At 38.4% G+C, this 72089-nt stretch overlaps 1 protein-coding gene across 2 annotated transcripts; it reads left to right on the plus strand.

The window, feature by feature from the left end:
* Positions 1-37917: 37917 nt before the first annotated feature.
* LOC118843520 (zinc finger protein 624-like) lies at positions 37918-58715 on the plus strand. 2 transcript variants are annotated; one of them, XM_036751189.1, is made up of 6 exons: positions 37918-38078; positions 38512-38586; positions 39785-39920; positions 40452-40547; positions 54070-54214; positions 54686-58715. In XM_036751189.1, exons 2-6 carry the CDS (start codon positions 38551-38553, stop codon positions 56466-56468), a joined length of 2196 nt encoding a protein of 731 aa, XP_036607084.1. In that variant the 5' UTR covers positions 37918-38078; positions 38512-38550; the 3' UTR covers positions 56469-58715. The 2 variants fall into 2 exon arrangements, with proteins under 2 accessions (XP_036607084.1, XP_036607085.1); XM_036751190.1 differs by lacking the exon at positions 37918-38078 and having other exon boundaries at positions 38505-38586.
* The last annotated feature ends 13374 nt before the right edge of the window (positions 58716-72089 follow it).

Here is a 72089-nt window from a genome sequence, read left to right on the forward strand (position 1 = left end):
AAATCCATATTTTGCCTTGGAGCATGATACTCAGTTTTGCTGGGTAGGTGATTCTAGGTTTTAATCCTAGCTCCATTGACCCTCCGGAATATCGTATTCCAGGCCCTTCGATCTCTTAATGTAGAAGCTGCCAGATTTTGGGTTACTCTGATTGGGTTTCCACAATACTCAAATTGTTTCTTTCTGGATGCTGGAAATATTTTCTCCTTGATCTGGGAGCTCTGGAATTTGGTGAAAATATTCCTAGATTTCTTTTTGGGATCTATTTGAGGAGGCGATCGATGGATTCTTTCAATTTCTATTTTGCTCTGTGGCTCTAGAATATCAGGGTAGTTCTCCTTGATAATTTCTTGAAAGATGGTATCTAGGTTCTTTTTTTGATCATGGCTTTCAGGTAGTCCAATAATTTTTAAATCATCTCTCCTGGATCTTTTTTCCAGGTCAGTGGTTTTTCCAGTGAGATATTTCACATTGTCTTCCGTTTTTCCATTCCTTTGGTTCTGTTTTATAGTATCTTGATTTCTCATAAAGTCACTAGCTTCCACTTGCTCCAATCTAGTTTTTAAGGTAGTATTTTCTTCAGTGGTCTTTTGGACCTCCTTTTCCATTTGGCTAATTCTGCCTTTCAAGGCATTCTTCTCCTCATGGGCTTTTTGGAGCTCTTTTGCCATTTGAGTTAGTCTATTTTTTAAGGTGTTATTTTCTTCAGTGTATTTTTCAGTATTTTTGGGGGTCTCCTTTAGCAAGTCATTGACTTGTTTTTCATGGTTTTCTCACATCCTTCTCATTTCTCTTCCCAATTTTTTCTCTACTTCTCTAACTTGCTTTTCCAAATCCTTTTTGAGCTCTTCCATGGCCTGGGACCAGTTCATATTTTTCTTGGAGGCTTTTGGTGTAGGCTCTTGCACTTTGTTGACTTCTTCAGGCTGTATGTTTTGGTCTTCTTTGTCACCAAAGAAAGAATGCAAAGTCTGAGACTGAATCTGGGTGTGTTTTCACTGCCTGGCCATATTCCCAACCAACTAATTTGACCCTTGAGTTTTTCAGTGGGGTATGACTGCTTGTAGACTAGAGAGTTCTATGTTCCACATTTGGGGGGGAGGTGCCAGCTCTGTCACACCAGCACTCCTCCTTCCCCAAGAATCCCCAACCCGGACTGGGCTTAGATCTTCAGCAGGCTGTGCACTCCTGCTCTGATCTGCCACTTAATTCCTCCCACCAGGTGGGCCTGGGGCCAGAAGCAGCAGCAGCTGTAGCTGCCCCACCTCCGCTGCCCCCGGGGCTGGAAGCCAAACCGCAAACTCCTTCCACTGCTGCAGCTTTTCCCACTAACCTTCTCCACTGTCTGGTGTTTGTGGGTTGAGAAGTCTGTTAACTGCCGCAGCTCACTGATTCAGGGCGCTAGGGCCCACTCCACCCAGCTCCTGGTCTTGTTGGTCTAAGCAGCTCACACTGGGCTCTGCTCCACTCCACTCCCAGCTCCGTGTGGGATAGACCTCACCCAGAGACCATCCAGGCTGTCCTGGGCTGGAGACCTGCTTCCCTCTGCTGTTTTGTGGGTTCTGCGGTTCTAGAATTGGTTCAGAGTCATTTTTTATAGGTTTTTGGAGGGACTTGGCAGGGAAATCATGCTGGTCCCTGCTTTCCAGCCGCCATCTTGGCTCCCTTGTGAGACTTTTGAATCTTAAAGAGACAATTGCATTATTTTCTTTTGGGTCTCTGTATCTGTATTTATAAAGAGGACTGCCCCCTTTGATTTGTCAATGCATTGATCAACTCTTCCATATTTACTTAAAGGGGTGATGGTTAAGGAAAAAAAAAATTCAGATGAGAAAGAGAGTAAAGGAGTATTAAAGATGTGGAAGCAAAAACTTGAATAAAAAGAAGAGGAGGAAATTGTGAGAAATGGTAGAAGCAGTTTTGTTTCCACAGAGTTGAAAGTACCTTTCCCTACCCCTGCCCCAACTTTAGCAGAATGTAAGTCAGGTGACTGATTAGAACTAGTTCTAATCAGAGCTGTGATCTAGCAGAGACCAGGCTTCTTGTTGGGTGAAAAGTTAGAAGCTTGTACACATGCTTAAATGAGTCATTTGAGGAGGGCAGTCAGGGGGTTGCATCCAGACAATGAAGAGCCTGGCGGGAGATTCATATTGAGGATCAATGAAAGAATGGGTGTCCCCCAGTCCTTGTACTCTGTTCAGGGGATTTATTCAGACCAAATAAATGTAAAGTATGATTAAAACATTCCTGGCTTCTCAATGAGTATTGTTTATTCCTAGACAATGTGAGCATGTTTGCAACACTTTTTTTAACTTAACCTGCCTTGTTCAGATATTATTACTCTGGAAGCATCCTTGCTCCCCTTTAATTCAATTATATTTTAATTGTCTGTCCTAGGTCCTGCTTCCCTAACAATCAAAAGTAGAATCTGGACCATTATCATTATTAAAATTATCCTTAATCTCTCCTTCCTTAAATCAAACTCCTCCAAATCAGCTACATATTTTTCTTCTCCTTCTTACCCATTTGAAGCCCTTCCTTGTTCTCTCACAACCTTTTCTCGCAGAAGCTTGAACTCTAGTGATTCATCATTAGGTACACAGTCAAATATTAGGCAGTTAGGTGGTGAGGTGGATAATAGCACTGAACCTGGAGTTAGAAAGACCCAAGGTCATGTACTGCCTCAGATACTAACTGGGCAAATCACTTAATAATCATCTGCCTCAGTTTCCTCAGCTGTAAAATGGGGATAATAATAACAAACCCCACACACACCCATGTTGTTACAAGGATTAAGATGGGAAAATGTAAGGTATTTTTCAATCTCTAAAGCACTCTTTAAATGCTATTATTGTTTAGGCAGTTGAGTGGCCTAGTGGATATGGCACTGAAGCCAGAGTAAAGAAGACCTAAATTTAAATCCTGCCTTAGGCACTCACTGTGTGACCCTGGGCAAATTATTAACGTATCTGCTTCAGTTTCCACATCTGTGAAAGAGGGATAATAATGATGGAGTTCACAGTGTAGGGGTGCCACCAGGAATGATGAAGAATTGATGGATGAGTCCTAGGGTCCTGCAAGAATTCACTCAGACAGTCTCCAAGCTAAAGAAAGGCATTTATTAGAGTAATGCACCCAGCAGGCCTGCTCCCATAGACAGCATAGCAATTGGCCACATTAGCTGTATGGTGTTAAATACAGTTTGATGGGGATAGACTGAAGGGGAACAGGAGAAGGGGAGGTGGGGCAAAGTTATGGTCATTAAGGTGGGACTTTTTTTTTTACTTTTGGAATGCTGAGGTAATCAAGTACCTTTGTAAGTCTTGCTTTTCAAATGTAATGGCAAGCAAATTGAACTTTGTGTTGTCTGTTTTGGAGTGCTTCTCAACACAAAGGAGTCTTTGATTGAATTGAGAGTCTTTGATGACTTGTTTACATCAAGGGAAGGCCTAATTTATATGAGTTTGAGTTGCATGGTTGTGACACCCTTTGACCCTGAGACTTGTATATAAGATCAGAGGTTAGCGTTTGCCTTTGAAGGGCACTCTCATTGAAAGAGCATTAATGACGAGACTCTGGATAAGCTGTTGAAGCAGGCTTCCCCCGCCAACCCTGCCCTTGGCTTTGAAAACCCAGATGTTGCTGCTTCTCTGGTAACTATTGTGATTTGATTAGACAGAAATGTTGATCTGTTTATACTGTCTCTCTTTGTAATTTCTGTTTGTATTTGCTCTGAAGTTCTGGGTGCTGGCTTTCCCCCTGAACAAAGTGAATGTTTAATTGAAGTAAGATTGTTAACCCCTTAAAGTTGCTTTCCTTAGAAAAGTAGATCAAAGAATCTGTGCTAGCAGCCCTCCTGTGTGCTTTTGTTGTTGATCTTTTCCCTCCACAGCAGGTGCTAGCAACATTGTTGTTACATGCAAGCACTGGTCCCATTGGGCCAGTAAGTACCTAATCTTGCTTGAATATGGACTCCTCTCATGTTCAGTTGAGTCACCTCTTTATTTTCTTTCTGCATTTAATAATATTTTATTTTTTTCCAATTACATATAAAGATAGTTTTCAACATTCATTTTTGTAAGATTTTGAGTTCCTAATTTTTTTCCTTCTCTCCCTTCTTTCTCCCCTCCCCAAGACAGCAAGTAATTTGATATAGGTTATACGTGTACAATCATGTTAAACATATTTCCTCATTTGTCATGCTGCAATCACTTCTCTAATAGAGAATACTGGTAAAGACCCATGGGCAATTCAGGGTCCACTTTATCTGGCCCCTGAGGGAACTGCAACCAGTCAAATGGCTTTGCAGTATAGTTTGGATGTTTGCAGGTTCTAGGATCTGATTTTCAAAACCTTTGGCAGCAGTGACAGTCCTTTGGTAAGGAATTATTTAAAGATATTCCTTGATAAGGCAGGGCCAAAAATCAAACACTCGGAATTGGACTCCTTAAGTCAATAGCTTTGTTAGAAGGCATTAAGAGGGAAACATAACCTTGGCTTTCATCCCTCCAAGAAAATATTTAAAAACTCAAAATTGAAAAGAAGGGGGCAAAAGCTAAACTATTTCTCTTTTTCCTCCAGGAAGAGTTAGGCTAATTGGAACCTCAAAAGAAAGAAAATGAAATTAAAGTAGAGTCTCAGGAGACATGAAGCACCTGAGAGGGGTGCTCAAAATTTCAACATTATGTATGTATATGTGTGTATAAATATAGATTATGTGCTTCAATGTGCTTTTCAAATACTTTCTTCAGCAGTCAGCCTAGCAGGATGGAGGTTTAAACCTCCATGTCCTGTTAGCAGGGTCTTAAAATTCTAAGGAGGCATATGGATAGACTCTGACAGTAAACACCTCTGTGTCCTTTTTGTCATATTATCTATATTTAAAGTCAAACTAGCTTTTTCCTGAAGCCACTATCATGCTGTAACAGCAACCACACTGGCATACCCAGGATGGTTGCTGGTGCAGGTTCTTAGATCTGCTTTGCTAAGGAAAGCAACTTAAAAGGGGTCAATGATCTTTAATTACATAGAAAAAAATACAAAGAGAAATAAAGACCAACAGACATGGCTCTACTGCCTGAATCAAAGCTTCACTTCCCCCACTGAATCGAGAGAGCCTTTACCTCTGAGGAGTCGGGGAGCTCTGAACATATGGCTGCTCAGGGTCTTGTCTAGGTGAAGATGTTTGGGGTTGAGGGGTGCTCAAGACCCCAAAATACTGACACACCAGGTCCTGCTGAAAGAATTCGACCCAAGTCTTCAAAGCCAAGGAAAAAGACAAAGTTTATTAAGGGTTTGCCATAATGGGTTGTCTTAAGAAATCCCACCCTTTGTGATGCTTGTTTTCACAAGCCGGCCAGATTCAATCTGCTGAGCTAGATTGAATCTGAGAGCCTTCATGGAGGCAAGATGAGAGGACATACATGAAGATTGTAGGAGGGATCTAGCGTGGTCCTGGGGTAATGGGAGGAGGGGTTTAGGGAGGGTCTTGAGGAGGAGTCTAAGGAGGAGCTTGGTGGAGCTGGGATGAGGTCAGATTCCAGGGTGGGAAACAGCTGGAGGCCACCTGGAGATGACAGGCAATAAGAGAGCTAGGGTAACAGAACTAGGGTATAGATATTTTGATCAAGATCAAGGGTGGGAAACAGCCAGAAGGCAATCCAGAGGTAGCCAGACAGTGGAAGGCTAGGCTAGGCTATTTGGGCATGAAAAGCCAGATCAAGTGGGAAGATTCAGGGTGGGATTCAAGGGGGGTTCCCACAGTCTAAACCCCATCACAGGGAATCACGACATCTTTCTCCTAAGCAAGCTCCCAAAGTAAAAGCTCACCTCTCAGTATATTTACTCTTTCAGCTCAGTGCCTAATTAGAAATTAACAAAAGGTATGTAAGCCTTCCCACAAGCAAGCAAGCTTCTCTTAATGGGTTCCACATGAGGCCTATTGATGGGTGGGGAAGATCTTACTCCCCATTAACCTTACATATGCACCTTCCAATGTTTTCTATTTATGCACCATCTCATAGCTGTCAGTCTTTTCATGGTTTTTCTGTGGCCCTGTTTATGTAGTTCTCAGTCTGTGTGAATGCAATTATTTATACAGAGCATAGAAGGAAAAAAAATGTGGCCTTTTTGGTCCTTGGGTGTGGCCTTTTGACTGAGTCCATGTTTTACAGAACAAATCCTTTTATTAACTTCACAGAACAAATCCCTTTAATAAAAGGATTTGTTCTGTAATACTTGGACTCAGTCAGAAAGCCATACCCAAAGACCTAGAAGGCCACACCTGGCTTCAAGGCTGCAGGTTCCCCACCCCTGCTCTAGGAAACAATAAGTTTTCAAAAAGATCCTTCCTTTCCTTTTACTTTCCTGAACTGTTGCCTGGTTTGGGAATATAAGGGGTGGATTAGCATTCTTTAGAATTTGTTTTAAGCGGTATAAGAGAACCCCCTCTCCAGAATAACTGGTTCATTGTTTTGATGTTAGAAAAGAAAGATAATATTACTGATAAGAGAAAAGCAAGCTTGTGAGAAGTATTAGAAAATATAATTGTATACTTGGGAGTTTTACAAATTAAAGTGAAATAGGAATCAATTTAGGAATAACTTTTGAATAGATGTGTGTTTGGAACTTGGAAATTTTGCAGTAAATTATGAGACTTCTATCCATTTTTATAATAGATTTAGATTTATTTTTTTACAGCTGAGAAGGAATGAGATACAATATCCAGGATTTAGTGCCCCCTCCTCTTCTTGCCTTCCATTACCTTATAAACTGCGGTTTATTATGTGTCCTGTACCTTTAATTCTTAGAGAGCAGACCACCCACATCTTAACTGGGATTGATAGTCTTCCATCCACAGTGTATGGGACAGAATTTTTAAAATAATAGGAGAGACATCTTTAGGAGGAACAAAGTAAATTTATTCTACAAACCTTGCAAGATTTGGGCCCACCTCCATAATGGAGGAGGCAAGGTAAAAGGGAACCTGCCTTAATTTATAGTCTTAATAAAAAGATTCTCACCCACCTCTATCCCTTCTCACCATTGGCTGGGAGGTGGGCTTACAGTCTATGTGTGAAAACTACACAGAGGACCAAGATTGATCCGGTTCGTTCAGGTTTTTTCCTATCAGAACTCAACTGCCAGGGTGGCGTCTGAAAGTCTAGGAGAAGAAATGGGGTGGGGGAAGGAGACACCCTTCCTGGATCAGGGAACAAATAGCTCACAAGAAGTTCATTGTCTTCTAACATCTGAGAGAGAGAGGGGGAAGGGCGCCTACAGTTCTTCGCCTTCCAAAATCACAAAGCCAAATCAAATCCCAAAACCTCTCCATTAGACATACCCTGTGAAGTCTTCACAATTATCTGTCCCATTCAACAGTAAACCACATGGCCCCTCAGGAGGGAATTTTGTCCACTCAAAAAATCAAATTAGGAATTAAAGTGAAAGACTTTAAACCTAGGTCAGCTTAAGAATTTTTACATATAATGAGAACTAAGAATAGCAAAAAACAGCATACATAGGCAAAGGGATTCCCTTAAATGAGCCAGAGAAAATAGAAAATAGGAATTTTTTTCAATTAGATTATCTAAAAACTTCTACCTTTTGTCAAACCATGATAATGTGATTTTTATTGGATGAAACAAAATTTTTTCTTTCTCTGATCTCTCTACCTGGAAAAGTAACTTGCCTAGGTTTGATGAAATTTCAGGAAAAGTCAAGAAGAAGGGGAGAATCCTAATCATTTTTATAATAGGCTACTGTAAATAAGGTGGATTTTAGTGTAAGTAAGGTGGATTTTAGTGTGTGTAAGGTGGATTTTTTTTATTATTATTTGTTATAGCTTAGTTCCCAGGATCCATAGCCATAATGATCTCTTATTCCCAGGTGTTAGATATGAGTTTTCACGATCGCAGTTCAAAACTTCTCCACCATGCTTAAGCAGTGTTATATAATGAAAAATAATATAAACGTTTGTGCTTAAATTGTAAATATCTACTGCAACTTCACAGCGAGATATAATGGTGAGGTAATGTAATCTTGTGAGGCTATTACTGGCAATATGCCTTCTTTGTCTGTTGCCCTATGAAGCAGGTGGGCACTGGTTAGTGAGGGGGAAACCATTTGTATGTGTGTAGGGGGAACCTTTAGGGGCGAATGCACAAGCTGGAATGCTGTGTGTGCCTTGGCTGGCCACCATCAAGGCTTGGGGGAAATCTTTGCTTGTCCCACCTGGCCCCCATCGAGGCTTGAGGGGATTTAGAGGAATGCACATGCTGTGCCTGTCTCAATTTTTTTGTCCTTTAAGGCATACTTTGATCAAGGCTTCTCTATAGTGGCCTTAAATGCAATCAGTTTAGAATTTCAGTAATTTATATTTAAAATGTATGTCACCAAAAGCTGTTTGTATAAGAAAAGGGTAAGAATTGAAAAATACAACTCTTTTGACTTATGAATTACAAAGTATTAACTCTCTCCAGATTCTGAAAAGTGAAGAGTAAGTAGCAAAGAGAAGAGTAGGTATGATTTAATTTGGAAAAATATTTTGAGTTGATCTTTGTAGACAAGATAACAGTCCTTGCTTGTTAATTGGACAGTCACACCTTTTATAAGCTATTAACAGGTCTGGGAGAATCCAGAACCCTAGTCTTGTGCATAAGACACCATAGACCTCCTAAAAGTTTTTGTAATTATTAAGAATATCTTAATGGATTTTTTAAAAAGGATTTGTTCCACAAACTTCTTCATGTACTAAGACTAGGAATAGGAAGTACAGGTTTCTATGCCCATCTGGGAGAATGAGAGAGACTTGAATTGTTACTAATGTAAGAAAAGAAGGGCTGTTCTGCTTTCACAGCAAATAGTGAAGAAACCAGCCCAGGGATTGTGAGATATTTAAAAAAAATATAAATATGTTTCCACACAGGGGAGGAAAGTGGGCTTTTTTTTTTCTCAGAGAACTAGTCTCGTTTTGCAAAAACAATTCTCAGAAAGGAGGAAAACCAGTTTCAACTGGGTATGTAATCAAAAGTAGGGCAAAGGGTAAGCTAGACCTGAAATACATATGCTTAATTGCTTTATGAATACTAACTGACAAAAATCGCATAAAATTATCCCTACATTTTCTGTACATGGAACACATGAAGTGGGTGAAGTAATATGATAAAGAGTAGTATGTAGTGGGAGTGGAAGGAAGAGTGTAACCCAGAAGGATCAGGACTGATCCCAATCTGGTAGGGAGGGACCTTAACTAATCTATATAACCTGGCTCTCCTTCTGTTTCATCACACTCATTCGTGCAACTCAGCATGGGGCAACAGCTTCTCAAGAATCGTAATAAAGCTTTCCTTTGCTCACTCCTGTGTAGGATTTTGTTTTTGGACTTTTCTAACACTAATTAAGCAACAGACTATAATTGTTATAGGTAAATTAGTGAAGAAAATCACCTGGGTTGAAATTAATTCTACAGCTTGGAAAAGTAAGGTTGTAGAAAGTCATTGGGTTTAACAACAATATTTAGTGGGATGAATATAGTCTGGGATATGATTGAAATGTAGAATTTGAGCAAGCAAAGGAAAGTTGTGTAGTCTGAGGAAAGAGTTTTGTAAATTGAAAAGAGAGAAATAAGAAAGGCATAAGGGAAGAATATGGAAGGTAATAAGGCAGGTTTGGGTTTTCAAACCAAAAGAGAGATGTATAAAAATGGAAAGTAGGTTTAAGCATGTTGAGAAGGTTTAAGGAAGTTTGACTTTGTTTAAGTGGAAAGGTTATAAACTATTTTAGTAACAAAAATTGCAGCTTGATTTAAAAGCCAATAGTGAAAAGCTGTAGAGGTCTAGGAGTAAATTAAATTGCAAATATGCTATTAAGAGTGATAATTGGGGTAGATTATAACTGGATAACTGACTGTCAGGTTTAAAATCTTTGGCAGTGGATTGGCTGGAAATAGTGCACACCACAATATGAAATGCTTGGAATAAATAGTCCTTGTGTAAAATGTGATACTAAATAATTTAAATTATAAATTGAGATTCTGTATGACACCATTTGGAAAACAGATCCAGGTAATTAAATTTATTCTAGTCTCATTTTAAGTGAAATGTGTGTCTCCCAATGAGATGTTTTTGATAAGTCAGAATTTATTTAACTATTTGGCATTAAGGCAAAATGTTGGGAAAGTGCATGGATCTGAGAATTTGTTAGCTATGTGGTTGGTCTTAAGCCAACTTACCTCAATTTATCAATTTGTCGATTGTATGAAAATTGTGCACAAAATAAATGTGATTAGAAATGTGGTTTAGAAGAGTGAACTCTTCTTTGATTCTTTTTACTTATATATTTAATTGTTAAAAAACAGTTGTAAGTGTTATTAAAAATTTTTTTTTAGAAATATAGAGGATAATAATGATGGTTTTCTGTGAATTTGGTATAGCAAGGGCCCCTTAAAATGTCTTTATCTGTGAAAAGTGGAATACTAAGATCTTACCAACCCTACTAACAGTTTGAAGTAATTAGGTTTGAGATTTAATTTTAGTTGAAAATTAGAAATCACAAAAGGAAAAAGATTCAATCTCTACTATACTCCTCTAAGAGTTTTCTGAAGTTTTGACTTCTTAGTCTCTGTAATGGTAAGAAGGGTGGGACTTTTTTACTGTTTTCTCTTTTGGAATGCTAATTCAATCAAGTGCCTTTAATGAGTCTTACTTTTGTTCAAATATGACAGGTAGAGTGGGATCTTTTGTTGTCTTTTGTTTCGGAGTGCTTCTCAGCTCTGAGGGAATGGGTGTCTCTGAGTCCTGTCTTTGTTTAAATCAAGAGTCGTTGATTGGAAACAATGTATATGATGTGGTGCTAGTGATTAAAGATCTTTCCCACACTCCTTTTGCTAAGTAGGCACTGAGCCCTCAGAGCCCTGAACAGGGTATATGAGCTCTGAGGTTGGTATTTTGCTTTTGGGGGTACACTCATTGGAAGAGTGTTGGTGATTTGGCCAGACAAGACTCTGAGTAGCTGTTGGAGCCCTTCTGACTTTGAAAACCCAGATGTTGGTGCTTCCCTCTCTGGTAACTATGTATGTAATGTCTATGGTCAGATAGATAGAAGCCTGTCTGTTGATTTGTATTATTTTTGCTCTGTTTATAATTTCATCTTGTACTTTCTGTTTGAATTTGCTCTGAAGTTCAGGGTGCTGACTTTTTCCACTGAACTAAGTGAATGATATATGTATATTTAATTAAAGCAAAATTGTTAACCCTGTAAAGTTGCTTTCCTTGGAAAAGCAGATCAAAGAACTTGTGTTAGCAGCCTGCCTGTGTGCTCTTGTTGTTGGTCTTTCATTTTCACAGCAGCTGCTGGCAGAATTGTTGTTACAGTCTCCTACAAGTGAAGTGAGATAAGCATGTGTTAACTTCTCACCTACCCCTTCAGGATGGGTTGTAGGAAGCTCTTGTTCACAGAGTCCTTAGCCTTGGGCCTTTCCATATTATACAACTAGAGGTTTGTAAGGTTCAGAATTGAGTTAAAGACTTCAGGAGGCAGATGTTCTCCTAGTCAAGAGAGCTTTATTGACACAAAAGGGGTGGGCCAGTCCTTAGGAGTACTAGTGTTGAGGGTTGAGGGAGATGAGGTCTAGGAACTCCAAGACTGGAGTTCCCAGATGGGGTTGTTAAGGGGGGTGCCCCTCAAGGATCTGAGTACTGGAGAGGGCTAGGACTATCTGGAATGAATTCATGATCTCAAGCATTCTTTAAGTCAAGGTGGCAAAGATTTATTATGCTTTACATCAGGCAAGAGTTCTTAGGGAACCTGCAACCTTAGAGGGGTGCAGGAAAGTTTATATGCGAGATTTGGGGGTGAAACACGTCAATTAGGTGTTTTGGAGTGGGATTAGGGAGTGGTTAAGGGGTGGTCAGTTCTTAAGGGAACCTGCCCTTTTGTATCTACTGCACAGGTATCTTACCCAGAGTTCAGCTGGGAAATAGCCCGGGGGTGGGGGGGGGTGGCTGGAGGGAGACCTGGAGGTGTGGTTTTGACTGTGAAACATCACTAATTCAACTAACAGGGCTGACTGGAAATATCCGGGTGGCTCTCATCAAATGTCTTGTTAGACAAGATGAATGTAAGGGAGTATACATTTGACTATGTCTAGGATACATATCAGGAAGGTCAGTAAGTAGTAAATATTGTTATAGCCCAATGCACAGCCAATTAGCACATACACAGGGAATTCAAACTAATAAATCCTATACATGCAGCTGGCCTCATTATCAGGAGGAGAGATAAGTGTTTTGCTGGAATGGTGAGGCTCCCGGAGGAAAGACTTCTGTCCCTAGCAGCCCCCCTCCTGCTCCTGCATGCTGCCCTTGAACTGGAGAGGTGCAGCCTGAGACAATATTTTGAGGCTAGGGAGAGATGTGATTTTAGAACTGGATGTGGTTTTAGAATTGGGGTCCAGGCACAGACACCCAAGCAGAGGCTAAGGAGAAATGTTAGAATTAGGGTTCAAGCACAAGCACCCAAGCATCACTACAGTTCAAAAAAAGACAGGGGTTTGCTTTTATACACAAGTCTTGGGCACTCAGCTAGGTGTGGGGGTATACTCCCCTGCAGTTAAGCACAGGGAAGAGGAGGCAGGAAGGAGAAGCTGGTGTGTTGGGTACATATCAAAACAGTTCAAGGATATGGTCACAAAACAGGGAACTTGGCATGCAACATTCGAGGATATGGTCAAAAACCACAAGGGTTAGTCATGTACACAGGATATTAGAAAGTTTTCAGGTAGAGGCCCCTGTTACTGAGCAGATTTAGATTTAGGCAAGGCTCTCGTTCTTGCTGGGCAGAAGTCAACCTCATCATCTAGCACTATAAATGTTGGTTATTGCAATCTGTGCCTTGTATATTGTGCAAATTGAGACTTATTTAATTAACTCCCTTGGTGTAAACCCCCAAAGATTTCTACCTGGGGAAAAAGAGGCCAGGACCAGAAATAAATTTTCTTGTACTTTAGATGTTGTTAGCTTATAAATTCAATTGTTAAAGAGTTACCTAAAGTCTGCTAACTATCTGTGTTAAGAGTATTTTATTTCATTCAAACTGCAATAATGGGAAAAGAAAAAATCCTTAGTTGTTTTGTCTAACATGTTCAACATGTTTATAAGTTTTTTTCAACTCTCCTGGTAACATAGTATAAGTTCTATGATGCTAAAACCTGAGAATTGTAGAGATGAAAATATCTGGCACACCTAGTTAGAATTAGAAAGTTTATAGGTCAATTTATGTAAGTTCTACTCGAATTTATTCAGAATGATTTTCTGTGTAAGGTAATTTGGAAGTGCATTCAACTGAATTGAGGTAAACTGACTAGAAATGGGTTTTATTTCATGTTTCAAATCCATAATATTGTGCAGATACTCTGTTAGGAACTCAGCTTTTCTAATCTGAAAACTGAATTACTTGCCTATAGTTAAGAGGAAGTATTGTTTGCTATTCATTTAGGAAACCTGAATCCCCTCTACCGTGGCGGGGAGGAGGGGGAGGGCTATAATTAGCAATTTGTTTAATTATGAAGTTATATCTGGAGTGATATATAACCAATTTAGTCTTAACAAACTCCAGTCTTAAAGATTTACTTTTGCTTTAAGGATTGAATAAGAGATAGATAACTCTTAGCTTGGAGCTTTACAGCTATCATATATTACTTCATTAGCTTCTAATGATTGCTTTTTTAACATCAAGGTGGATTTTAAATTGTTTTTGAGAAGGAGAAACACTAGTAGAAAAAGAATGTTAAGTGAAAATCTTTTGTGTGATTTTTTTCAGAAGGCCTGGTAATTTTTTATTTGCTAGCTAATTTATTGCAACCACTTGAGAGTATTGATAACAATTGTGTTTAGCCCTACTGTGATTAGTGAGACTTTGCTGTTTGAAGTAAAACCTTTTGGGACCCTAAATATTCTTTCTTTGTTTTAGGTTTCTTGTGTCTTTGGGCCAGTGTTTCGTAGCTTCAAGACAAATGCCAGCAGCTCAAGGGGGTCACATCTGAGATCTAAGGGCAGTGGATTTCTCTGGAGAAAAGGTTGGGAGGGTGACCTTGGGAAGGCTAAAGCCGGACCCTCTTAATTCATTTAACCATACAAGAAATCTGTTCATCTGCTTAATTCTGAGCCTGTATGTGTATCCTGCCATATATTTGGTTGATTATACTTTTCTTACCTTGTTAGGGGTCCTTGACCAGCAAGTATCCCTATCTCAGTACGCAATGATGAGGCGGGAGCCAAAGATGGATACAACTCCCATTTATTGGCAGACATTATCCAGTTTTATAGGGTTTTGCACTACATAAGCAGAAGCAGGTGTTCAAGGGCATGAGAGCATGGGAAAAAAGAGATGTGCTTCAGTAATGTATTGTTGCATTTAGATTAGATGTAAGTAGTGATATCTGGTGGGAAGAATCTGGATTATTGTAAACTAAGTTGCCTACAAGAGTATGGGAAAAACTAGGGCTGTAGTAAGGTAGTTTCCATAGGAGTGTGGGAACAGAAGGGGAGTGCTGTTCTACAGTATCTAAAGAGGCATGGGAAGGCTCGGGCAGGATACAAGCTGGTATCAGAACTGTATGAGCTACGTGAGGCATGGGACAGGATGCCCTTGTAAAGTATCCAAGAAGTTCCCATTAATTAAAGCATGTTTGTGTTAGGCACTGGTTCAAGAGCATTCGGTAATGGCCAGCTGGGTTCCTCCTACTGGGCTTGTGAGTCCTTGGTGGATGGACTCTGCCTGCATGAGAAAGGATGGCTACCAGAGCAGGAGGGGGGCTGCTAGGGACGGAAGTCTTTCCTATGGGAGCCTCACCATTCCAACTCCTACTAAGCCTGTCTGGTTTTACCCAGGAAACAGGCCAAGCGCTAGGGTCCGAGCAGCCCCAGGATCAGCACTAACTCCCTACATTACCTGAAATGCAACAGAACTGACAATACTTAAAGTGTGTTAAGCCACTCTGCCCTTGGACTTAGGCCTGGAGGACCAGTACTAATTCTGTTATAGACATGTTTCTGCTTCTTCCTCTCATTAGCAAATCTCTCTAACCAGGGCAAGTTGAGCTGTGATTTTTATAACGAGTCTTGTTGCTGCTAAATACCTTAGTACCTCTTACTGTTTTCAATCTGAGATAATAGTTGGCTCTGAAGTGGATAAGTATTTGGCCTTGTCACCTACCTGTTACTAGTTATATATTCCTATATAAGATACGGTCTCTTTAGTGAGGTTAATATCATATGTGTTTTCTGTTCCGAGTTAAAGAAAAGAATTTCAGCATAATTAGTTATCGTAGGGGAGAGTAACTTATGGTCTATCTTATGTTACTTTAAAAAGACATCCAATTTTACTGAAGGTTATTATTTCATGTGGGATTAACACTTGCATTTAGAGCATGTTCTGGAGTGAAAATGAACTATACAAGTCTGAAGAGGATTTGAAAACAGTGGTCTATATAAGTGTAATACCTAGTTTATTTGAACATGGTTACTAACTAAACATGTTTTACTATAGACAACTCATTTGATACAATCTGGAATACCTCTCATAACAGCCTTTGGTTACAACTGGAATAAAATAAGTGTCTCTTAGAGAATGGTGTTGCCTATGTGTTCCTATATAGGATCAGAATCCAAGGGGCGGGGGGGATGAGCAGCTAACAATAAATAATTAGAACAAATAAAAATTTTGCTTTTGGTGAAAATTTTATTTAAAGAAATAAACAAGATCAAATAACGATATATGTCAAATACAAAGACTGGTTCAGAATTTTCTGATTTTTCAGTTGTTATTTGAATTTCTAAAATATATCAATACAATAATTTGCTAACATGTCAGAAGGCAGTTATGGGTAATAAACTGAAGTTCCTTCCCTTTCTGGGACTTGAACCTGAAGTGAAGAATGAAATCAATGAAAATTATAAGTTAAATGATGGTGGAGTCAATGCCAATTTACAAAGCACTTTTAGCCTTAGCCTACACAACTACATTGGTAAATATAATATTCATTACCAGAAAGACTCCTTCTATGAGCCAGATCCTCATAGATTCTTTTAGATTCTCCCTTCAGCCTATTGCTGGCAGTTTTTAGAGAAGGACAGGAGCATCAAGGAGTATGGAAAAATGTAAATTTTCTAGTCTAGAAGTTCTTAATTCGATGTTCTTATTAGAGCCATAACGTTTGAATTAGCTTTCACCATATGACCTGGTTATTGGCAAAGAAAACTAAAAGTGACTGTATTAAGTTTTGTTAAGATCTATTTTGCAAGAAATTTTTTCACAAAAAAAAGTCAACCAGTAACCTGAACTGGAGATGCAAACCTGCTAGAAGGAGCTGTTCTGAGACCCCACCTATTCCAGAATGCCTAAGATGAGACGTTTCCAGAGGGCCAGAGGACTTGATCAGGAAATGCTCTCAGAAACAAGACAGCTGTACGAGATGTGTGAGTCCTAAGATATGATGGACTGACAAAATGGACTTTGGGAATGGGTTACCCTTTTCTTTCACTTCTTCCTCATGCACCATTATTCTTTGTAAGGCCTGCTTGCTAAAGGGGACCAACCCCAACAGCTCCTGTTAATGTGTCAGTCAATCCCTCTCCCTTTTTACCCCACACTATTTCATCATGTTAAGTGTTTGTTATATCAGTTAGTAATTCACTGATAGGACAGTGTTTCTTAGTGAACCAGAGAGGAGGAATGACAGGAAAATTAATTTTAATATTGTTAATATCAAATGTAATATTCCGTACCCCTCCCTCTAAAGGGTCCTAGTAACATCCTTGCATTCCTGCCCTTGAGGCTCTTACTCTCAGATAGGTCGAGCTGGGCCTAGATACTGTCAGAGCTTTACCCAGAATTTGTGCTCTGCTGCATGCCCTTCAAGAATGTGGCCTCTTTCATGACACATTGAGGCATCAGGGTAGGACTTTTGTGAAGGATAGATGAAAAAAAGGGTGAAAGAAGATCTGCAAGAAAGCTATTGCAACAGTCTAGGCAACTATGACAATGAGGGCCAGTACTAAATGGTAACAGTGTTATGGAAATACAATCTATAATAAAATTGACATTTATATAGTTTGTTAAAGTTGACAGAACATTTGCCATATATAATCTGAGTGCATATGGAAAGTAAGTAAGAGGGAGGGGTCCAATATAAAACCTAGTTTTGAAGATGAGAACCTGGTTAAATGCTAGTATTACAGAAAGCAAAGTAAATTATCCTTTAGACACTTTGAAATGATGGCCTGAAGTGTCACCATATGGCCACAGCAGGATATAAAAGGTAATGTGCTTAGAGTTGATAATTCAAGCCTTGGTACTGAATGAGATTTTGTTTTCTTTATAATAAAGTTTAAATTTGCCAATACTTTCATCACTCTCATTCCCCATGGTACTTCCCTCCTCCAAAGTACTTCACCCTTAAAAAAAAAGTCCAGCTAAGCAAAAGCAACCAAAACATTTTTGTTGTTGTTTAGTCATTTTTTCAGTCACGTTCAACACTTTGTGACCCCTTTTGGGGTTTTCTTGGCAAAGATGTTGGAGTGGTTTGCCATTTCTTTCTCCAGATCCTTTAACAGATGAGGAAACTGAGGCAAATGGGGTTAAGTTACTTACGCAGGGTCAGATAGCTAGTAAATGAATGAGATTGGATATGAGCTAGGAAGATGGGTTTTTCTGACTCCAGGTCCAGGACTTTATCCACTGTGCCACCTAGCTGCCCAACAGCACACAGGCTATGTCTAACAACACATCTCATTCCCAAATGTACCATCTACTGCCTCTCTGCCAAGGTGAGGGAGAAATGTTTCATCATTAGTTTTCTGAAGTCAAGAATGGTCTTTGCAATTATAGAGTCCCAATGTATTTCAATATGTAAGAAATTATTAAAACTTTTGTTTCCACAGAAATCATGTAATACATGACTTATGAAACCCAGGAATTGCCTCTCTTTTGTCAACAATAAGGGCCAGATGAAGTTAAGAGAATTTCTCTGCCTATGGTTATTAAGGATGAGATATTTAAACAGGAATACTATCAACATGGATTAGTACTAGATTATCTTCTAGCAGAAGAAGAGGGAAATTGAAAGGTAAAACAGAGAAATTTGTCTCCATAAATTCAGAATAATAGTCATCAGAATGGGAGACATGACAGAGGAGTTATGTCTCACACAGAAGATAATGGGAAAAGCAGAATCCAACTTCTTTATCCTGTTTTGAGGTTAGAAGCCAGTTACGTAGAGTAAAAATTAAGTCTTGCTTGAAATACTCATGTGCAATAAGTTCATGAATATTAACTTCTCCTCTGGGAGGACTAAAGGTTCATTTTAATGATCATACAATGCATGTAGCAAGAGGGGGGACATATCAAGGGGAACTGTGTAATAGGCATATAAGGAAGTTGTACACCCTGTATTATCCAGCCAATGGGGAGATAGGGAGGAACTTTGTGGTCTGGCATAGGTTTTTAAGGCTTGCTTTTGTTTCTGTAGGGTGTGTCTATCCAATGAGACACTCACCACTGCAATTGTGTAATAAGCTTTTTTTATCTTCACCCCTCCTGAGCCTGAATGAGTTATTTCTCACAAATAGCCTTTTCCTGTATAATACTATGGTCATTGTGTAAATTTTTCTGAATGAGATTTCCAAGACAAAAATATAGAAAAATGAAAATCAAAGGCAAAACGTTGGGGAATATTTAAGACAAAGCAATAGGGAAAGTACAAGAAACCAGGAAAAGACAGAGATTGTACATATAAAAATATGAGGACAGACAGGAAAGTATGGTCAAGACAAGGAAAGAAAATATTCAAAAGGAGAAGGTGGTTAACCTCATCAAACACATGGTGGTAAAGAAAGCTGAAGACTGAAAAAAGTTCATTATATTTGGTAATTAGAAGGTGTCAGCCATTACTGAGTTTGTCCTAAGAAAGACAAACAAAATTAGGCTGCATGTGTGTATTTATTTCTCTCAAAGCCTGTGGAACACGCATATAGAGATATGCATAGGAGTTCATTGTGAAAAATGAGCCCAAGGACAAATAGACAGAGGGTATCTCATATCTTCAGAGTAATTCTCTCTCTCCCCTCCTTCCCTTCCTGGCTCAGGATGCCTATGTCAGCCAAAATTATAATCTCTATATGTGTTAACCATAATATGAGAAAGGAATTTCTTAATTGGATAGATTGTAACTACAATAAGATAAGAGAATGTCAAGGTGTCAATTGAAATTATAGATCCAGGATGTCTGTGCTTCTTATATCATTAACATTGACTATATATAGCATAACATATGTCCATAAAATACCAAGATAAGAAAAAGTCCCATTATGCGAGACAGTGTCCAGTTCAAGGAGTCCTGCCATGGATAGTCATAAACAAGAGAATCTCCTGATCAGCTTCATGTGGCCTTGTAGCTGCTGACACAGGAGGGAGCATTTTGGGTTCACTCAGAGAGCAAAGCAAGGCATGTCTGCTATGCCAGAGAACACAAGATATTATGATAAGTTAAGCTCAGAGTAGGCCAAAATGTCTCTTCTGATTGGGGGAGGAGTTCTGTTTCAACAATCTGGCTAGCAGCTGTTGTGGGGGTGAAAGATCAACACAAGCCCAACAACAAGAACGCTACCAGCATGTTGCAAAAGCCCAGGTTCTTTGGTCTGCTTTACTAAGGAAAGCAACATTAAGGGGTTAACAAATTTACTTTAATTCAGCATACAAATACCATTCACTTAGTTCAAGGGAAAAAGCCAGCACCCTGAACTTGAGGGCAAAATACAAACAAATTACAAACATCGACAGACAGACCAAATACAATTCATAGTTACCAACATCTAAGTTCAGCCCAGGAGCTCATAACAACGGCTGGCCCAGAGTCACTCGCACCACCATGGGTGTGGGTAAGAGCTCCAGAAAATAGAGAGCCAACCCCTGGTTCTTTATCTTTTTCAGGGTCAAGGGTGAGTCACACATGCAACTCACCCATGTGACCTAGAATCGTCACAAAGAATTGACTTAAACCCATGTGGCCTAAAAGCCTCTGATGTCCCAAACATGTCACTCAAATTCGTATGTAAACTAGGCCCTCCCCTGAGGCAAGGAGGTCATCAAGGACTCCCAAATCTAATCAAGGAAACAAAGGCCAAACTCTTCAAGGGCACTTAGTTGAACTGAGTGCTAAGAGCCTATTTTGTTTACCAACACACTCCACCCCTTGTTCCAGGATATATAATCTAATCATCCATGGATCCTGAAACAAAACTGACCCATTATACATTGTGATCCAATTACGCAGGAAACTAAAACATATCATTCACAACAAAGCAAAACATATCATTCAGTGACATTCCCATATATTGGTTTACAATTCAAATGTCCACCCCTAGGTCAAAGCAAGTTAATCTCTTTAGCTAATACAGAGTGTCCAAATAAAGTACTTCTTCAGCAGCACACTGCCATTGAAGGCTTTTTCCCAGTACCCTGAGGCATGGGCATGCTTTAGTTAGTAAAGTCCTAAAGCAAACAAACAAACAGAGTTCTATTGGGGACATCTCTTTCTGCCCAAACTGCCGTTGCAGGCTTCCACTTGGCACCCAAAGTCCAAACAAAGTTCTGTTGGGGTCTGTTCTCCCCATTATGTTCCAGTCCCTGGTTCCAAGCCCTGAGGGGCAGCTGGGTGATAAAGCCAACAGGGTGGGCTCCCTGGGGGTCCAAGGCACTTCCCCCAACCCCAAGAAAAATAAATCCACACCTCCCTCCTGGATCCCAAGCAGCCAAAGGGGGAGGTAGCAGAAAGGCACACTTAGCCCCTTGCTGCCAAGATTCCCTCTTGCCCCAGGGCTGAATTCCAAGCCCCTGGGTTCCTGGTCATCTAGCTCTGGCTGGCCTCTCCTAGTTTCTGCCAGAATCTCAGTTGCAATGTAGGTGATTCTGCACCTTTTTGCTCACCTCAAAGTTCTCCGCTGTGGCTGGGGAAGGCAGGGGAAAAGTACACTCAGCATCTTGCTGCAAAGTTTCCATCTTGCCCCAGGGCTGAACTCCAGGCTCCTGGGTTCCAACTCCGGCTGGCCTCACCTGGCTTCTGCTGGAATGTATGTGATTCTCCACTGTTTCGATCTTCTCACCAAAGTCAGCTCTAAGGCAGCTCAGTGCTTTCAGCTTTCCAAAGTTCCCATGCATGCAGTCTTCTGCTCTGTCTGGATCAATATTTTGGCAGCTGCTGAAACAAATGGCACAGTCGTGGTCAGGATCTGCATTTTAATAGGAAAGCATGGTGTTTTGGGGAACTGGGTTGGTTGAATGTTTCCCAGTTTTTGCATTGCTCTTTGTACTTGGGGTGGCTATGGAGCTGAGACCAGCCTTTCTGCAGAATAGTCCTGGGGAAGAGGAGATCCCCCAGCAGCCAGACCATCCATCTCCCACACCTCACGAAACCAGAGGCTATAGAATATAAAGCCAGTGAGTAGACCCACAGATTCCAACACAAGAAATTTGGGTCAGAGCCCCCGGAGCCTCAGAAAGAGATCCACTTTAGAAGCCAAACCATGAAAAAAAACATGCTAAAAAGTCAAAGACGATTGATTCGTATTATGGAGAGAAGGAAGATCAAAATACCAATTCAGAAGAGGACAGCATGGACAGTACACCCACATCTGAAACCTCAAAAGAGAAAATGAACTGGTCTCCAGACCAAAAAGCATTCCGGGAAGAACTCAAGGAGGACTTTAAAAACCAAATTAGGGAGGTAAAAGAAAAAGTGGAAAAAAATTCAATGAGGAAAACAAATCTTTAAAAGGTAAAATCAGAGAAATGGTTAAGGAAAATCAGAATATAAATGGTGAAAATGTCTCACTGAAAAGTAAAATCAACCAAATGGAAAAGGAGATAGAGAAGATAAAGGAAGAAAACAAAGCATAAAAAATAGAATTGGGCAAGTAGAAGCTAATGACTCTATGAGATATCAAGAATTGGTCAAACAAAATCTAAAGAATGAAAAAATAGAAGAAAATGTGAAATACATGATTGAAAAAACAACTGACCTGAAAAATAGATCCAGGAGAGACAATCTAAGAATTATTGGTCAACCTTAAAGCTTTGATGAAAAAAAGAGCCTGGATAGTATCTTCCATGAAATTCTTAAGGAAAATTGGCCAGAAGTCCTAGAACCAGAGGGTAAAATTTTCATCAAAAGAATCCATTGATCACCCCATGAAAAAGATTCCAAATTGAAAACGCCAAGAAATATTATAGCCAAATTCCAGAACTACCAGGTCAAGGAGCAAATACTGCAAGCAGCTAGAAAGAAATAATACAAATATCACAGATCTACAGTCAGGATCATGCAGGATCTTTCAGCTTCTACATTAAATGACAGAAGAAATTGGAATACGATATTCTGAAAGGCAAAGGAGCTTGGACTGCAACCAAGGATCAACTACCCAGCAAAATTGAGCACAATTTTCCAGGCAAGGAGATGGACATTCAATGAAATAAGGGAATTACAGACCTTCCTGCTGAAAAGGCCAGAGCTCAATGGAAAATTTGATCTCCAAATACAAAACTCAAGAGAGACATAAAAAGGTAAATGGGAGAAAAAAACCCTAGTTAATTAATAAGGCTAATTAGTTACATCTTTGTATAGGATTATTTTGTTTTATATATGGTATATATATATATATAAAAATATATATGTCAATCTTGAGAATAGTATACTTATGACAACTGAAAGGGATATTCATAGACTGTGGATATCAGTATAAAATAACAAATACAATGATAAAATATATAATTAAGAGATATGAAGGGATGGTTCTGGAGAAGAGGTAAGGAGGTAGTGGAAAAGGGTAAATTACATCGCATGAAAAGGCACAAAAACATATTATAGTAGAGGGAAAGAAGGGAGGGAGAAGAGCAGAATTTGAGCTTTACTCTCATCAGATTTGGTTCAAGAAGGGAATAACATACCCTGATAAGTACAGAAATCTAATTTGTCCTACAGGCAGTAGGAGGGGGAAGGGGGGAAAAAGGGAGGGGAGTGGTCAGAAGGGAGGGAAGAAGTAGCAAGGGGAAAACGGTAAGATTAGGGAGGGGAATCAAGAGGGAGGGTAAACTGAGGAAGGCAGCAGTCAAAAGCAAAACTCTATTGAAGAGTGGAAGGGGAAAGGGAGAAATAAAAGCATAAACAGGAGGGGGGAAATAGGATGAAGAAAAAGACACGATAGTAATCATAACTGTGAATGTAAATGGGATGAACTCTCCCATAAAATGCAAGTGGATAGCAGAATGGATTAAAAACCATAATCCTACAATATGCTGTTTATAAGAAACACATTTGAAACAGGGGGATACACACAGGGTAAAGGTAAAAGGCTGGAGTAGAATATATTGTGCTTCAGCTAAGGTAAAAAAAAAAAAGCAGGGATAGTAATCCTAATCTCAGACAAAGAAAAACCAAAGATAGATCTAGTTAAAAGAGATAAGGAAGGACACTACATCCTGCTAAAAGGCACCCTAAACAATAAAGTAATATCATTATTTAACATATATACACCAAGTGGTATAGCATGCAAATTCTTAAAGGAGAGGTTAAGGGAGTTACAGGAAGAAACAAACAGCAAAACTATAACAATTGGAGACCTCAACCTCCCCCTCTCTGAACTTGATAAATCTAACCTCAAAATAAAAAAGAAAGTTAAGGAGGTGAACAGAATTTTAGAAAAGGCAGATATGATAGACCTCTGGAGAAAACTGAATGGAGATAAAAAGGAATATACTTTTTTCTCAGTGGTATATTGCACATACTCAAAATTTGACCATGTACTAGGGCATAAAAACCTCACATTCCAGTGCAGAAAGGCAGAAGTAGTCAAAGCATCCTTTTCAGATCACAATGCAATAAAAATTATTTGTCATAAAGAACTATGGAAAAATGAACTAAAGATTAATTGGAAACTAGATGATCTAATTCTAAACAATGAGTGGACCAAGGAACAAATCATAGAAACAATTAATAACTTCATTCAAGAGAATGACAATAGTGAGACAACATACCAAAACTTATGGGATGCAGTAAAAGCAGTTGTTAGAGGAAGTTTTATATCTCTAAATGCTTACATGAATAAAACAGAGAAAAAGGAGATCAATGATTTGGGCATGCAACTGAAAAAGCAAGAAAAAGAACAAATTGAAAACCCCAATTAAATACCAAATTAGAAATACTGAAAATCAAAGGAGAGATTAATAAAATTGAAATCAAGAAAACTATTAAATTAATAAATAAAACCAAGAGCTGGTTTTATGAAAAAAACCAATAAAATTGATAAACCTTTGGTCAATTTGATTTAAAAAAAGAAAGAAGAAAATCAAATTAACAGTATCAAAAATGAAAAGGGTGAATTCACCTCCAATGAAGAGGAAATTAAAGCAATAATTAGGAATTATTTTGCCCAAATGTATGGACATAAATTTGACAACCTTAAGGATATGGATGAATATCTACAAAAATATAAATTGCCCATGTTAACAGAAGAGGAAGTAAAATACTTAAATAACCCCATCTCAGAAGAAGAAATTGAGCGAGTCACCAGTGAACTCCCTAGGAAAAAAATCTCCAGGGCCAGACAGTTTTATGTGTGAATTCTATCAAACATTTAAAGAACAATTAATTCCTATACTTTGTAGACTATTTGGGAAAATAGGTGAAGAAGGAGTCCTACCAAATTCTTTTTATGACATAAATATGGTACTAATACCCAAACCAGGAAGAGTCAAAACAGAGGAAGAAAATTATACACCAATTTCCCTAACAAATATTGATGCAAAAATTTTAAACAAATATTAGCAAAAAGATTGCAGCAACTTATCATTAGAATAATACACTATGACCATATAGGATTTATTCCAGGAATGCAAGGCTGGTTCAATATTAGAAAAACTATCAGCATAATTGATCATATCAACAACAAAACTAGCAGAAGCCATATGATCATCTCAATAGATGCAGAAAAAGCCTTTGACAAAATACAACACCCATTCCTATTAAAAACACTAGAAAGCATGGGAATAAATGGAGCCTTCCTTAAAATTATAAATAGCATCTACCTAAAACTATCAACAAGCATTATTTGTAATGGGGATAAGCTAGATGCAGTCCCAATAAGATCAGGGGTGAAACAAGGATGTCCATTATTACCCCTACTATTCAATTTGGTACTAGAAACGTTAGCCGTAGCAATAAGAGGAGAAAAAGAAATTGAAGGAATTAGAATAGGCAAAGAAGAAACTAAATTATCACTTTTTGCAGATGATATGATGATTTACTTAGGGAATCCTAGAGAATCACATAAAAAACTATTTGAAATAATAAACAACTTTAGCAAAGTTGCAGGATATAAAATAAACCCACATAAATCCTCAGCATTCCTACACATAACTAAGCCCAACAGCAAGAGATAGAAATTCCCTTTAAAGTTACTGTAGACACTATAAAATATTTGGGAGCCTATCTGCCAATACAAACCTAAGGCCTATATGAACATAATTACAAAACACTTTTCACACAAATGAAGTCAGATCTAAATAAATGGAAAAATATCAGTTGCTCATGGTTAGGCCAAGCTAATATAATAAAAATGACAATTTTACCTAAATTATTTTATTTATTCAGTGCCATACCAATTGAACTACCAAAAAAATTATTTTACAGAGCTGGATAAAATAATAACAAAATTCTTCTGGAAGAACAAGAGGTCTAGAATATCTACAGAATTAATCAAAAAAAAAATGCTAGGGAAGGTGGCCTAGCCATACCAGATATTAAACTGTACTATAAAGCAGCAGTCATAAAAACTACCTGGTACTGGCTAAGAAACAGTTTGGTGGATCAGTGGAACAGGTTAGGTACACAAGACATAGTAGTTAATGACTATAGCAATCTACTCTTTGATAAACCCAAAGAATCTAGCTTCTGGGCTAAGAATTCACTATTTCAAGATGGTGGCTGGAAAGCAGGGACCTGCATGAGCTCCTTACCAGGTCCCTCCAAAAACCTATAAAAATGGCTCTGAACAAATTTTAGAACTGCGGAACCCACAAAATAGCAGAGGGAGGCAGGGCTCCTGCCCAGGACAACCTGGATGTTCGCTGGGCGAGGTCTATCGTGCACAGAGCTGGGAGCGGAGGGGAGCGGAGCTCAGCATGGGCAGCGGCAGGACCAATCAGACCAGGAGCCAGGCAGAACAAGCCCTAGTGCCCTGAATCACTGAGCTGTGGCAGTTACCAGACTTTTCAACCCACAAACACCAAAGACAACAGAGAAGGTTAGTGGGAAAAGCTGTGGGGACAGAGCGGAAGGATTTTGCAGTTTGGCCACTGTCCCGGGGGTAGCGGGAGTGGTGCAGCTACAAAACTACAACTGCAGTTGCCTCTGGCCCCAGGCCCACCTGGTGGGAGGAATTAAGTGGCAGATCAGAGCAGGAGTCCAGAGCCTGCTTAAGATTTGCATCAGGTCTGGGTTGGCGGTTCTTGAGGAAGGAGGAGTGCTGGTGTGGCAGAGCTGGCTGTATAGAAATAGCTCTGAAAACAACAGCGCATCCCCTCAAGCTTGGAACAAAGTACTCTCTACTCTTCAAGCAGTCATACCCCGACAAAAAACTCAAGAGTCAAGTAAGTTGTCTGGGAACATGGCCAGGCAGCGAAAACACACTCATATTCGGTCTCAGACTTTGGAATCTTTCTTTGGTGACAAAGAAGACCAAAACATACAGCCAGAAGAAGTCAACAAAGTCAAAGAGCCTACATCAAAAGCCTCCAAGAAAAACATGAACTGGTCTCAGGCCATGGAAGAGCTCAAAAAGGATTTGGAAAAGCAAGTTAGAGAAGTAGAGGAAAAATTGGGAAGAGAAATGAGAATGATGTGAGAAAACCATGAAAAACAAGTCAATGACTTGCTAAAGGAGAACCAAAAAATACTGAAAAAAATACTGAAGGAAACAACAACTTAAAAAATAGACTAACTCAAATGGCAAAAGAGCTCCAAAAAGTCAATGAGGAGAAGAATGCCTTGAAAGGCAGAATTAGCCATATGGAAAAGGAGGTCCAAAAGTCCACTGAAGAAAATACTACCTTAAAAATTAGAATGAAGCAAGTGGAAGGTAGTGACTTTATGAGAAATCAAGATATCATAAAACAGAACCAAAGGAATGTAAAAGTGGAAGACAATGTGAAATATCTCATTGGAAAAACCACTGACCTGGAAAATAGATCCAGGAGAGATAATTTAGAAATTATTGGACTACCTGAAAGCCATGATAAAAAAAAGAGCCTAGGTATCATCTTTCAAGAAATTATCAAGAACTGCTCTGATATTCTAGAGCCAGAGTGTAAAATAGAAATTGAAAGAATTCACAGATTGCCTCCTCAAAAAGATCCCAAAAAGAAAACTCCTAGGAATATTGTTGCCAAATTCCAGAGCTCCCAGATCAAGGACAAAATACTGCAAGCAGCCAGAAAGAAACAATTTGTGTATTGTGGAAACGCAATCAGAATAACACAGGATCTAGCAGCTTCTACCTTAAGGGACTGAAGGGCTTGGAATACGATATTCCAGAGGTCAATGGAGCTAGTATTAAAACCAAGAGTCACCCACCCAGGAAAGATGAGTATCATTCACAAAAGCAAAATATGGATTTTCAACAAAACAGAGGACTTTCAAGCTTTCTCAGTGAAAAGACCAGAGCTAAACAGAAAATTTGACTTTCAAACACAAGAATCAAGAGAAGCATGAAAAGGTAAACAAGAAAGAGAAATCCCAAGGGACTTACTAAAATTGAACTGTTTTGTTTACATTACTACTTGGAAAGATGATGTGTACGATTCATGAGACCTCAGTATTAGGGTAGCTGAAGGGAATATGCATATATATATATATATATATATATATATATATATATGTGTGTGTGTGTGTGTGTGTGTGTGTGTGTGTGTGTATGTATATATATATGGGTATGTATATATATGTGTGTGTGTATGCATGTATATGTATAGGCAGAGGCCACACAGTGAGTTGAATATGAAGGGATGATATCTAAAAAAATAAAATCAAATTAAGGCATGAGAGAGGAATATACTGAGAGAGGGAGAAAGGGAGAGATAGAATAAATTATCTCTCATAAAAGTGGCAAGAAAAAGCAGTTCTGTAGGAAGGGAAGAGGGGGCAGGTGAGGCGGAATGAGTGAATCTTGCTGTCATCAGATTTGACCTGAGGAGGGAATGTCATACAACTCAATTGGGTATCTTACCCCACAGGAAAGAAGGAGGAAGAAGATAAAAAAGGAGGGATAACAGAAGGGAGGGCAGATAGGGGGAGGAAGTAATAAAAAACACACCCTTTCGAAAAGGGACAGGGTCAAGGGAGAAATCAATAAAGGGGGATAGGTTATGAAGGAGCAATATATAGTTAGTCTTTCACAACATGAATATTGTGGAAGGGTTTTACATAATGATACACATGTGTCCTATGCTGAGTTGCTTGCCTTCTTAGGGAGAGTGGGTGGGGAGGGAAGAAAGGAGAGAATTTGGAACTCAAAGTTTTAAAAACAGATGTTCAAAAACAAACAAAAAAAAGTTTTTGCATGCAACTAGGAAATAAGATGCACAGGCAATGGGGTGTAGAAATTTATCTTGCCTTACAAGAAAGGAAGGGAAAAGGGGATTTGAGGGGAGTGGGGTGACAGAAGGGAGGGCTGACTGGGGAACAGGACAACTAGAATATATGCCATCTAGGAGGGGGTGGGAGGGTAGAAATGGGGAGAAAATTTATAATTCAAACTCTTGTGAAAATCAATGCTGAAAACTAAATATATTAAATAAATTTTAAAAAACTGAAAAAAAAGAATTCACTATTTCACAAAAACTCCCAGGAAAATTAGAAAATGGTAGGGCAGAAACTGGGCATAGACCAATGTCTTACACCATATACCAAAATAAAGTCAAAATGGGTTCATGATTTAGGAATAAAGGCTGACAGTGTAAGCAATTTGGGAGAGCAAGGAATAGTTTACCTATCAGATTTATGGGAAAACAAAGTATTCACGACCCAACAAGAGATAGAGAGCATTATAAAATGCAAAATGGATAATTTTGATTATGTTAAATTGAAAAGTTTTATATTAAAAAAAAGCCAGTACAACAAAGATTAGGAGGGAAGCAGAAAATTGGGAGAAAATCTTTACAACTAGTGTCTCTGATAAAGGCCTCATCTCTAAAACATACAGGGAACTGAGCCAAATTTGTATGAATACAAGTCATTCCCCAATTGAGAAATGGTCAAAGAATATGAACACACAATTTTCAGAGGAAGAAATTAAATACGTCCATAGGCATATGAAAAGTGCTCTAAATCACTACTGATTAGAGAAACGCAAATCAAAACAACTCTTAGGTAACACATCTCTCCTGTCAGATTGGCCAAAATGACAAAACAGTAAAATGATAAATGCTGGAGAGGATGTGGGAAAATTGGAACACTGTTACATTGTTGGTGGAGTTGTAAACTGATCCAGCTATTCTGGAGAGCAATTTGGAACTATGCCCAGAGGGCTATAAAAATGTTCATACCCTTTGACCCAGCAATACCACTTCTAGGGTGGTATCCCAAAGAGATCACACAAGTGGGAAAAGGACCCATATGTACAAAAATATTTATAGCAGCTCTTTTTGTAGTAGCAAAGTATTGGAAATCAAGGCAATGCCCATTAATTGGGGAATGGCTGAACAAGTTGTGGTATATGAATGTAATGGAATATTATTGTGCTATAAAAAATGGGGAAGATAGGGACTTCATAATAACCTGGAAAAACCTACATGATATAATGCTGAGTGAGCAGAACAGAACTAGGAGAACATAAAATTATACACAACCACAGATATTTGGATTTTGTGATGACTAATCTTGATAGACTTGGCTCTTCTCAACAATACAAGATTCAAAGACAACTCCAAAGGACTCAATATGGAGACAGCTGTTACATCCAGAGAAAGAACTATGGAGTCTGAGACTGAGGCAAACTGTTAGCTCTTCTTTTTTCTTTTTCTTTTGTTTTTTTTTCTCTTTTGTTTTTGTTCTTTTTTGTTTTTTGTTTTTGTTTATTCTTTCTCCTGATTCATTCTATTAGCCATAATTTTTCTTAACAACTTGACTATCGTGTAAATAAGTTCATTGTGAAGTTATATGTAGAAGATATATCAGATTCCATGCTCTCTTGGGGAGGAAGGGAGGGAGTGTGGGAGGGGGGAAAGAAAATCTGGAACTCAAAGTCATGCAGAACTAAGTGTTGTAAACTAAAAATAAAAAATCTTAATTAAAAAAAAAAGAAATCCAGGTCTTTCTGGCTCCAAGAGCAGTTCTCTATCCACTATGCCATGCTGCCTCTAGTCATCATTATTTAAACTGTATTTCCATTAACTTTCTCCTAATATATGTTTAAGTATCCAAATATGTATTCCTGTATTAGCCATGTTATAAAAAATACAAAGAAAGAAAGAGAAGAAAGTAAACTTTGATCTGCACTCTGAGTCCACCAGCTCTCTATCTGGAGATTGGCTGGAACTTTTATTATGAGTCCTTTGTGGTTAGTCATTAGGTTGATCAGGGATATCAAGTTTTTCAAAGTTGATTATCCTTACAATAATGAGCAATATTGCATAAATTCTTCTGCTGGTTGTACTCAAATTTAGTTTGCATCGGTTCATACATGCCTCAGATTTTTCTGAAACCATCTTTTCATCTTTCTTATAGCAAAAGAGTTCCTATACCCTAACTTGTTCAGCCATTCCACAATTGATAAATATCCCCTCAGCATCCAAATTTTTGCCACCACAAAATGAGCTACTATATTTTTGTACACATAGGTCTTTTTTTGTCTTTCTTTCATCTCTTTGAGAATATAGACCCAGGATTGATGTTGCCACGTCAAAGGGTATGCACAGTTTAATAGCTTTTGGGGCCCAGTTCCAAATTGCTTTCTAGAACAGTTGAATCAGTTCACACCTCCACCAATAACGCATTAGTGTACTTGTTTTCTCATAGCTCCTCCAATATTTACAATTTTCCATTTTTGTCAACACCCAATCTGATGTGTATGAGGTAGTACTTCAGAATTATTTTAATTTGCTTTTCTCTATTAATGATCTAGTGTATTTTTCATATGGTTATTGATAGCTTGGATTCTTTCTCTGAAAATGATGGCCTATTCATGCCCTTTAATCATTTATCAATTGGAGAATTGTTCTTATTCTTATAAATTTTACTTAGTTCCATACATATGTTAGAAATCAGAACTTTATTGGACAAACTTGCTACAAAGTTTCTCCCCCCTTCCCAAGTTTCCTGTGTTTCTTCCAATTTTAGCTGCATTAGTCTTGTCTGTGCAAAAACTTAAAAATTTTATATAATCAAAATTGCACATTTTACCACCTTTAAATCTATCTCTTCTTTAGTCAAGAACTCTTCCACTATTCATAGATCTGACCGATAATTTCCTCCATGTTCCACTAATTTGGTTATGTCACACATGTAAATCATGTATTCATTTGGAGATTATCATGATATAAAATATGAGACATTAGTCTATATCTAATTTCTGTAATACTACATTCTACTTTTCCCAATAATTGTTGAACAGTGATTTATTGGCCCAATAGCTGGGATGTTTGGGTTTATCAAACACTAAGCTACTGAGCTCATTTTCTTAGTATATTGTGTATCTAATCTATTCCATTGATCAACTTACTTCTTCCCTAGCGTCATATTATTTTGACAGTTACTGCTTTGTAGCATAGTTTGAGATCTGATACTGCTAGGCCCTCTTCCTTTCCATTTTTTCCCATTAGTTTTTTTGAAATTTTTGACCTTCTGTTCCTCCACATGAATGGTTATTTTTTTCTAGCTTTATAAAGCTTTTTTAGTTTGGTTGGTATAGAGGTGAATAAGCAAATTAATTTCAGTGACATTGTCTTTTTTGTCATTTTGGCGTGGCCTGCCCATAAGCAATTAATATGTCTCCAATAATTTAGATCTGTCTTTATTTTCATCAAGAGTGTCTTGTAATTGTGTTCATATAATTCCTGTGTCCATTTTGGCAGACAGACTTTTAAGTATTTTTTACTACCCATAGTGTATATATAGAAATGCTGATGATTTGTGTGGGTTTATTTTGTATACTACAACTCTGCCGAAGTTGTTCATTGTTCTGATAAGTGTTTTAGTTGACTCTCTAGGGTTGCACATTGAAGTAAACATCAAATAATCTACAAAGAGTCACAGTTTTGTTTCCTCTTTGCCTATGCTTATTTATGGCCCATTGGCACAAATTGTTCACATCCTCCTATTCCACCAGGGGAAGTTTTCACATGCCAAGGATAGACACCCCCCTAACTAGAATCATTGGTTATACCCAACCTGGTTTAGCCTGTCTGTCTAAACAGTTTTACCAAAGTGTGGCTGTTGCACATGCTACAGCTTCCTGGACTCACAGGTGAGAGTTGGGTGGCAGGTGGATACCAAAGGTAGAAAGCAGCCTTGAGAAAAGACCTCAGCAGCCCTTACACCAGAGGCACTAGTCTTCCTGGAACACCCATATACTCTGCCTGGCACATAGTAGGCACTTAACAAATGTTAATTCATTAACTGATTGATAAAGTCATAGATAGCAAGCTTATAAAATTTGAAAAGGACACAAAACTGTGAGGGGTCACTACACACTGGATGACAAAGTCAGGAGTGAAAAAAAGGCAAAAGACAGTCCCTGCCCTCAAGGAATTCACAATCTAACAGGAGAGACCCGAACAAATATAGACAAACAAGCTATATATAGGATAGAGAGGAAATAATTAACAAAGGGAAGGCATTAGGATTAAGGGAAACGACTTCTTTCAGAATGTGGGACTTTAACTGAGATTTAAAGGCAGTCAAGGAAGTCATTATTCTAATCACTAATAAATCAACATATCCCAAGCATTGACAAAAGTCTTAAAGAGCACACGTCCAAGCTCAGATTACTGGGGCTTTCCAATGTAGGCCTTGTGCTAAATTGACATTAAATTATTTGGATGACTATTTTCTGAGTGAAGCCATCTAATTAATTTTAAATACGTCTAATAACATTATTGTCTGGTGTACCCTGATCTATCAGTTTGACATTGTCAGAGAAAAAGTTAATATTGTACTTTGTTATAGGCCTACAAAACAAGTTTTAAAAATAATTTTAGATTATTCTAAATCCAAGCATTGCTCTTCTCAGAAATTTCCAAACTGACAGTTCCCTCATGCCCTCATCCATCTCTCCATATAAGTCACAGGATTAGCAGCTCTAGGAATACATATATTGGCTGGAGTAATAGATTCTAATTATCAAGGAGAAATTATTATGACATTCCAGAATTTAGGTGAAGAACCTATACAGTTTTGTAAAAATGATAGAATAATTCAAGTGACTATTATTTCTAATGACACCATACCCCTTGTGAAGACTGACCCTCCTTCCAAAATAACTAGTAGAGGAATGTAAGGGTTTGGTTCTACTGATAGAATAAAACTGGGAGCTAAAGAATGGGTAAAATGGAAGCCAGATGATGTTCCAAAGGCTGCAGAAATTATAGCACACGGGAAGGATAATACTGTTACTGTCATTTACCCAGCAGAAAATGATTATCACATTCTATCCTTGATTTGTATTCTATTGTGAATGAGGCTATGGTTATTTCCTTGTTTCTTTTTGGCTTTTGTCTATTGAAATTTGTGAGATCTGTTTCCTGCAGGCTTAGTACACTCCACTTGCAGATGCCTGATTGCTTAAGCCAGATGTCACCCTCTGATGTGTTTGGATGTCACCCCTGGACCTGATAACCATGATGTGTCATCCCTGGACCTGGCATTGACCAAGCTCAGGATGCCAGCTAAAGAACTGACCATCTCGAATGGGTCACTTGACCTCTTGGGGAAGAGACAACTCTACATCCAATTTCAGCAGGAAGAAGCTTTGGAGGACAAGACCTTCACCTCTTACCCCGATTTTGAGCCGTATTCGTTTGAGGGGGGAATGATGACATTGTTTTATATGCTTATTTTTTGTTATCTCTGTTATTTTGTTGTAAAGTTCTGTTGACACCAGTTATCCCAAAACTCCTATGGATTGCCCTATTGACCTATGTAATGGATAAGAAAGATCTTGGGACTGAATGTGATGACAGTTTAGATTTGAAGATCTTTCCCACCCATTAATAGACCATGTGACCTGCTTATGTCATAGGAAGCCTAAGTGACATGTGGTGGGAGAAGCTTGCTGAGAGGAAAAGGAAAGTGTGTCACAGGAAATGCTGAGAGAGAGCAGTTAGAGCTGAGAGAAAGAGCAGATGTGTCCTGTGCTGTGAGTTTGTTGTGGGAAGGCCCTAGCTGTGGGCAGGGAAGTTATGGAATGGTGTGGTTCTCTGCTGTGATATTGTGTATTGAATTCTTTCCTGCTGTGATGGATTGGGCTTATTGGTTTTGGGATCTGGTTCCCTGGTGTCTGAATAAATGGTTTACTTCTTTTACCTTCTATATAGAGAGTCTCGTATATTTTGTGATACAGAAACTTATAGGCATTTTGACAATTATCACCTATGTTGTGATTATTGCCCTGCTAATACACTTCTCCAGTTCATTTTACAGATGAGGAAACTGAGGCAAACAGGATTAAGTGACTTGTCCATGGTTACACAGCTTGTAAGTGTCTGAGGCCAGATTTGTACTCAGGAAAATGAGTCTTTCTGATTGCAGGCCTGGTGCTCTATCCATTGGGCCACCTAGCTGCCCTGAAGTACCATAATCATCTTTTATTCAACATGTTCCAAACAGAACTCATTACTTCCCCCACTTCTTCCATTCAACCCTTCCCCCAAAATTCCTTATTTCTAACGAAGGTGTCACCATCTTTCCAGACAGGTAGATTTGCAACATTAGTGTCATATTTAGCTCTTTCTTCTCCCTTATTTCCAAAGTACTCCCCCTGGGTTACTCCGCAACTCATATTTATAGGTAGAGTCACTGGGTAACAACTAACTCAGGTTCTCTGTGGGTCCACACTCCTAAAACAAACTCACAAAGCCCACTGATGTTTATTTTTTTTATTAGTCAACTAGAAGACATTAATTAGCTCAAAATAAAAGCATGTATTGGAATATCATAATGACAAAACATCATTCCAACTAACCTAGGACATAGTCTTCTACATAGGAGGAAGCATGGATACAGAGGTTATAAGTTGAGAGAGGTACATATGTAGAGAACACGCACAGTGAGGATGCATGTGAATGGGCACAACTCATAGCTCTGATACTACAAGAGTTGCAGCTCTCTTCCCACTGAGCCTGATGACTTTGGTCTCAATCTCCACCAGATTCTCTGCTGCTACTATTTACTGCTGGACCAGTCTCTACTGGACTTTTCCAGATGCTGCATGCAGATAGATATAACTTCAGTGCTTCACCACTTCCACCTACAGCTACTCTGTATAAGAACTGGACTCCACTTCCCCATGTCTCACTGGAATCAGGATAAGTCTTGCCTCTGGAGCCTCCCATCCCCTGAAGAGGATCTCAACTTAGTCCATCCTTTACTCAGCTGTCAAACTGATTTTCCTAAAGTGTAGTTCTGACCATGCCAAACACCCTTCCCAGTCTCTGTATTAGCCAGGCAATAAACACAACATCCACAATAATTGTGAATATACCTATGTAATTCTGTAACACAAAATATGAGAGACTCTCCATATAGAAGGTAGAAGAAGTAAAACAGTTATCCAGATACCAGATAACCAAATCCCATAACCAGTAAGTCCAACCCATCCAAGCAGCAAGCAACTCTCCAAACCAGTAAGGCCACTTTATCATAACAAGGAATTTAAAACACAATATCACAGCATGGAGCCTTGCTATCCCATAACCTTCCACACCCCTGCTGGGGCCTTCCCACAACAAACACTCACAGCACAGCACAGCACAGCACATGGCTGCTCTTTCCCTCAGCTCTAACTGCTCTCTCTCTGTTTCCTATGACACACTTTCCTTTTCCTCTCAGCAAGCTCCTCCTACCACATGTGACTTAGGCTTTCTATGACATAAGCAGGTCACATGGTCACAATGGGGAGGAAATATCTTGAAATCTAAATTGTTATTACAGTCCCTCATTCAATATACTCCAATGGCTCCCTATTGTCTCCAATAGCAAATATGAAAATCCTCTGTTTGGCTTTTAACACTCTTCATAACCTACATTTTTTAATAACTTACTCTTGGTCACATACTCTTCCATCTAGTGACACTGGCCTTCTTGCTGTTCCTCCCACAAGCAATTCCATCTCCCAACTCAGAGCATTTTTACTGGTTTTCCCCCAGGCCAGGAAAGTTCTCGCTCCTCATCCCCACCTCCTGGTTACCCTAGATACCCTCAAATTCCAGCTAAAATCCTACCTTCTATAGAAAAGCTTTCCTCATCTCCCTTAATTTTGAGGCCCTCCCTCAAAGTCTACCCTCACTTTTTTCTGTATATATCTTGTTTGTGGATGCTTTTTGCATGTTGTCTCCCTTATTAGACTCAGCTCCTTGAAAGCAGGTACTGTTTTTTGCTTTCTTTTTATTCCTAGGGCTCAGCATAGTACCTGGCCCATAGTAGCTACTTAACAGACACTCTGTACCTCCATAGATACTCTATCTGAATATCTCATCAACTGGATCTTCCCCTCCTAATTTGATTTTTTTTTTTGAGTTTTTTGATTAAAGGGGCCATCTCTTGATTAACTTCTTCAAGAGGCCTAGTCACTGAATGGGTATTACCTCACTCAAAGTGAGAACCTGAAAAGACCTTAGCCCAAAAGGGCCAGGGTCTCCCAGTGCATCTTGGACCATCTCCAGTCATCCTGGTGAATATCAAGCCACTGGACCCTGATGGCTCTGGAGGAGAAAGTGAGGCTGGTGACCTTGCACAGCCCTCCCTCACTCAAATCAAAGGCAACTCCAGTCATGTCATCATTTCCCTGATGTCATGGTCCTCTTTGAGAACGAAGGACGAACACATGTGCAGCTATCAAAAACAATTTATTAAGCACCTCCTCCTGCTAGGCACTATGCTAAACCTTATGGATAGGAGAGGTTCATTTTTCATTTTGTCTGTGCCCAGGGTGATTACCACAAGGCTTCATACAGCATAGATGCTCATATTTTTCTCTTGTTCGTTTTTAAAATTAAAACAAAATTAATCTTCTCTCCTTCCCAGCTCCCAATTCTCTTCCAAATGAAAAGAAAAACAAACCTCGAACAGGGGATTCTTTTTTTTTTTTTTTAACTGTCCTGGACCTTTTAACAGTCTGGGGAGGAGATCTAATGAGCCCTTTTTAGAATAACATTTTTATATGAATAAAATATATAAGATTACAAAGGAAAACAATTATGTTGAAACGTAGTTATTAAAATATTTTCTTAAAAACCAAGTTCATGGACTACAGCTGAAGAACGCCAGCCTTCAACATTTAATAATGCTTGGTGGCCTAAAAGCCTCTGGGCCTTCTTCCAGTTGCCTCGCCTTTTCTTTCTGCGCGGACATCTCTCCTGACTTCCGACTACATTTCCGGAAATACCGAGCCATGACTCCGCTTCTGTCTTAATAAGGCAGGACTCTTAGTCGCTGTTGCCAAGGAAACGTTGACCTCCCCCCCGCCCCCCCCAATCAGAAGAGAGAAGCACCTAAACACTCGGTCCCGAAGTGGGGGCGGAGTTGAAGGAGAAGGGCGGGAGAGCTGGGAGGACTGCCTCTGACATCGCTTCCGGTTCCTCTTCGTTAGGGCTCTGATGGCGTGGCTGCTTGGGCTTCCTTTTTGTCTCTTTTCTTCCTGTAGTGGCACCGGGAGCTGAGGCTCCTCCGGCCTTCGGCCCTCCCTCAGTCCCACCGTCTCCCGCGGCCTCTTCCTGCTCCTGCCGCTCCTGGAGAGCTGAGCTGCCCCCAGGAATCGGAGGTCTGCGCTGAGTGGAGCCGGCTGCCAGGCCCTCCCTCGGGGGTCCTTGTGAGCGCAGGGCCGGGCGATTCTCTTGGCGGGTGCCTGGTCGGGACCTTTCCTGGTCTAGCCGTCATTCGCCGGCCCTTGAGCTTCTCTCGCTGCTCCCTGTCTTTGCGGGAAGGAGAGCTGGGCGCAGCCCAGTGTTCTGCACCCCCCGCCCCCATCCCTGCCTGCCACGTCCTGGTCTCGCTCCCCTCGGTCCCTGTCCGTGTTTGGGGCTGGAATCGCAAGTGCCCCTCGTGTGCCTGGTCCTTGAACCCTCCAGCCCGGGCCTGGGTTGTTCGTGAGCTCCCTGTGTGCGGGGGAAGTGGGGCGGGAGGGCTGGTTGCGTCCATGGTCTGGAAGGGGCAGGGTAGACTAATGCTTGTCTCGGGTCGTCTTTCTTCCCCAGTTCTGCCTTCTGAGCCCTCTGTCCTCCAAGAGGGTGGGAATGGCCCCTGTATTTCTGACGGCGCCAGGCTGCAAAGTGAGTTCAGTTTGTTTCTCCTGGGAATTATACCTGAGTCCTTAAGGGGAAGCTTAAATTCCCAAATGTGTCACTTCAAACTTTTAAGTACTCGGTACATTTAGAGAAGGAAGATAAGATAGGGTCTAGCTGTGCAACTGAATTTTTTCCTTCACGACAGTCTTGTTTCCTTGAGCTGACAAAGGAGTTAACAGTACAAAATAAAATAGGAAGGTAAGGGAAAAGGAAAGGTAGAGAAAAAATTAAGACTTAACTGGCCACCATTTATAGGGTGTAACTGGAGAGAAAGAATAATCAAGACAGTTGTAGTACAAATAATAGTGTTTGGATTAAGTTTATTGTTAAATTAAGCTTATTGTTAAAATTTAACATCGTGAGAATGCCTGTTTATGGGATTCCATATTGTTAGACTGCAAACTGTCTTAAAATTAAATTGGGAAGCACTATAGTGAAGTGGATGGAGTGTTGACATGGATCCAGGAAGACCTGAGTTCTAGTTCTGCTTCTTAATACTCTGACCATTTTCAAGTTACTTTACATCATTGGGCCTCAGTTTTCTCTTTTGTAAATTAGGGGACGTAATACCCACAGCACAAACATTACAGGGTTTTTATCAAATTCAAATGAGATGATATTAGCTATATAAATGTATGCTATTAACATTAAAGTATAAAAAGTCAGCTACAGGATAGCTTTAGTATTTTTGAATTAGGATGAAATGGTGCAAGAAGGAAGAAATGATGCTAGAGAATGTTAATAGAAATGATACATAATAATTAATGGAAGGGCAGCTAGGTGGCACAGTGAGTAGAGCACTGGCCCTGGAGTCAGGAGGACCTGAGTTCAAATGCAGCCTCAGACACTTGACACATTTACTAGCTGTGTGACTTTCGGCAAGTCACTTAACGTCAATTGCCCTGCCTTCCCCATGCAAAAAAAAAAAATGGAGAGTGATTGCTTAGTCCCAATTTTCTCTATTTCACATGAAAATGGCAATAAATTCTTACATTTGTTTTGCAGGGTTTTTGTTTTTTTTTTTTTAAAAAAAAAGTACTTCACAAGTCAAACTGGTGTAGTCTACAATATAAACTGCTATATTTCTTTGTACATTATAAAAAATATATAGAGATGGTACTCACTATTCTTTTGACTTTGAACCATCCCCTAAAATTCCTTCCCACTTTGCCATTCCCTGAAGGTCCAGAGGGAATCAGTGACATTCAAAGATGTGACTGTGCATTTTACCCAGGAAGAGTGGGGAAACCTGGATCCTTCTCAGAAGGAGTTGTACAAGGATGTGATGTTAGAGAATTACAGGAACCTTGTCTTCCTAGGTAAGAAGAGCTATCCCCTGTGACTCAGACTGTTTCTATAGTGGTGTCTTTCTTAATATACCTAACTTAATCAGAATTTCCTGTGTGGTAAATATTTGAGAATTAGTGTTTGCTATTCAGAAATTAGTTTACTAATTCTCTTGTGGCCATTGATGGAGCTGAAGTTGCTCCTTCATCTCAGGTGAAAGTCTTTTACTATGTACAGCTAGAAACTGACTAGTTGTTTGTGTTACCTCTGAGGTTGTGCTTTGCCATTCTTTGTCCCTTCGGGTCATGGATTCTCCCCCAGAGTTTCAGTAGAGGTATCTGAGGACAAGAAAGTTTCATCCTCTTAGTGGGAGTGGGTCAAAATTAATTTTCTTTGAGATGACAAATGTGTATATCTCAGGAATTCAATGCAGTGGATTTTTCAAAGTTCCTCTATACAATACTTTGGTCATCCTTAGCATGTCTCTTCACCCCAGATAATATGTTACTAGTGATGGAATAACAGAGCTCTCTCTTCAATGCATTTCTATTTCTAATGAGCAGGACTTACAGTTTGGAAACCAGATGTGATCTCCCATTTGGAAGAAGGAGAAACACCTTGGATACAGGACTCAGAAGTACTTTGGAGCACCTCTCCAGGTGAGTCATTGAAAACTAGGTATATGAGAGTCATTGTAAGCCATATTTTCACTAGTCTTTCGGGGGATGTGCCGGTGATATGCTGGACTTTGAGACCTCCTTAAAAGGCCCCTATTCCCTGGACCAGAGCTGAGGCTGTCTGACATGAGCTGTCAGCAAATCTTTCCACTCTTAAGTACCTCCAATTTTGGCTAAAGAGTTTCTTTCAATCAGAGATATTTTTCTTTTCTGTTTTTACTTTGAGTTATCTAAATCCCAACAACTGTTCTTTTGCCTTGTTTCTAGTGATGATTCTTTTTGAAAATATGTATATTAATTTTAATTTAAAAATGACGGAAAACATCCTATTTTCCCTATATTCCCTTATCATCTTTTTTTCCTCCATGTTTTCTAGAGTTAGTGTTCTGTTTTTTATGTAGTTGTGATGAGTGCATATTCTCATTCTACATTCTCTGCATAGTGTTTCCTGGTTTTATTTTCTTAAGAAATGACAATGATAATGATATAATAATTATCCAGTTTTACTTATCCACAATCTTTTCAGCCATTCCCTAAGCATATGTCATTTCAGGCTGGATTTTTGTTATCAGAAATAGAACCTCTGAATACTTGTATAGAAAGATTTTTCAATAATAACATAGAGTGTTTTCAGTACCTATATTTTCAATAATATCCTTAGGGTTTACTATTAATGTGGGGCAGTGAGGGGACATAGAACTCTGGAATTAGAGTCAGGAAAATCTGAGTTCAAACCTTTACTTAGTTTAGCTGTGTGATCCCAGGCAAATCACTTAACCTCTCTGTGCCTTAGTATTCTCATCTATAAAATAAGGAAATTGAACTTAATGGTCTCCAACATCTCTTTGAACTCTAAATCTCTGATGCTGTGATCCTATAAATAGTGTGATCACTGGATCAAAAGGCAGAACTAGTTTTGTTGCTTTTCCTATCTGCCTTGCTTTTTAAAAGATTATTCAGTTTTACAGGTAAAGTATTTTTGCTAGTTTAATAGGTCTACAATGTTGCAGAGTTGTTTCCATGTACAATTTTCTATATATTAGTGGGTTTGGATAAGTTGGGTGTTGGTAATTTTGTTTCTAGAACTGTCTTTTTGTGTGCTTTGACATCGTATCCATGGGGTAATAAAACTATCTAAATGATCCATTCCTTAGATTTTAGATGTCTGGTTTTTAATAGAAAGGTTCATGACAAAGATTTTTCCCTATTCTCTTTCTTTCCTTTATAGGCATCGAAAACTCAGTATGTCTTACAAAATCATTGTTTTTTCCCTCAAATCTTCCATTCTTATAGACTTCCTACCCCAAAAGTGTGGAGTGTACCTCCATTCTCCCAGAGTCAATGCAGGGACAATAATAAGACGTTTGTTACTTACTACAATAAATGGTTCTGAAGAAATTGTTAACATTCCTTAATTATGTGCAAAGAATTACAGCAACAGTCCAAGAACAAAGAAACCTCATCATTTTGTTCTTTAGAGAAAAACACAAGTATTTCACTAGTTTGTTTTCTTTAAACCTTTCAGTATAAATTCTTTTGATCTTTAGTAAGGTTCGTATGGGGGATTTCTGAGATTTTTTTACATTTCTGTGGATTCTCTTCAGTAAAAATTCTCTGATGTCAAACAGGGTTTGAATTTTTACAGGTTTTACCATGTTTGTTACTTTTGTTCTTAAGCATAAAATTTAGGTATCTTTTGTTTTTACATTGCCTAAATTTTTGATTATACCCCTTCTACTTCCAGAGAGCTGTCCCATACAAATGAATATATTTTAAGAAGAAAAATAGGACAAACAATAGTCAACAAAGTCAGTAAATTCATAGGGAAAAAAATCTGAAAATACAAGGATTGTTCAATACCTGTGAACCTCTCCCTCTGCTAAGGATCGGCAATGGGGGGATTGAAATGTCTTCTCATAGCTGTTTTTTGGGGGCCAAGGCTAGTTCTTTTTAATTTTTCACCATTCTTTTCTAAATGTCTTGTGATTGTTCTTTCTGGTAGGGGTGTAGCCATATGTGTTATTATTTTGGCTTTGCTGCTTTCAGTCTGCATCACTTCGGGTTAGGTCTTTCCTTGAAGGCTTCCATATATTCATGACCTCTAAAAGGCTTCTCTCCAAAATGAGCCCTCTGATGTCTGATAATGCTTGACCTTTCACTGAGGAGTTTTACATGTTTATCATATTTATAGAATTATGATTTATAAGGCTTTTCTGCAAGGTGGAGACTAATGCTTGAGCTGTGGATGGTCTTTCCCATCTTCATTATTTTCATTCTGCTCTGTATAATAATGAAACCTCTGATGGGCAGTAATGATTGAGTTGTAATTAAAGGCTTTTCCACACTAGTTACAGTCAAAACATTTTTTGCCATTTTGAACTCTCTGATGCTCATTCAGGTTTGAGTTGTGACTGAAGGCTTTCCCACATTCCTTACATTTCAAAAACATTTCTCCAGTAGGAATCATTTTAAGATTAGCTGCTTCACTCAGCTATCTCTCCTGGTTTTCCTCTTGCATCTCTCTCTAGCTTTCACGTTCCCCAGCATTTTCCAAATTGGAGTATATTACATGTATGTCACATATGCAATGTATATGTATATAATGTGTATTACATTATATATAAGACTTCTCTCCATTGTAAATCCTCTTGTATTTAAGAAGATCTGATTTAAAAATGAAGACTTTTTTTATATTCACTGTATCATAGTAATAATAATCGCTAACAATAGTGCTTACTATGTTCCAAACACTGTGTGAAGAATTTTACAAATATCTCATTTGATTCTCACAACAACCTTGTGAAGTAGGTGCTGTAATTATCCCCATTTTATAGTTGTGGAAACTGAGGCAAACAGAGATTAAGCGACTTGCTCAGGATCACAGAGCTAGTATCTAAGATCAAATTTGAACTCAGTGCATGTATGAGGATTCTCTTCTGCATAAATCATTTGATGAATAGACTCATATTTTACTGAAAAAATTAAAACCATTCACCTAGAGCTCCTTCTCCCCCTCCTCATTTCATATCACTCAGATGCCTTTCTTCAGTCTCTCTGCATAATCCCTCTATCATATGAAGAGGTGGCCCGTTCTCCTTGCCAAGGCAAACAAGTACAAATAATCCCATTCCATCCATCTTTTCTAGAAGATTGCTTCCTCTTTGATCTCCATTCTCTCACCTTTACTGCAACTCCTCAACTGCCTACAAATTTTCCTATGTCATTCTGGCTTCTGACCTTATCACTGAACATCAACCACTCTCCAAAGTTACTAATGATTTTTGAATTGCCAAATGTTATGACCTTTTCTCAATCCTCATCCTTCAGCCCTTGAACTTTGTGATCATTCTTTTCTCCTTAATACCCTCTCAAGTTTTTCAAACCTATACTCTCTCCTAGTTCTCCACCTACTATCTGACCATTCTTTCTTAATATCCTTTGCCTGTTAAGAGTGGGTGACCCTGGTGCTCTGCCCTTAGGCACTTTTCTCCCTCCACTATTTCACTTAGTGATTTCTTCAGCTCCCATGGATTGAATTATCTCTAAGCTGATGATTCTCAGATGTTGATATCCAGCCCTATTCTTGGACATTTTGAACTGGTTGCCACAGACATCTTAAAAGTCAGTATGTCAGTAGCTGTCCTCATCTTTCCCCCAAGCCCTCCCCACTTCCATACTTTCCTATTACTGTGCAGGTGACACTATCCTCCTAGTCACTTAGGCTCACAATCTAGGTTTTATCTTCAACCACTCATTCTCTAACACTCTTCATATACAATAGCCATATCATGTTGATTCTACCTTTATAAAATCCCTTACATAGTCCCTCTACTCCTCTGACCCTGCAACCACCCTTTTCCAGGCCATCTTCACATCACACATGGACTGTTGAAGTAGCCTTCTGGTCGGTCTCCCTAGCTCAAGTACCTTCCGACGCTATAATCTGTCCTCCATTTAGCTATTAAATTGATCTTCCTAAAACACAGGTCTGACCATGTCACTCCTCTTCAGTAAACTCCAGTAGTTCCAATAACCTTCTGGAGAAAATACAAAATTTTCTGTTTGGCATTCAATCTGTCCTCTTCTAACCCTTCCAATCTTCCTACAGTTTACTCCCTTTCACATACTTTGGTATCCATTGATAGTGGTCTCCTTCTTGTTCCTCCCACAAAATATTCCATCTCATTTCATGTCTCCCATGATTGAAGTTATTTCCCTATTCATCGCCATCTCTTGGAGTCCTTTAAATAACAGCTAAAATTTCACTTACAAGAAGCCTTTCCTGATCTGCCTTAATGCTGAGGCCTTTTCTTTGAGATTATTTCCAGGTTATCCTACATATATTTTGTTCGTATATAGTTGTTTGCATCTTGTCTTCCCTTAGACAGCCAGGTGGTGCAGTGGATAGAGAACTGGGCCAATAGTTAAGACCCAGGTTCAAATCCTGCCTCAGATACTTATCTTCCATCTCTCTCAGTTTTAGCCTCTTAAAATCTTTGCTTTTTTGGCCCTTTTTTTCCTTATATTGCCTTGTTGTGCACTTTCTGAGTCCTCCCATTTTTATGATATACAAACTTGCCTGTACTACTGAAAGCTGAGGGAAGTTACATTTCACTACTCTTGGTTTCTGCCCTTAGAGCTTCTGGTGCAGGGTCAGTGCTAGCCCCAGCTGGATTTCTGTCCCCTTTCCTTCAGACTCAGTCCAGTAACTCATTCTAGTCCCCAGGCCTAGTTATTCTTGTGGAACTTTGCCCTTCCTACTGTGCTTGGGCTGGATCAGTGTCTGTTCCCTTCTGTAGGTGTTATGGTAGGTTTCTGGGCTTCCTAACCTAACTGCTACCTCAGGCTGAAAGCTGTCCATTTCACCCCATTCATTTTGCTGAGCCAAATCACTATCTACCTCAAGGGGTATGCCAGTAATCTCTACAGAAGGAAAGAGATTCCATTATGAGTCACAGGCACAAACCTGCACGTCATTTATATATGTTCTTGACTGCCAGGAACTTGAAGCTGTTTGGGAAAGATACAGAATGTGCTCTTTCAGGATTAATGTTCTCTGTTGTTAGTACATAAGGCAATTAGTTTGTAAGAGTTCTTTCTTGTTCTGGGGATTTTTCTGTAATTGCTCTACATCTAGTGCATAATTCCTCCTTTTGGGAGGTTTGAAAATTACTAGGGAGGGGAAAAAATGTTTGCTATTTAATGTTCATATGACCTAGAATTCTTACCTTCTTTAAACTATTTTTCTACCAAATTGGTTTTTTTTTTCATATTTCCTGGCAATTTCATTGAATACAGGTCATCCTTAGTAGTTCTTTTTGAAGGTTCATCAAACACTACTGGGCTGTCTATGCATGCATGTGCATGCATGCACACACACACACACACACACACACACACATATATACACACACCCCTCTTTTGGTGTTCTGCTTAGGTAGTCTGTTAAACTGATGTGCCTATTCTAATTAAGGAGTACCAAATAGTTTTGTTGACTTTTTATTTCTGGTAATAGAGTTTGAAATTCGTTGTTGCTAGACCCACTTTATTCCTACATTTTAAAAAAGTTAATATCTCTGCTGTTCTAGACTTTTCATTCCTACCTCTAACACAATGAACAAGCATTTATTAAACACCTTAGATGTTATCTGGTCTAATTCCCACATTGTCAGATTAGGAAACCAATGCCCCAATTGGTTAAATAGCCCACTAAAATGGCAGAAGCATGATCAGGAAAGGCTTCATATAGATAGAAATGGTGTGTTAGCTGGATTGAAGCAAAGTAGAGATTCTAAGGTAGAGGTGGGGGTAGGAGGATGACAACCATAGCAAAGGGGTGGAGATGGGAAATGAAGTGCCATGTTTGAGGAGAAATAAAATTGGTTTGCCTGGATTACAGTGTACAAAAATGGGAATAATATGTATTAAGGCCGAAAAGATATGAGGACAGGTTATGAGGGGCTTCAAATGCAAAACAGGATTTTTTTTTTTCATCCTAGTAGAAATCAGGAACTACTGGAGTTTATTGAGTTAAGGAGATGACAAGGCCAGATTTGTGCTTCAAGAAGACCTTTTGAGAAGCTTTGTGGAGGATGGTTTGGAGAGAGACATAAGGCAGGAAAAGTATTTAGGAGACTGTCGTAATTTAGGTGAGAGATGGTGAAGCTCTTCACTAGAGTGTTGTATGTATGAACAGATAAAAAGACTGAGATGTAAGAGGTAGTATGGATGTAGAAAGAATGAGGTTTTGCAACTGATTGTATACATAAGGAGGTGGAAAGTCATGAAGAATCAACAGTTACAATGAAATTATAAACCTGGGTGAATAGAAAGATCATAGGATGATAATAGCCATGACAGAAGTTTAAAAGAGGGGTGGCTCTTGGTTAAAAGATAATCAGATGTTTTGCTCTTTGAAATAAAGTTGTCTGTAGTAGATCTCATGTGAAATTTCAAGTAGGTAGTTGGTAATGGTGGGATTGGACCTTAGGTAAGAGATTGGGTGGACAGGGGTGAGGTGGATGAGTTTGGGGGAGAAGGAGAGAGAGAGGGAGAGGGACATTGAGAGACATGGAGAATCACTGAACCTAGGAGAACTGATTGGGGTAATACATGGTTGTTGAACCAACAAAAGAAATTTAGGAATGGTTAGACAGGGAGAAGACCCAAGAAAGTGTCATGAAAACCCCAAAAGAGAAAAAACTGTCTAGTATGGGACCCATCTGCATCTTGTAATCTTTGCTTAGGTAATTAAAACTACCAGACTTGTTGTCTCCTTGGAAGAGATAAAAATTCCCCTAATTGTAAGGAGCAGGCAAGGGCAGGCAAGGAGAGACAACATATCTTTTGGGGATGGTACCAAGTTAACTTGTGGGGCTTAGAGATAACAAATAGATGTAGATATCCTGGAAATATCCCAGAGGCTACTGGCATGAAAGATAACAACTTTTAATTGTAACTTTAAGCTAACTCAGAGGGAATGCTAAATTCTTGAACCGAACTTAAGGGCATAGAAAGGGGATTTAAGCAGATATAGAATCAAATACAATATGAAATCAGTACAATATAGAATCAGTTAAAAAGTAGAATTAATTTGAATTTTTCAGTTAAAATTTTCATGGCTTCCACTTTTTATTGTTTTCTTGTGGTTGTACTTTCCATTTCCATTTGATTGTGTATTTTTTCCTATTTCAGCCTACTTTTTATTTGTTCCTGTCTTCCCATGTTTCCATAAATCATCAAATTTACCATTTCTTAGATATATTAATAAGACAACCCTACCACTACCAAATTTCCTTTGTGATATAACTGTAGTCCCTACCTAAACCAGAAAAGGGTAAAGAAAAGAAAGATTTCTAGATGACTTATCATTGGTGAATATTGAATTATCAAAAAAAATTTATGCTGAAAGAACTATAGTGATATATCTAAATCTAATCATAATAAAGTTGTATGTATACCAGAGTGGCAGAGATATTCCCTATTAGGAAAACAATCATTGAATACAAAAATATGTAAACCACAATTATATCAATAGGTGTAGGTAAAATCTTTGACAAAATATAACACCTTCTTAAGCTAAATATCCCACAAAACAGAGGCATAAAATGAAACTTTTTTTTTAAATATAAGAAGTGTAAGCCAAAAGCTATCTTTGTATACAGTGGAGGACACACTAGAAATTTTCCCTAAAAATCCAAGAGTAGAGAAAGGATACCCCATTTCTCTGCTGTTATTTGACCTAGTTCTGGAACTCTAATGATAGAAATAAAACAAGAGCAAGCAATTAAAAGTATTAAAAATAGGCAGAGAGTAGATAAAACTCCCTGTTTAACAATGATGGTTTATATAGAAAACATCAGAGACTCAACAAAGAAGCTTACTATCTTCAGGAAAAGGATGGGTTACAAAATAAATCTACAAAGAGCACTTCTTTATAGCAATAATAAAATTCAGAAGTAATGGAGATTTCTGAAAATGACTACAAAATGCATGAAATATTTGAGTCAGTCAGTAAGACGCACTACAGACCTATATACTCTCTCTCTCCCTCCCTCTTTCTCTCTCTTTCTCTCTGTCTCCCTCTGTCTCTCTGTCCCTCTCTCTCTCTCCCTCTTTCTCTCTGTCTCCCTCTGTCTCTCCCTCCCCCCTTTTCTCTCTCTCTCTCTCTCTCTCTCACACTCTCACTCACTGGATCTCTCTTTGTTGACAGGCTGGATGTGCTTGACTACTGCTATATATATAGTTGGAAAAATCTCAGTGAAGTTTTAACTTTATATAAGTTTTAACACTATACTAAAAGACTTATGAGACACCCTCTATAATAAAAATGAGACTACCACATAAATTGATTTGCAGATTTATTACTCTTACCAAACGACCAAGAGGTATTTTATAGAGGCAGACCAAGTAGTAACATTTATTTGGAGGAATAAAAGGACCAAAATCTAAAGGGAAGTTTTTTAAAAACTAGAACTGAAAGAGGAAAATAGTACTTCTCTACCTCCAAGTAAATCAATTGTTATCAAAATCATTTGACATTTTAAAAATTGCAAAAGTATCTCAGTAGGATGGAATAGGTAAAAGAAATTGAAACAATCCTTTTCAACAATACAGGTTTGGTAAACCTAAGAATAAAAGTTGTTTGAGGATGAGCTCACAATTTGACAAGAATTTCTGGGAAAATCTTGAGTTGGGCTGAATTAGGATTAGACTAACATATTACACAGTATTTCAATAAGTTCAAAATGGATATACAAACTTTTATTTTTTGCTTTTAAAAAATTTATGATGACTTAACGTGAAAACGTGTTTAATAGAAATGTATGTGTAGAGCCCATAACAGATTGCATGCTGCCTTGGGGAGGGAGGGGGAGAATATTTTAGAAATTTAAAATTTATGGAAGTGAATGTTGAAAACTGAAAGTAAATTTTTTTAAAATTCGGATTTAACATTTTAAAAAAATTTTTGAGTTCCAATTTCTCCCTCCATTCAGCTGCTTCCCCACTCATCGAAAAGGTAAGCAATATGATGCCAATTATATATGTGAAATCAGGCAAAACATATTTCTCTATTAGCCATGTTGACCCTCAAAAAAAGGCCAAAAAAAGTGTGAAAAAAATGCTTCAATTTATATGCAAGAGTTCATCAGTTCTTTCTCAGGAGGTCAATAGCATTTTTTTTATTGGGAGGTCTACATTTTCATATTTTATTATTTAATATTTTTAGTTTTCAACATTAATTTCCACAAGATTTTGAATAAAAAACTTTCTCCCCAATTCTACCCTACCCCCCACTCCCAAGGTGGCATATATTCTGATTGCCCCATTCCCCAGTCAGCCCTCCCTTCTGTCACCACACTCCTCCCCCTCCCCCACCCTGCCTTAACCCCTTTCCCCTTTCTTGTAGGGCAAGATAGATTTCCATACTCCATTGCCTGTATATCTTATTTCCCAGTTGTATGCAAAAACAACCTTTTTTTTTTTTGAGCATCCACTTTTAGAACTTTGAGTTCCAAATTCTCTCCCCACTTCCCTCCCCACCCACCTTCCCTAAGAAGGCAAGCAATTCAACATAGGTCACACATGTATCAATATGCAAAACACTTCCACAATAATCATGTTGTAAAAGACTATATTTCTCTCCATCCTATCCTGTCCCCCTGTATTCAATTTTCTCCCTTGAACCTGGCCCTTTTCAAAAGTATTTGCTTTTGATTATCTCCTCCCCCTACCTGCCCTCCCTTCTATCGTCCCCCTCTCTTATCCCCTTCCCCCTACTTTGCTGTGGGGTAAGATACCCAGTTGAGTGTGTATGTTATTCCCTCCTCAAGTCAAATCCTATGAGAGCAAGATTGACTCATTCCCCCTCACCTGCCCCCTCTTCCCTTCCAACAGAACTGCTTTTTCTTGCCACTTTTATGTGACATAATTTACTCCATTCTATCTCTCCCTTTCTCCCTCTCAATATATTCCTCTCACGCCTTAATTTTATTTTATTTTTTAGGTATCATCCCTTCATATTCCACTCACCCTGTGCCCTCTGTCTATATATGTGTATACTCCCTTAAACTGCCCTGATACTAAGAAAAGTTTCATGAATTACAAACATCATCTTTCCTTGTACAAATGTAAACAAAACAGTTCAACTTTAGTTTGTCCCTTATGATTTCTCTTTCTGGTTTACCTTTTCATGTTTCTCTTGATTCTTTTATTGGAAAATCAAATTTTCTATTCAGGTCTGGTCTTTTCATCTAGAAAGCTTGAAAGTCCTCTGTTTTATTGAAAGTCCATATTTTGCCTTGGAGCATTATACTCACTTTTGCTGGGTAGGTGATAATTGGTTTTAATCCTTGCTCCTTTGACCTCCAGAATATCATATTCCAAGCCCTTCAGTTCCTTAATCTAAAAGCTGCTAGATCTTGTGTTATCATAATTGTGTTTTCACAGTACTCAAATTGTTTCTTTCTGGCTGCTTGCAATATTTTGTCCTTGACCTGGGAACTCTGGAATTTGACTACAAAATTCCTAGGAGTTTTCTTTTTGGGATCTTTTTCAAGAGGCGATCAGTGGATTCTTGCAATTTCTATTTTCTCCTCTGGTTCTAGAATATCAGGGCAGTTTTCCTTATAATTTCTTGAAAAGTGATCTCTAGGATCTTTTTTTGATCATGGCTTTCAGGTAGTTCAGTAATTTTTAAGTTATCTCTCCTGGATCTATTCTCCAGGTCAGTGGTTTTTCCAATAAAATATTTCACATTGTTTTCCATTTTTTCATTTCTTTGGTTCTGTTTTATAATTTCTTGATTTCTCATAATGACACTAGCTTCCACTTACTCCAATCTAATTTTTAAGGTGGTATTTTCTTTAGTGGTCTTTTGGACCTCTTTCCATTTGGCTAATTTTGCCTTTCAAGGCATTCTTCTCCTCATTGGCTTTTTGGAATTCTTTTGCCATTTGGATTAGTCTATTTTTTAAGGTGTTATTTTCTTCAGTATTGTTTTGGTTCTCCTTTAGCAAGTCATTGACTTGTTTTTCATGATTTTCTTGCATCACTCTCGTTTCTCTTCCCAATTTTTCCTCTACTTTTCTTACTTGGTTTTCCAAATCCTTTTTGAGCTCTTCCATGGCCTATTTTTCTTGGAGGATTTTGATGTGGGCTCTATGACTTTGTTGCCTTCTTCTGGCTGTATGTTTTGGTCTTCTTTATCACCAAAAAAAGATTCTGTGGTGTGAGTCTGAGTACTTTTCTGCTGCCTGGTCACATTCCCAGCTAACTACTTGACCCTTGAGTTTTTCAGCAGGGTATGACTGCTTTTCGAGTAGCTTTAGGGGCTGCGCTGCTGTTTTCAGAGCTACTTCTACTCCACCGTCACCATAAGCTCTGCCACAACAGTGCTCCTCCTCCCCCAAGAACTGCCAACCAGGACCATGCCCAGATCCAAACAGGGCAAAGCAAGAGAAACCTGCCTCTGCACCAGCAAAGGGCTCCCTGCACTCCTGCTCTGATCTGCCATTTGATTCCTCCCACCGTGTGGGCCAGGGACTCTGGAAGCAGCTGACACTGGAGCTCTGGAAGCAGCCACAGGAGCTTCCCACTGCCACTGCACCACCTTCACCACCCACAGGGCTGGGGCTGGACCGCTCTCACTCCAGTCAAGCAGTTTTCCCACTAACCTGCTCTATTGCCGTTTGTGGTTTGAGAAGTCTGGTAACTGCCACAGCTCAGTGATTCATGGTCCTAAGGCCTGCTCTGCCTGCCCTACTGCCATTATGGTTGGTCCTGGTACAGCCCATGCTGGGCTGCGCTTTACTCCCAGCACTGTGCAATAGACCCTTCCCAGCCACCATCCAGGCTGTCCTGGGTTGGAGACCTGGTTCCCTCTTTTATTTTGTGGGTTCTGCAGTTCTAGAATTTGGTCAGAGCCATTTTTAACAGGTGTTTGGAGGGATTTGGGGGGTAGCTTAAGCAATTCCCTGCTTTCTAGCTGCCATACTGGCTCAGCCCCCACCCCCCAATAGCATTTTTCAGTCTAAGTTTCTTGAAATTTTCTTGGATCATTTTATTGATTGAAGTAGCAAAGTCTTTCACAGTTGATCATTATTATAACATTGTTGTTACTATGTTCAGTGTTCTTCTGATTCTGCTTCATGTTCATGCATGCATAAGTTCATATAAATCTTCTCAGCTTTTTCTGAAATCATCCTGCATAATAGTATTCTGTTATCCCCTCAGTTTCTAATTCTTACCACAAATATATATATATCACAAATACATACATACATACGTACATACATATATATATATATATTTGTACATATAGGTCCTTTTCCTTTTTCTTTGATCTCTTTGAGATATAGATGTAGTAGTGGTATTGTTAGGTTGAAAGGGTATGCAAGTTTTATTCCCTTCGGACATTGTTCCAGATTGTTATCTAGAATAGATAGACTAATTCACAATTCCTCCAGCACTGCATGAGCATCCCTATTTTTCTTCATTCCCTCCAGCAACAAAACTTAATTTTAGAGATCATATCAAATAAAAAAGAAACAGACCAGGTAGTGTCTTTCGCAGTATTGGTTCAGGGTGAATTTTAGGCAAAGAATGACAATCAGGAATCATAAAATAGATCATTTCAGTTACATGAAACTGAAAAGCATTTGTGCTATGAAAATATGAGAAGGGATGCTATTATTTGAAGAAAAACACCTATATTTAACAACTCTGATAGTAGTTTTCTATCCAGTATACATGGGAAAATAGTGCAAATATGTAACACCAAAAGCTTTTTCTCAAAAGACAAGTGTTTCAAAGATATGGGGAAAAAAAGCCTTTAAGCATTGCAGACTATTAAATGGATAAAAGTGAATTGACAGGTCCAAATGAAAACTTGTAAACTGTTAATGAAAAAGTGTGCTTATCGATTCAGTGCAGTTATAGAAAGGATGCCAATTTCTCATTAAAAAAAAAGTCAGATGATAGCAAAAAAGGTGGTCAGAGCACATAATAAACAATTTAAATGTACAGAAAAAAAAGAATTTCAGACTATTAAGAACTGTATGAAAGATTTCTCTACATTTCTACTAAGATGAAAAATATAAAGCAAAGATACTGAGGCCCAGAAAATTGAGAGAGAATAGAAGTCATAGCCTAAAGAGAAATTGAACCAGCCATAATTGATCATCTCAAAGCAAAGCAAAAACCAATAAGTGCTCTGGTTCTGATCATTTTAAAAGCCTTTACTCTTTAAGTTTCCAGTAGTACAGAAAGAAAAGGACAGGATTCCACTAAATTTCTTTTTCCAGAGATATAGAATTCTCATAACAAGAGAGAAAGTAGAGCTAAATATTGATACAGAAATGTTATATGACATTTCAGCAAAAAATCTATAGCAATAATGAAAAAATAAATGTTGATTATTTTCTTGATGGCAGAGTCAGAAAACAGTTTACTATATTTTCTTTTCAAATTTAGCAAAAAATGTTTACATTTTTTTTTCTTTCAGATTGGGTGACCGGGCCTGGAACTAAGCAGTTAACAGAGAAAAGACTTAGAAGGGATGGTTCCTATGTCTTTAAATTGGGAGAAGCATTGAAATATTATGTCACTTTGGAGAAGCAGGAGCAGAACCATGAGGAGAAACATTCTAGGCAAGTAAAATAAATCATCCAAAGGAAAAATCCTAGCAAATTTAAGACTCTTCAGGCTTTAAATTCAATCCATTTTTCTTAGCTGATGTCCATATAAGAAACTCTCCATAAATATGATATACATAAGTAGAATTTCAGATATTAATCAATCTTAAGCATTAGTTAATAGAGCATTATCAGAAGATCAATTTTCTAAATATATAATGAATGTGAAGATTTATTCAGGTTATTATTCAGTTGTTTTTTTTTTGAAGGAGAGAAGGCAGGGCAGTTGGGGCTAAGTGACTTGCCCAAGGTCACACAGCTAGCAAGTGTGTCAAGTGTCTGAGGCCGAATTTGAACTCAGGTCCTCCTTACTCCACTGCGCCACCTAGCTGCCCCTCAGATATTTTCAATAGCTTAGAAATCATATGAATGCAATTCATGTAGGTAAGCCTGCAACCACAATTCATCCATTATTTCTCATCACAGAATTCATATTGGAGAAAATCTTCATAAAAGTCATGAATATACCAAGGCCTTCTGGAACACACACATGGTTGATCATCAAACAATTCACAGTAGAGAGAAGCCTTATGAATGTAATTATTGTGGAAAGGCATTCCGCTCAAGCTCATACCTTATTCAACATCAGAGAACTCATACTGGGGAGAAACCTTATGAATGTAGTGATTGTGGAAAAACCTTTCGCTGGAGCTCACAATTTACTCAGCATCAAAGATTGCATAGTGGAGTTAAACTTTATAAATGTAATGATTGTGGGAAGGTATTCCCGAATAGGACATACCTCACTGAACATCAGAGAATTCATACAGGAGAGAAGCCTTTTGAATGTAATGATTGTGGGAGGACCTTCCGATGGAGCTCACAGTTTACTCAACATCAAAGACTGCATACTGGAGTGAAACTTTTTAAATGTGATGATTGTGGGAAGGTATTCCCCAATAAAACGTACCTTAGTGAACATCAGAGAATTCACACTGGAGAGAAACCTTATGAATGTAATGACTGTGGGAAGACCTTCCGATGGAGTTCACAGTTAACTCTTCATCAGAGAACTCATACTGGAGAGAAACCTTATAAATGTAACAATTGTGAAAGGGCCTTCCGTAGTAAATTACACCTTACTCGACATCAAAGACTTCATACTGGAGAGAAACCTTATGAATGTCATGAATGTGGTGAGTCCTTCCGATGGAGCTCGCAGTTAACTGTACATCGGAAAATTCATACTGGAGATGCTCCTTATAAATGTGATGATTGTGGAAAGGTCTTCTGTTGGAGCTCACAGTTTATTGAACACCAAAGAATCCATACTGGAGAAAAACCCTACAAGTGTAATGATTGTGGAAAGGCCTTTGGCTGGCTCTCACAGTTTACTAGACATCTAAGAATACATACAGGAGAGAAAACCTATAAATGTTATGAATGTGGAAAGACCTTCCTTGACAGCACATATCTTACTGAACATCAGAGAATTCATACTGGAGAGAAGCCTTATGAATGTAATGACTGTGGAAAGGTCTTCCACTGGAGTTCATACCTTACTCAACATCAGAAAACTCATACTGGAGAGAAGCCTTATAAATGTAATGAATGTGGAAAGAACTTCTGCTGGAGGTCACAGTTTACTCAACATCAGAGACAGCATACTGGATTGAAGTTATATAAGTGTAATGATTGTGGGAAATCCTTTCTTAACAAGACGTACCTTACTCAACATAGGAGGACTCATACCAGAGAGAAGCCTTATAAGTGTAATGAGTGTGGAAAGAACTTCCGCTGGAGCTCACAGTTTACTCAACATCAGAGACTTCATACTGGAGTGAAACTGTATCCATGTAATGACTGTGGGAAGTCATTCCTTAGTAACACATACCTTACTCAACATAAGAGGACTCATACAAGAGAGAAGCCTTATAAGTGTAATGATTGTGGGAGGACCTTCCGATGGAGCTCACAGTTTACTCAGCATCAAAGACTGCATACTGGAGTGAAACTTTTTAAATGTGATGATTGTGGGAAGGTATTCCCCAATAAAACATACCTTAGTGAACATCAGAGAATTCATACTGGAGAGAAGCCTTTTGAATGTAGTGATTGTGGGAGGGCCTTCCGATGGAGTTCACAGTTAACTATACATCAGAGAACTCATACTGGAGAGAAACCTTATAAATGTACCAATTGTGAGAAAGCTTTCCGTTGCAAATTAAATCTTAACCGACATCAGAGAATTCATACTGGAAAAAAATAAGTAATAATTGTCAATGGCCTTTGATTAGCTCTCTCAGCTTATATGCTATCTGTAAATTCATACAGGAGAAAAATACCTATATAACAGATTCAGAAAGACTTTCCTCAACAGCACATACATTCCTGAAATATTAGAGAATTCATACTGGAGAGAAGTCTTCTGAATGTAATGATTGTGAGAATGCCTTCCATACCAACCCACATCTTACTGGACATAAGAGACTCCAGACTAGAAAGAAACTTCATGAATGTGGGAACATTTTCCACTGGAGCTCACAATTTACACAGTATTAGCGAACACATACTCTTAGAAAGTTCTTGTGAGAGTTTTTTTCTCAAGTGACAACTTAACTGAACATCAGAGAATGTATACTGCAGAGAAACATGAATGTGGAAAGGCCTTTCATGAAAAGTGAGGTGTTTTTCAGTATTGGTTAACTCATGCTGGAGAGAAACCCTATAAACCCAATGAATGTGGAAAGATCTTTGAGAGCAGAGCTCTTACTCAAAGTCATAGTGCTCATATTGGAAAAAACTTATGGAGATAAAAACTTGTGAATGTAATTGAGAAGGCTTTCAGCTAGTTGAGCTGAGTCTGAAAGGAAATCAGTAATTGAATGAGGAGATTTAAAATTAGAGGGCAATTCAGGTATGGGATTCAAAGAGTTCAAAGACAAAGTTGTAATCTGGATCAATATCTTATCAAGATTCTCCTGAAGCATTTCTCCCTACCCCCCCCACTCCCCAAACTTTGCCGTGTAGATTAGGATAGGTCTTGCCCTGAAAGGCAAGGAAGGTAACCCCAAGACGTAACTGGTAAGTAGGCCAAGTCTCAAGCTGTCTAACTTTTGATGCAGCTTCTCCAAGTTATGTTAAGATAGCTTCCTAGTCACCTAAGAACATAAAAAAGCTGGACTCCCAATTCTTGGGGTAAATTTAGCACATTCTTCCCTGCTAACCAGATTTGTTTCCACATGTAGATGAAAGGTGGCCTGTCTACCCAAGCTAAATGTTGCACCCTTATTGAGTATCTTTTTTATGCTATGGCTAATTAATCTTTTAATTGTTGAATGAATATAAGTATCTCATTCCATTATAATATTTGACTTAAATTAGTAGACCAGCTTGAGACAGGCCTGGTCCACAACATTCCATTTTTCTGGATCAAAGTGCATGAAGAGGAGTAACATGTAAGTACACCAGAGAGGTAAGAAGGGCGCTGAGTAGAAAGAACTTTTAATGTCAGAGATGTTTTTTTTTTTTCTAGAGCAGGTTCCCCACCCCTAGAGGGACTAAGGAGCCACTGGAGTTCTTTGTGTAGGAGACCTGTAAGTTAAGAAAATCACTGGATGTGTGGAAGATGGACTTGAGTAGAAAGAGGCTTAACGTAAAGAAACCAAATAGGCTATGTGCAATAGTCTGAGTGAGAAGTGTGATGAGGACCTGAATTAAGGTGGAGTTCCATGGGTGAAAAAAATGGGAAATATGTCCATCTTTGTAGAGAGACAATTGATAAAGTTTGACAGCTGATTGGAAGTTGGGAGTAAGAATGAGTGAGGATTACACAGGGGTTGGGGACATGGGTGACTGGAAGGAATTGTGTCTTGTACAGTAATAGGAACAGTCTGATGAACAGTGGTTTCAGGGAGGTGAAAAGATAATGAATTCTATCATCTCTATGAGAAACCTGTGGGGAAATCTGGTTAAGATGCCTGTTAGATAGTGTAGATGCTGTGTGATATGGAACTGAAGTTCAAGAGAGAGCCTATGGTTAGATATATAAATCTGGAAATTTTTTGCTTCAAGATAATAATTACATCCTGGGATATGATGACATAGCTAAAGAAGAAAAGGTAGAGAAAAGAAGGCCCAGTACAGAACCTTGTGTTGTACCTACTGTTAGTAGAAATGTCACAGATGAAGATTGAGCAAAGGAGAAGAAAGAGTGATAAGCCAGGTAAGAGGAGAACCAGGAGAGAACAATATTAAAAAAACCTAGAAAGGAAAGTATAGTAAACAGTATTAAGTGCTGCAAGCAGGTCAAGAATGATGGCACCACTTGTTGGTTTATATTGTACCCAACAAGTTAAGGTATGAGTTGTACTAGATGGCAGCTGAGCTTCCTTTGAACTCTAGAATCTTATAATTGAATACTTTGACCCAATGAACCCTGATTTGTTTTAACCATTTAAAAATTATAAATTATCCATTATCAATTGATCAAACTACAAAATAAAAATAAATCATTAAACATTTTAAAAAACATTTTAAAAACCACACAAATTCACGACATAAAGCAAACAGTTTTTTTTTTGTTCTGTATCCCTTTTTAGGATTCTGAATCTGTGCTGTCTTTAGCTTTTCATCGTAGTTCATGACCCCATTGATTATCCATTTGCAGTGTCAGTCCAAACATACAAGGTATTCCAGAAGTTTTAGTGCAGTTTTAAGTTTAAATAACCTTAGAACTTCACTAAGACCTTTGGGACCACCCCACATATACACACACACACACACATTCTCCCACCCCAACCCCCCATACACTACACACACACACACACACACACGCACACACGCATTGATGGGAGAGTTCTATAGATTGGCCATCTAATTTTATATCGTATTCCTGTCAATAGATTTTTTTAATGCACTTTATTTTTTCTATGTGAATAATTAGGCCAAACTCTCAAATGACTGTATATCTCATTTAGGAGGCTCTTCAGTGTTTTGAAATTTGAGATTTTCACTACAGTGAATATCATTCACAAGATCATCTAAAGAACTTCACCACCTGTTAGGAATGGTATATATCATATAAACTCACTGATGAACTATATTTCAAAAGAAGGTTGCATTCAATATATGTACAGTTCTTCTAATCACACTTTGTATCACTTCGTGTAGGCTGTTTTATATTGCTTTTTTTATTTTATATTTCCTAATAGTACGTTTGTTTTACATTAATAGTATCATACTTTATTCAGCCATCCTCCTATCAATATGTTTGTATGTGTGTTATTGGCATTTTTGTCCTTACATAAAGGTGCTCAGGATATTTTAGAATTAGAGGCCCTCTGAATTTTCATTATAAATTTAGTGTGAAGTCCTTTTATGGAATTGCTAGGATGAAATGTCTGGTCAGTATTTTCACTCATTGAATACTGTGGCATTCCTAAATGTTTACAAGTTTACTATTTCATTAAGTATTTAATGAAGGGTCTATTTTCCTCACATTCTGTACATCATTAGGACTTTCTTCAGAGTTTGAAGGCATTGTGTTCATTATCTACATTAAATTTACAATATGATGAGTCTAAGTACTGTCTGTGAAAGGAAAAAGTGCCCATCAATTGGGGAATAACTGAACACATTATAGTAGAAGAATATAATGGAAATTATTGTGATATAAGAAATGATAGAAAGGGATGGTTGTAGAAAAACTGAAGAGAGTTGCATGTGAAAAACAGCATTGCAAAGCTTAACTCTAAACAGTGCAATGACCAGCAAAAATTAGAGAGGACTGATGTGAAGAATACTTTCAGCTTCCTGATGGAGAATTAATGGACTCAAGTTGTAGAATGCATTGGAGTTGAGATATGTTTTTGGATATACCCAATATGGGAATTTATTTTGCTTAACTGCATATATATTAGAAAAAGAGAAGAAACTATCCTGTTTATCCATATCACTTACACTTTAAAAGTAGGACAATGGGATTTTTTTTATTGCTTTTCTTCCTCTAATTATTTTCTTTGAAAGTATAACAGAGAAGGAAATATAGCCAAGTTCCTCCTCCTCCCTGCTCCCAAAACTCCCTTCAAAACAGATCTAGCAAGCACATCAGACTGACTCTTGAGGGGAAAATTCTTGAAAAAAGTCAGTCATTATTTTAGCCTATGTCTGTATAGGGAGATAGGTCTCTGGCCAGTGAGGACAGTCTGGCTACGAGTATGCTGTGTGTAGAAGCACTCCGGTGCAGGGAAAGGCTGTGCCAAGGTAAGATTTGGTTCCTAACCCATACCAAGGCATCTCAACTTTGTGCAGGCTTCAGGAATAGGTGCCACTCAGCAGTTTTGTTGCCTCCTACCTGGTTCTAAGTCACAGACCCAAGGTAGATTGAAGAGAAAACCTTTGGCCAAGGATGTAAGAACAGGCCCTGTGTTGTGCAGTGAGAGGATCGAGTTTGGAAACAAAGCAAGGGTGTAGCCTAGATCTCAAGAGCAGAGTGGAGTCTCATTTCCAGCCTCTAGCCCCATCTGAGTCCTACAGGAGATAAGCAGGACAAGATAGACCTAAAAGGAACTTGCAGTTTTCTCACTCTGACCCACCAGCTGGCCAATAGTGACTGTGTCAAGCAGTATCTATGCTTGCTCAGAACCAGTTTAGAAACTTGCAGAGTTCAAACCAGAGGGGCAACAATCATACATTGCTCTAGATCAGACCACTTCAGAAACACTGGGAGCTTGTAAGCCTCAGCTTCACCGGACAGTACTCAGTACTGCTGAAGTCAGAAAGTGGGCTAGAATAAGCAAACAAAAAGAATCCCACCATGAAAAAGCTGTTTGATGACAGATGCTTAAGACAAACTTAGTGAAGAGTGACTAAAATACCTACAAGCAAAGTCTCAGAGAACACAGCTTAGGTGCAAATTCAAATAGAATTCCTGAGAAGAGATGAAGCAAGAGTTTTAAAATGTTTTTAGAAATGAAAGTGCTTGAGGAAAAAATTTGGAGAAGAAATAAGAGCTATAGAAGAAAGAATTGAAAAGGGAATTGTAAACTTGGCATAAGATTATAAAATCTTACACAGGAAACAAACTGCCTGAAAACTAGAATGGACCAAATAGAAGCCAACAACTCCGTAAGATAATCAGAAATATTCAGAAATCAAAAGACTAAAAATATAGGAAGAAAATGTAAGGTATCTCATAACAAAAACAACTCATCTGAGAAAAATAGAATGAGGAGAGAAAAATTTAGAATCATTGGACTGTTTGAATACCTTGACCAGAAGAAGAGGCTAAAATCATAAAGTTATCCACAGCAATTAGAAACCTCAAAGTAAAAACTCCCAGTAATATCATAGCGAAAATCCAGAACCTATAGGTTGAAGGGAAAATGCAGCAAGCAGCCTGAAACGATTCAAGTACAATGAGGTGGGTAAAGATTGGAATACAATATTCCAGAAGACAATATAGGCTTACAGAAATCCATAGGGAGGAAAATAGGTTATAATGAAAAGACCAGAGCTTTATAGAAATGTTAAAGTTTAAATAGGCATGAAGAAAAATATAAAAAGGTAAATGTGAATGAACAGTCATAAAAGACTAAACAAAAATGAACTTACATTAAAATATGGGGAAACGATGCATGTGTGTTTTTTGATGTTATCATCTTTAGACGTCATAAAGGGAGTCTAATTAGAGAGCAGGCCTGGGAGTGCTTCTGTTATGTCTTGATGTTTTTGAGAGAGAGCCGTGGAAAGAAGGGAAGAAGAATATACAGGGAAGAGAAAGGAAGGATGTGAAAAATAATCTCACATAATCAGGGCACAAGTAACCATATATACAAATGAGTACAGTGGGAGGAAGCTGTTGACCCTTGAATCTCACTCTCTGAACTGGTCAAAGAAGGGAAGAATACAAATAGAGTTAGATGCTAAAATACATTTCATTCAATAGGGAAAAGGGAGAATTATAGGGAAGGTAGGTTAAGAGAGAGATTAGTCTTAAGCAAAACAAACTAAAGATGTAAAAAAATATTTCTAATTCTTTTGATTTGGCAGTCAGTGGGAATTTGAGGAGGGTGCTCATATATTGGAGTGGATGAACAAGTTACAATATGTGAATGTAATGTAGTTTTTTTGTGCTATAAGAAATGATGAAATGGATGGTTTCAGAGAAACCTGGGAAAACTTAAACTCATGCAGTGAAGTAAACAGAACCAGGTAAACAATTTATATAGTAACAACAATATGGCAAAGACAAACAACTTTGAAAGAATTAGGAACTTTTTATCAGCATGATGACTAACCACAACTCCAGAGGATTAATGAAACATTTTACTCACCTCTTGGTGGGTGTATTCAATGCAGAATGAGACATGTTCTTTTGGACATGGCCAATGTAGAAATGTTTTCTTTGACTATACTTGTTTGTAACAAGGGTTTTGTTTTTCCTTCACTCTCAGTGTGGGGGTGGGGGTGGGATTAGAGTGGGAGGGAGAGAATGGATGTTTGCTAACTGAAAAAAATAAAATCTTTTTTTAATGTAACAACTATAAACTCAATAAACACAATTCTTCATTTATACCGATAATTGTAAGAGGTATGTGGTACCTTTGATTCATGTACAGGCTGCTGGTGGAGGTGTCACTCCTGATGTTCCTTTGATACAGGGAGTCACCAACCTCCTTAAAGTTAGAAAAGAACAGAGATCAGCACTATAACCTTAAAGTTGCGCAGAATGATAATGGATTAAGCAGTTGAGCACATTTATTGGGCTCATCTTCCTTTGGTATCATTGTTTTAAAAAAGTATTAATTTTGATGCCATTTTAGGTTCACTTTTTAAAATGAAATAGTGGATATTAAATATTTTTAAATATTTAATTTTGAATATCTTAATTTTATAATTTTTATAATATACTGTTATATATGCTAATATGTAACATTAATACAATAATATTTTATAATAAAATTTTAATTTTAATTTAAAATATTTTTAAACCATATGACCACCATAATTCAGGATATGTACGTATGTTATCACTTTGTTTTTCAAGTCCTACAGTATATCCACAAAGTCAGGGCAATGTTTGTACAAAATGGGTCATCTTTAAATATCAGTCCACAGCTATCTTTGACTTGTTCTATCATTGTTTGATGCCGTATAAAAGGAAAAAAGTAGAACTGAGTTACTATATGATCTAATGACGCTAAGTTCCTTGCGCCATCTCTGTGCTTGCTTTTTACTGGGTGAAATGCTGTCTTCCCATGCTGTTTCCATGTCCTGGCTTTCTTCAAGTCTCAGCTAAAATCCTTTCTGTATGAATCATCTTAGTCTCCCTTAATGTGATTTCCTTCCCTACAAGATTAGTTTATCCTGCATATATCTTGTTTGTTTGGGGTTTTTTGTATGTTGTCTCCCCTATTAGACTGAGTTTCTTGAACAGGGACTAGTTTTTGCCCTTGTTTGTATCTCCAGCGCTTATCACAGTGCCTAGCATCTAGTAGGCTTTTAATAAATGCTAGTTGGCTTTATAGGGCGTAATTTTAATTTTTTCATTCCCTTTACTTTGAAAGATAGAATTACGTAACAGTATAACTACACTATGCAGAAAGACTTATCCTATTGAGGACATTGGAAGTGGAGAGGTTTTTAGCATGTCACTTCCCTCCCTCTTCTAGAATTGCTACTCAGTACAGTTTCTGCATGAGCCAGCAGGTGGTGCTCTTGACTTGAACTACCATGGCCAGACTCTTGACATCAGTGCTCACCTATGGGAAAAACTGGTATGGGTTTCCCCTGTAGCCCTGTGGAAGTTGAATTTGTTGTCTAGGGTTTAAAATGTAAGGAATACATAACAATAAGGGATATTATCATATATGGTTTCTTAATTGTATCAAAATTTATCAGTTGCTCTTATCCTATCAAAATATGGTCCTCTAACTTCATTTAACCAAAAGAAATTCACATAGTCTGTAGATTAAAGTATGGTTACCGAGTGAAATAAAAATGAATATAGCATTAAACTGCCACGCACATCTCTTTCCCTACTCCCAGGTTCACCAGAGTGACTCTTTAGGGAAGCACTTCCCAGCTATTCTTTCATCTTATCCATTATGTAAAAAGGTACAGACAAATTAACCAACATCCACTCTTGCTTCCAGGGTTTAAGTAAGCAGGGGAGAGTATAGAAATCCAGGAGCCATCATAGATTTCTCACTAGGGCATCTGATTTTTGTCACCGCACATTCCAAGTTCCCACCCTGCGCAGTACTATGCACTGCCTCTGACTTCTCATACCAGGCTTAACTAACATGTTTATTATTTGTACAACTGAGGACTCAGTGGTGGCTAGAAAGTTCTATAACTGAAAACCATGCATGCTTCTGGTGGGGGATAGTTGCTTTTAACAAGCAGTGCTACCCCAGACCCAGTACCATGCTGCAGGCTGTGTCATTGCTATTTCTGTCTCTCCAGAGTATAGTCAGATATTTAGTATTACAGTATTATTGCACAACTTCCTTCAGTTGGAAACTAGATGACCACTTGTCAGTTATGTTATAGTGGAGACTCCTTAGTGTATAGGTTGGATTAGACAACCCCTCATGTCTCTTTCACCTGATTCTGTTAGCAGTTCATAGCATTTCAACTTAAGCTTACTCCATTTTCTATCTTTGGCATCTATAATACCTGGGAAATTGAAGGGGGGATAACCTACTCCTTTTCAATATTCAAGTTACATTGAGCACAGTGTAGTTGGACAATAGTCACTCCCAACAAATAATAGGAAAATAATTGTACCAACAGCGAGTAAGACATGCCACAGGGTATAAAGTTTTAAATGGAGAATTTATTAGCCAGCATCTGTTCTGGGGCATTAGCAGCCCAAATCAGAATGGCCAAGAGTAGGGGTGAAGGAGACATTCAAGGTGCAGTGGTTAATTATCTCTTGAAACTTACATATGTTATTTTAGCAGACCCGGCAAGCCTGTGTTATTTCACTTTTATGGCCATGATACAAGAAGAGAAACTTCCTTAATGGAATAGATTGTAAATACAACAAAATTAGATAGTTGTTGAAGTGTCAACTGAAATTACAACCCAGGATCTCTGTGTCCAATTTGCCATTAACATTCCACAACATGGTATATGTTCATAAAATATCAGGATAAGAAAAAGTCACATAATTCAAGATAATGTCTGCGGCTAAGGTTTTCACCTTTAATGGCCATAGACAGACCAAGGGATGCTCCATCTGGGTTTGTTGACATTAAGATAGAGAAATCTCTGAGCCTACTCAGGGAACAAAGAGACTGTTAGGGTTGGGCTTTTCTTCTAGTCAATTAGTTCAGGCTCTGAGTCTTGAGCAGTCACGGGTCCCCAGGGTCATTTGCTGAACGCCAAATGGCAGGGTCTTAGTCCATCCTTTCTTATACAGACTGGGGGTTTTATCAGGGGCTGTGGGGCAGGGATCTACAGCAATAACAAGTGCCACATAAGCAGCCATTGTCAATGACCCTTAAGCATATTTTGTATGTACCAGGCATTGTGCTAGGTGCTGGGTATACAAATACAAAGAATGAAACAAGCTCTTAATGCAATTAAGCTTAGTTAGGTTCGGGGTTCGCACCTGCAATGACACACTCCCAGTAGAGTAATGCTTTTATTAAAAGACAGGGAATGGTACATTGGATTTACAACAGCAACAACTAACAATTCCTAACAACACAGCTAATCACAGCAAAAGTGATAAAGACACAGACAATAACAACATTAATGCATCACCTTTCAGGGGAACTCCAACACTTGATCCTTCAAAGCTGGGAAATCCCAGGGTACAGCTCAATCAGGGTCCCAAATGGGAAAGTCCCAGGCAAAGTGTCCTCTCCATGGGTGAGATTTCAATGTGACTTACCCACGTGGAGACTTAAATAGGGGCTTGAACAAAGAAAACTTAACTGCAAATTACTCCGGATGTTCCCATTGAGAAAGGAACCAACCCTTATTATGTGATCTCATGATCCCCATTTTTGGGGGCTGGCTATGCTCCCAGAATGGCAGTTTCCCCAAATATTTAACCTCAAGAATGTTTACTATCCTTTGTTCAAGGCTTATCAAGCTTGGTCATTCTTTGCATATCTCCAAGTAGGAGAGTTCTTTGCTCAAGGCTTATCACATTTCTAAGTAGGAGAGTCCTGAGGTTTATGCAGAGGACATGCAAGGCCTAGACTGTAATATGGAGGATCTTATATATATGGATATAATGATTTATCATTCAGCTCTACACTTATATTCTAATGGAGACCATGAGCAAATATACAGAACTATATACAGAGGAGATAAAGAAAATAAGAATTTTGAAATAAAAGGTTATTTGGGAGAGTTGGGAGCTTCAGTAAAGGCTTCATGTATATGGTGGTGTTTGTGTTGGCATCTTGAATGAAGAGAGATTCTAGGAAACAGATGAGGAAATAGTGCATTCCAGTGGAGTGATATGTGACATGTGAAAGAGAGAAGGCTGGTTTACTTTGATCAGAGTACAGGAGAAGAAAATCAGTAAACACTTGGAGTCAAAAGACAGTCCCTGTTTTGAAAGCTCACAATCTAATGGAGATAACATGCAAACAAGTATATACAAACAAGTTATACAAGATACATATATACAAGATATGTATACACATACACACACACACACACACACACACACACACACGATAAATGGGAAATGATTAAGAGGGAAGTCATTAAAATTAAGAGAAATTGGGAAAAGTTTCCTGTAAAAGACAGGAAATTTTAGTTGAGACATGAAACAGTGGCATATATTTGAACTTAGAGCAGATAAAGAGCTACTGAAATTGAGTAGAAGAGTGGCATGGGCAGGAGGAAAATGACTAGCAGTAGAGTCTGGGATGGACTTGATGCAGAAAAACTCATCAGTGAGACCTATTGGAAGACTTAGAATAACCTAGGTGGAAGGTTAAGGTGAACTACGATGGTGCTATGTGAGTATAGAGAGAAAGGGACAGGTACATGATGTGTAATAAGGGTTTAAATGTTATTTGGTAATTGATTAAATATTTAGTGTCAAGGACTGGGGAATCATACAGACATGGTATACTGGAAGCATGGTGGTGCTTTAAATAGAAATAAGGAAGTTTTGTAGAAAGGGAAGGTTTGTCAGTCAACTAGCATAGTAACTGAGAAAAGAATAAGCATTTATTAAGTGCCTACTATGTGTCAGGCACATTGTTAAGCTTGAGGGATACAAAGAATGGCAAAAAATGATCCCTGTTTTCAAAGAACTCACACACCAATAGGGAGACATTTAAAAAATATGAATGTGTAAACGAGACATAGGATAGACTGTGTTAGTCTCAGAGAGATTAAGGAAGATTGGGAAAGGATGTCAAACTGATCTTCTTAAAACACAAGTTATCCATATCACACTTCTTCAGTAAACTCCAGTGGCTCCCTGTTACTTTCAGGACCAAATACCATTTGGCTATTGAAGCCTTTCATAAACTTGACCTCTTCCTAGCTTTCCAGTATTCTTACACTTTATTCTCTTCCACATACTCTTCATCCAGTGCCATTGGCGTGCTCGTTGTTTCTGAAACACAACACACTATCTCCCAAGTGTGTCACCTGGTTCTCTTTCCTCATCTCTACCTCTCAGCTTTCCTGAAGTTTCAGCTAAGGTCCCATCTTCTGAAAGAAGCAGTTAGTCTATTGGATCCCAAAGTACATAGAGGGATAAGAACACAGGAAAAGGAGGAAGAGTGATAATGAAAAATATATGTTAATGTGACTTCACAGAGTATTAGGAATCAAAGTGCTTTGAATTTAGTAAAATATGTGTTGCCTTTTTAGAAACTTCTGGTTCCTTGTCTTTCTTTCCTCCCCAACCTCTGCCCTCAAACTAGAGGACTTCAATATACATATTGATACCTCCACAAACACCTTTGCCTCCCAGTTCCTCAACATACTAATTTACCACTACCTACTGCTTCACCGTATTTCAGCTACACGCAAAGATAGATGGTTATACCTTTGATCTTACCATCACCCACAAATATGTCTAAGCACATGTCCCTAAAACTCTGAAATTTCCTTATCTGATCATCACTTGTTGATGGCTTTCAACCTTTTTTTCCTCCTTTCAATACCAGTCCCTGTTCTACATCTACACCATGATCTCCAGTCCCTCAACCCTTCAGTCCTCTCCCAGGTCTTCATTGCTTCACTAGCTGAACTCTCTTTCTTTCCCTCTCTGGGCCCCTTGGGCCTTTTTGAGTACCTGGCCCCTTTATTTTATCTCTAATTGTGCCCTGCCAAGCTTCAACCTTGGATCATTCCTATCATCTGCTGCCTTCACTCTTTGTTGCTAGGTACAAGTGCAAGCACAAACTACCTACTAGCAAAACTGAAGGAGGCAATTCAGGAAATTTGGGGTGTATTTAGTGCCCCCTCAAATTCTCAAATTACCCAGAAATCTATTTCAGTTCTCTATTTTACTTAGTTAAAGGAAATAAATAAATATTATTATTATAGAAAAACTAAGAGTGGTGTCCTGTCAATTTATGATAAAAATATGTAACATCTGAATCCATATGGACATTAGGAACCAAATAACTTTGCATTTAGTTAAATATACTTTTTATATTCATTCATCCAATCCATCTTCTATCATGCTGAACACACAATATTATTTTCTTTGGGATAATTATTTTTCTGACCTAATTATTATAATGTATCTACATAACAATCATATTCACTGTTCATTCAGTTCAAAAGCCAAAACATCACCAATAAAGTTGCCTGAATCTGAAACGTATGGATCAGTGCTAAGCACTGGAGATACAAAGAAAGGTAAATGCCCTTGCTCTCAAGGAGCTCACAATCAGATGGGGGAAAGTGACACAAAAAGAAGCTGAAAAGGGGGGGCGGGGAATACCCTGGGTAAGGGCATGATGAAGTCCTGCATCTGGGTGGGAAATGATAGTATAATAGTAACTAACATTTATAAAGTACTTCCTATGTGTTAGTCACTGTGCTAAGCACTTTACTGATATTATCTCATTTGAGCCTCAAATACCTCTGGGACATAGGTGCTATTATTACTTACCCCATCTTATAGATGATGAAACTGAAGCAAACAGAGGGTAAATGACTTACTTAGTGGTGGATTACATACAGTGCTGGATTTGAACTCTGGTCTTCCCATTTCCAGGTCAAGTGTTTTATTCACTTCACCACCTGAGGAGGTATGAGTAACAGCTGAATTTATGTTGTGGAATGAGTTTCTGGAGGTCACGAAATATGGGAGATCAGCCTTCTGGGAAATGAGCTAAATTCTCTGGGTGCCCTCAAATGGAGGGTCTAAGAGGAGTTCTTAGGTGTCCATCCTCACCCTTTGCAACCAAAGAGGAAAGAACCCCCACAGGGTAGGGGGTGACATGCAGGTTTCAGTTAGAGAGTTGATTTCATGTTGCAGAGATCATGAAATTCAGATTAACTAGGTGGGAAGTGAAGATGGAATTTCAGCTTAGATTTGAAGGAAGCCACTAGGATCAAATATAAGGGTTTGTTTCTTTTCCTCTTTTGTCCTTTAAATTAAGCAGTAGGGTTCCCTAAAATGGTCTCCATTGTGTTTCAAAATAACTCTTTTGAAGGACATAGAAACGTTGAATCTGTTAGGCAACATTCCAGCACATGGGTGGAAAATGAATTGTCTTTGCAGATTATAAAATACATTTTTGGAGCTCTTGCACTGTATGGTTTGAGATAATGGAAGGGCACTGTGATATTAAAGTCGTATATAATAGTCTCACACAAGCTAGCTTCTCATTGCCCAACTTTAACATTTCTCTTGTATGTCCCCTTTTCTCTACATTTCCATCGCTCTGATGTAAGCCCTTATGTCCAATCTACTGGACAACTGTAATAGCCTACTAACTGGTTTTCTTGCTTCAAGTCTACCCCTGCTTCAATTCATTCACCCCTCAGCTGTCAAAATGATTTTCCTATGGTGTAGGTCAGCCCATGTTACTCCCCTAGTCAATGTGGTTTTCCTCACCTCAAGGATATAACCTCCCACTTATGAAGTCCTTTGGTAGTTAATACAATTTTTTCCCCTCAGATCTGCTTTAGCTGCATCCCATAAATTTAGTATATTGTGTCATAATTTTCTTTGATGATATTTTCTCTTGTTCCTATAGTTTTTTCTTTGACCCAACAATTCTTTAAAATTATGGTAGTCTCCAATTACTTTAAAATTCTTTTTAAGGCATAATTATTAAGCCTGATTTTATTATACTATGATTAGTAAGTGATGGGTTTAATATTTCTGCTTTTTTACATTCTTTGGTGAGGTCTTTATGTTCTAAGATGTCAGGGTTTTTGTTTTTTTTTTGCAAAGTGTCATGTGCAGCTAAGTTATATGTAAAATCCTTTCTATTTCCAATCAGTAATTGCCAGACATCTCTAATTTTTCATTTTTCTAAGTTTCTTTTCAAGTCCTTATTTTTTCATTTATCTTTTGGTTATTTTTCCTAGCTTAGTGCCTCACACATGGTGCTTAATAAATTCATACTGATTTACTGTCTAGGTATGAAAGAGGTACATTTAAATCCCTTACTCTCATAGTTTTACTATTTCTTCCTCTAAATTCCTAAAATAAACAGAATTTTTCTGTTAAGTATTGATATGCTTAGCTATTACTTGCATATGTATAAAATAATGATATTAATATTCCAGCTTCTCTTACTCCCCCTCCTCCCTTCCCAATGTAAAAAGAAAGAAAAACAAGAATCCTATTATAAATATGTATAGTCAAGAAAAACAATTTTCTTCATTGACCATGTCTAAAAGAAAAAAAAAAGCCACATTCTGTAGTCCTGAGTTTTTCACCTCTCTTCTTCAGTGTGGTACCACAACTCTATCTCCCTTTGATGCTCTGGGCTGCTAAAAAAAAGTGACTGATTTTTTTCTTGAATTTCCTGATCAGGTTTAGGTCTGGTGGTTTTCCATCTTTGTGGAGAGTTTATGTTGAAGGAGCTGGGCTTTATTTCTTCCTGCTACTCTGAACTCTTAACTCTACCTCCTACAACTGAGTTTTGTTGTTGTTCATCTAAATCATAACAAATGAATTTTGTTCTAGTCCATCATTTTAATTCTATGTGAATTTTTATGTTTCAAGAGTATTTCTTGTGTGGAACATTTTATACCATTTTATATCATTTTTAATTTCAACCAGACCCAGAGCCTGAATTAATGAGTAACTGGAAGAAGATATAGGACCTGGGCTTCTTTGTTCTCTAAACTTTGCTCAGGTAATACACCTACCTCTGTCAACAAGACCAGATCAGACTGACCTAAGTACATTCTTACCCCTGTTAGCCATTAAAGGATGAGACCCTAACCCCAAGAGATACCACCTCACTTAATATTAAGTGACCTTTGTCAACATTCCTTACAACCCTATTTCATTAAGGAAAATCCTCTTCTTATATCATGGTTAAACATACATGGGGACCATAAAAGTGAGGTAACACAGGCTTGCTGGGTCTGCTAAAATAACGTATATAAGTTTTCTCATTCCTTTGTTCAGAGAGCCAGAGCTCATGCTCTGACTCCTTGTATATACAAGTAAGCTAGTTTAGCTATGCTTTAAGGGAAAAATAATAAACAACATGGATTTTTCTATCACCTAGCTCTGTTGTTTCCTTCAACCAAACTTTCAGGTTTAACACTTGTAAACAACATACTGTTGGATTCTGTTTTCTAGCTCGTTCTGCTATCATTGCCTTTTTTTATGGGTGATTTCATCCTATTCACATTTACTATTTTAAACTGTGTGTTTACCCTCCACTCTATCCTCTTGTACTTTTTCTTCTCT

This window comes from Trichosurus vulpecula, chromosome 3 (assembly GCF_011100635.1).
Source record: "Trichosurus vulpecula isolate mTriVul1 chromosome 3, mTriVul1.pri, whole genome shotgun sequence".
NCBI lineage: Eukaryota > Metazoa > Chordata > Mammalia > Diprotodontia > Phalangeridae > Trichosurus > Trichosurus vulpecula.

What these genes read in the sequence shown, in the direction of transcription:
- LOC118843520 (XM_036751189.1), top strand. Translation starts at nt 38,551, where the DNA reads ATGGCCCCTGTATTTCTGACGGCGCCAGGCTGCAAA. An exon ending in CAGGAACCTTGTCTTCCTAG is followed by an intron (nt 39,921 to 40,451) that starts GTAAGAAGAGCT and finishes TCTAATGAGCAG; the next exon opens with GACTTACAGTTTGGAAACCA. An exon ending in ACTTTGGAGCACCTCTCCAG is followed by an intron (nt 40,548 to 54,069) that starts GTGAGTCATTGA and finishes TTTTTCTTTCAG; the next exon opens with ATTGGGTGACCGGGCCTGGA.